The following is a 72089-nucleotide window of genomic DNA, read 5'->3' as shown; positions in this document are numbered from 1 at the left end:
TCACTTGGATTCTCACTAAAAGACTGCTTTTAGAATCCACCTATGGTAACCTCCTCCTAATTATGCGTATGGGATAGGGATTCTAATTTTAGAGGCTAGAGTGACGGGAAAGATAGATAAGGAAAAGAAAAAAAGAAGAATAAGAGTGGGTTGATGAGAGTTTAGTTTAGAGGTAAAAAGAAGAAGAAGATGATGAGGTAGAAGAAGTAAAGATATGACCAGAAATTGGGCAGCCTCCAGGCGTAATCTTTCCTAAGAGGTATTACCAGAGACAAGAGAAAGTATCATGCTCAAAGCCTTATTACCCAGACAGAACTTGGCCCGTGACTATGTCACTAACCCATAAAGCCTCGTAAGAGTAATCCAGAGAGAAAAGAAAGGAGAGTGAATGAGATAGAAATCTCTCACAGCACGAACGATATGTAACCCGGTGGTTAGAGCAGTTTAAGGGTCAAAACTTTTAGAAAACTGTCTCAGGCATTGAGTGATCGAGCCCAAGAGAATCTGAGTCTCTTATGACCCAAAACATTATGTGAACTAATGGTTAAAGTAGAAATCCAAGAGTTAGAACCCTCAGAAGCTATCTCAAGAGGACCCCAACTTGAGTGATCAAGGGTGAGAGAAGAGATGAGTTAAGAAGTAATGAAATGAGAGTGGGTGAATGAGATGTGATAGAAAGATTGAATGGGTGAGAGAGAGAGAGTAGATAAGGGTGGATGAGGTGATGGGAGTTAGAGAGAGTGGAGCAAAAAAGTGAGAAAGAAGAAAATTAGAGTGATGAAGAGAAAGGGTGGACCCACCTATGACATGGGTCCATGTCTAAGAGGGGTAGGAATGAGAGTGGGAGATATCACGAGAGAGGACAGACCCACCTATGCTGCAGGTCTGTGGCTTGGAGGGGAAGAGTGAGGGTGTGAGAGAGAGTAAGATAGAGAGGAAGAGAAACCCGCCTATTGCACGGGTCTGTGACTTGGACGGGATGAGAGGGTGCAAGAGAGCGAGATAGAGAGAGGGTAGATGGACTCACCTATGGCACGGGTCCATGACTAGGAGGGGTGAGAGGGTGCAGGGGAGAGAGATAAAGAGGGGACAGGATCAACTTTGGTGCGAGCCCAGAAGCTAGAAAGGGGGAGAGAGGGCAAGGAAAAGTGAGAGAGAGAGAGAGAGAGAAAGAAGATAGACCTGCTTATAGCACGGGTTCATGATTTTGGGTGAGAGACGGTGAGAGAGTAAGAGAAGGAGAGGGAAAGGGAGATTGGCCCGCCTCTAGTGCGAGTCTGTGACTAAACGGGAGAGGGAGAGAGAGTGAGAGCAAAGAGAGGCAGAAGGAGATAGGCCCATCCTAGGTGCGGGTCCGTGAATTTAAGCGAGACAGAGCGAGAGGGAAAGTAAGCATAGAGAGAGAGAGAGAACAAAGAAAAGAAGAGGGGGAACTCGGATCTACCTTAGGTCCGAGTGGAAGAGAAAGAGAGAAGAGAGAGAAGAGATAAGAGAGAAGAGAGGAGAGAGAGTGGACCTAAGTAGGCTTGGGCTTAGGTGCAACTTCGATGGTCCCTTTTGCATGCACTTTTGGAGAGAGGTCTTGGTCTTTGTAGGCTAAGGCTAGGGTCTAGGCTCTAGGCTCTAGGGGTATGAACTTAGGTGGGTTGGGATAGAGTAAGATGTATGGAAGCTACAGTGTGTAGATTAGGATAGGGTGTATGAAAGGTTTAGGGTGTATGGTAAAATAGAGTGTATGGATGCTAGGGTGTATGGGGTAGGCTAAAGTGTATGGAGTAGGGTAGGGTGTAGGAAAGCTAAGGTGTATGGGGTAGGGTGTATGGAGTAAGATTGGGTGTTGGGAATCCTAGGGTGTATGGAAGCTAGAGTGTATTAGGAAATTGAAACTTTGAAGTTCTAAGGAGTGAGGGTACCAAGAGTAGTTTGTCTCTCTATCAATTATTTCTCTCTCCTCTCTTTTTGAGTTTGGATTTCGGATTGAAGAAAAAGAAGAAGCCTAAGATCTTTGAATTCTCATGCTCTTTCAATTGATTTCCGAAACTCATTTACAAATGACTGCACTTTTCTTTTATAGAATAACCCCAAAACATGGGTAGATACTCAAAAATATTCAGAATTGTTAGAAATTACACATTTAATGAATAAAAATAATAATCCCATTTTTTAAATTAATGACCAAAATGCCCCTAAGAACTTTTCATGAAATGACAAAACCATCCCTCCATGAGGGCCATTTTTCCATTGCTAGACCTCGAGAGCTTTTTTGAATGTTTTCAGTAGCAATTCGAGCGATCAAACGCCATAGAATCGATGCTTGGATTATTACGTATGTTTTGATACCCATTGATCGTCTTGAAATAGAGTTTTAAGGAAAAACTCAAATCCAGCCAAGTCCATAAACTTTTGATTCTTCGACCATCGATTCAACATGACCCATGATTTTTTGAGACTTCATTTTGATCAGAAATTGAAGATGATACTATCATGATCGTTTTGTAATAAATTTCGTTCATTTTAGTCTCCGTTTGAGCTCATTTCAAATTTGGGAGGTCGCCGGAAAATGGGATTCCAGTGATCGAAAATTGTGCCTTCTTCAACCTCGAAATAAGGTGTCATCCATCCCATATCAAACTGAAGCCCTTCGAAGCACTGTCGCAACGGACCTATACTTGCGACAATCCGACATCGAGATCTCTAGTTATAGCTGCTCAAATAATGAGATGTTTTACTTTTAAAATTTTGAAATTTCAAGTTTTGAGCCCATCTTCTCTTTAAGAATTCTCTCATTTCAGGTCACGCCATGACACGTGTCATATGTCAAAACGAGCGTATCAACAAGATCTAGCGTGTGTCCGAATTTGAGCGTAATTGGACTCAAAATGAGCAAGTTATGAGCATTTAAAATTCATCCCCCAAAATGAGAAAATACAATTTCCATAAATGGAAATTGGCTCACGAAGGTTGCACTGTAAATAGTGTAAAACACACCCTTTTTGGTAAGTTAGGCCCAGAATAGTCTCGGATGGTCTGATTGGACCGAAATTTGGTATCTGAGGCCTTTTCAATGTTCGAAATCCAATGGAGGTGGTCTGATACTCTTTTGAGACCTAGAAAATAGGGCAGTAGTTATATGGTCCATTTTCAGCATGATAAGAATTGGATTTGAAAACTGAGTTTTGTCTAGATCGGCTCAAAACTTGTTAGAACAGGGCATCTAAAAAAACCCTATCAAGCAATTTGAGGCTATTTTTTCAATTCCTCTGAGGTCACCCAATATCAATGTTATTTCTACAGTGATCTAATGGTCTGGTGGTGTTTTGGCACCGACAGGACCAGGTTACTACTGGATCTCTCCATATGTCTCCCGGAGATACAAGTACGTAAAAATGATGTATAACAGTGAATCCTAGATACCCTGGGGGATTCACAATAAATTATACAAGTGGGATAGACTCGACCATGATGCATCTCGGAACAGCCTCCTAAGAGTGGCTTTTTGAGTGAAAATGAGATATGAGGAATGAAGAAGAGAAAATTATAATGAGAGAGATGAGAATGAAGAAGAGAAGGAGGGACCAACCTTGAAGTTCTTTTAAGGTCAAGGAACCGGGTCATGCCCGATTGCGGCATCAGAAATATATAAAGAGAAAGAGGAAAACGAAGAAGAGAGAGAGAAGAAGAAGAAGAAGAAGGAGAGAGAAAGAGAGAGGCGTGGCCTGAGTACTTATACGAAGTGCCGAAAGCTCGAGCTCAGAAGGTTCGGCTTGGTCCGGCTAAGCTAGGTCCCAATGATCATTGAGAGGTCCTTATTGTCGAGGGTAAGGCTTAAGGTTGGATAGGAGATGTGGGTTCAAAATGGTGTGGTTTATGGTGGGGCTAAGCTAGGGTGTTTGGTTGGTGTAGGTTGGATAAGGTTAGGATGTATGGTTAATGTAGGTTGGGTAAGGTTAGGGTGTATAATTGATTTGGGTTGGGTAAGGTGGTTTAGGGACTATGGTTTGAGATAGGCTATGGCTTATGGTTATGGGAGTATGGAGTATAGGTTAGCAGAATATAGGTGGTAGAGAGTATGATTATGAGTGTATGGGTATAGGGAGTATGGTTAAGAGTGTATGGGTAGTATGGACTATGGCTAGTGTGATCTAGGGTCTAGGGTTAGGATGGTATGGGTAGTGTAGTCCAAGGTTTGGGTAAGGTGGTCCAAGGGTAGTCTCTCACTTATAAAATATTTCTCTCCTCTCTTGAAGTGAAGAATAAGGTCACAACACAAGAAAACTCAAGCTTATGTACCTTGCTTTCAAATTATCTTCAACTTAGCGTTACAAATGGTGAAAAGAACTTTTATAGGATCTCCCCCAAACATGGGCGGATGATCAAAATAATGCCAAATTGCTAAAAATATATATTTTTCTTAACTAAAAAGTGAATTTTATTTTTTGAGAAAGATGACTGCTTTACCCCTCCCAACTTTCATGAAAATGACAAGACCATCCCTAAAAGGGGCCTCTTGCCTCCCTTATGAGTCGGGACTCTTTTGAGTGCTTTTTGATGAGATTTTGGATGAACCAACACTGTAAAAATGATCGTTGTACCGAGATGATCAATTTGATATCCATTGTTGAGCTTAAATCGAACTTTTGAGGTTGAACTCAAAATCCAGCAAAACCCATAAACTTGCAGCTTTGATTCTTCGATCTTAGCTTATTTCACCTTTTTTTTGGTCACTTTCTTCATCAAAAATTGAACGGGAAGTCGTTGTGATCATTTTCAAAGAAAACCCCTCGATTTGGTGCTCATTTGATCACTTACGTATTTTTGGAGGTCGTCAGAAAATGAGATTTCAGCGACCAAAATATGTGCCTTCTTGCAAACTCAAATCAAGTGCCTTCTTGGCCTCAATATCATGCAAATATTACCTCAAATCGAAGCCCTTAGAGTCACGGTAGCAATGGACCCATATTTAAGGCTATCCGATGTTGCGGCTTCGAGATATGACCGTTCAAATGGATGGATTTTGTTATTTAAAAATTCTACAACACATGAGTTTTTTGGTCCATCATCTCTCTACGATTTCTCTCATTTTGTGTATCGTCTCTAACCGTGTCATATATCCAAACGTGTGTCTTGATAAGACCTACCACATACTGAAATTTGAGCTTAATTGACCTCAAGATGAGATAGTTATGACCTTCACAAATCAATCTAAAAATCAAATGGAATAGTTTCCATTTCTGGAAACCGGTTCATTGAGGAAGCATAGGAATACTACGAATCCCATCCATTTTGGGTAAGTTGGCCCTAGAATAGTCTACAAGCTCCAAATGAGATAAAAATTGATATTTGGAGGTTTTTGGGCCTTCTGAATCTAATGGTGGTGGTCTGGTATTCTTCTTGGAAATCTAGCTCTAGTTACGAGGTAGGTCAGCATAAGAGAGAGTGGTGCTGCGAAATGTAAATTCCATCATGATCTGCTTTATCTTGATCGGATTGAAAATTCCATCATGATTTGCTTTATCTTGATCAGATTGAGAGGAAACTTGGCGGGCACTCTTAAAACACCAAATGCTATCTTTTCAAGCTTTTTTAGATCAATATGGTACCATTTCAAGTCCTTCCAAAATTAGGCTTATTTGATCAAGGTTTCCTTAGTCCACATGTATTTTTGGTACCTGCAAGTCTAGGTCGCCACTGGCTTCTCTATTATTCGCACCGGGGATACAAGCATATCAAAAGAACCTTGCAACAGATGCCATTGTCCTGTTTGATGCTCTTGAGGAGCCATCGCCCTTAGCAATTCAAATTGAACTACAAAAGTGTGTTAATGAGGGCATTTCTTCTAGTTTGGTCCCCCTTCTTGATGCATTCGTGGAAGTCTCATCCCTGACCAGATGAGGTTACCTTTCTCAAATCATATCCGGGGATTTAATTATCTAAGTTCCAACATCTGAGTCATAGATACCAGGCATGAGATACCCAGGGTCATTCACCACCTTTTGGGTCATGCCTCCTTCCATGAGCTGGTGATCCTTTCTCTTCTTTTTAAGAAGACAGTATAGAACCTTGTGGATTTTGATGTCCTAGACATTGGGTCACTCTAAGTGGAGGTGGCAAGGCTAGCCTGGAAATCGAGGGAGGCCCTAGAAGTGGAAGGCCTGATTTCCGTAGAAAGGAATCCTTCCATCGAACCTTTTCTTATGTTCTTCCCAAAGCAACTGTCTATTCTCGCATATGTTGATAAAGTGGTAAAGGAGCTTAAGGATGACCTGGAGGTTCGGCAGCTCATCCATCTGACCTTCCAAATGCATTCCTCCATGGCTGTGAAGACCATGGCTCTTGTTAAGATCTCAGTTCTTGAGAATGAGAGTTACATGGCCATTCTTGAGTTGTACATTGAAGAAATTGAAGCCTTGCTAGTCTTGGCCTTCAAGAGGATGAGGGACCCTTTATCATGTAGGCTTGAACAAGGCGATTTCAGACCTTTGGTCAGGCAAGCGGGCCGCCTTAAAGCATCATAATTAAGGAATCGGCTAAAGATGATGTAACGAGTTCTCTCTGAGCTTGGTAGCATGAAAGATTAACTTTTTGATCATCTTCACCTTCTTTGCTTCCTTTCTTCTTTTCTTTGAGGCCTTTAGTTGTATGTGGAGATTAGCTCCTTTTGTTTGGGCTAATCTCTTCTTTTCTGCTTTTTCTTTTGTTCTGTAAGGCCTTGAGCCATGACATGTGAGTCCTTTTGCTTGGAGTAAGTGTTTTTGTTTCTTTCCTTTTGCAGCTTGAGTTCACAAGCCCGCAACATATAACCTAAATTTTTGATGGAATGAATGCTTTTTCCTTTGCTCGTTCAACTTGCTTGTCTCTCCTTTTTGTAGCCTTGCCTAGCTCACATTTGCTTCCTCAAGGGGGATGGAGGATATTGCAGGCGCTTTTCATGGAAGTGTCTTCAACCTTCATTAATCTTGACTTGAATGTCCTTTCGGGTTTTCATCCAAGCCCCAGGCTATGTGCCATTTCTGATTTTCACAAAACCCCGTAATATTTTTTTATGGCTCTTTTACCCATGGTTGTTATACTCCACCTTTTCTTGCCTTTCGTATTTTTACTCACTATGTCCTTGCAAGTTTTCACCGTGTCCGATTTTTTCTTTTTGACTATTTTACTCATGATAGCAAATGATGCTATGATGCCTGTAATTTTTCTTTCTTTTATTTTCTTGCCACTTGTACCCATGACGCCCTTTTGGGTTTTCATAATATCTGTCAATTTTCTGTCTTTTATTTTCTTGACATTTTTACTTATGATTCCCTTTCGGGTTTTCGTCCTGTCCGTTATTTTTTGGAAGGCATCTTTAAGGTCATGCTATCGGGATCATAAGGAAGGCGTGTTTTAAGGTCATGCCATCGGAACCATAAAAATAGTGTGTTTTAAGGTCATACACCAAGACCAAGTGTCGCATAGTTTAACGTCATACTACAAGGACATGCATTATAGTTTAGGGTCGTATAACTTAGACCTATGTCATGTAGTTCAAGGTCTCGTGGCTTGGACCTATGCCATACAATTTAAGGTCTAGTGGCACGAACCTATGGTTATGCATAGTACTTCTTCAAATGGCGCCCATTGATTGGCGCCATGGCCTCTTCTGCATTTGGATGAGCTCATATGTAAACTCCATTGCGGAAGGCTTTCTTTCTTAACCACGAATGGTCCCCCCCATTTTGGTTCAAACTTGCCCTTGTGACGACCATGGGTTATAATAGGTCGTTTCACTGCCAAGACCAATTCTCCATAAGTGAATGAGTGAACTCGGTCTGATTTGTCAAAGATTCTTTGCATGCGGCCTCGATAGACTTCAAGGCTTTGCTGGGATTTAAGTCCCTTTTCGTCTAGGGCATATAGCTCTTGATAGTGGAGTTTCGAAAGTCTTCTTCAGCCTTGCCATGATGAATTGCAATCTGAAGCGAGGGAAGTTGGACATCGAGTGGTAGAACTGCTTCACCCCCGTAGACCAAGGACTAAGGCATTGCTTTGGTAGGAACACACATGGTGGTGCAGTAGGCCCACATAGCTTGTGAGTTGAGCCTTCACATACCATGCTCGAGGGAGACTTCTTCCAGTTCTGCCATGAGGGACAGAGCGGTGGTGTAATAAACCTTGAGACTGTCCTTCCTTACATCATAGAACCCCCCTTAAGTTGTCTTATTACCAACTCAGAATCCCTGAAGATGGTCAGTCGCTCTAGCTCTATATGAGTGCTTGGTACTCGACCCCTTTGTGAGATGCTACCCCTATGAGAGAGAAGGATAATGGGACAAGACCAATTTGGGGTGTAGATAACACCACTCCAACATCGCCTCATTCTGACTAAAAGGCCCCATCAAAGTACATCATCCAATCATATGGGCCTTCGGTGCAAAAATCTTCTTCATCCGGGAGTTCATCAAATAGCGGAGAATCTTCCAATAGAGGGTGCACAACCAATAAATCTGTAAGCGCTTGGCCTTTGATAGCTTTCTGTGGTATATATGTGATGTCAAACTCCATGGGGATTAGTGACCATTTTGCAAGACGACCCAATAGACAGGGATGCATCATGAGAAAATGGGGTCGACTCGTGAAATGAGTTGGACTTCATACACTAACAAATAGTGTCAGAGTTTTTGCACAGCAACAATCAGGGCTATACACATCTTCTCGATTGAGGAGTGTTTGAACACATTTTTTAGCATCTTGGGTCCCCGACGCAGAATAAAAGAGAAGCCGGCCAATAAAGACGTGATTTACAGTGGAATGTTTGACAGTCTCAGAATTACCCCAAAACGGGTGAAAATTTTTCTAAGCACTACAAAAGGCCACCGGCGAAGTTTCATCACATTCTCACATGTCTAAGGTAGTGCAGACAAAGAAACAATTTCGTAAAAATCAGTCTCTTGCACCCTGAAACGGACCCTGTAACTAGAACTATATTTTCGATGCGTCAAACAGCTGTGGGATCACCACCATTGGATCCGACAAGGTCAAAAACCCCTATGGATCAAGTTTCATCTTAATCGAGCACTAAAGAACAAAGTTATGGGTAAAATACTGAAAAGGGTTAAGCCTCACACTATTCCCATGCGCCCTCCCTGCACCAAATCACCATTAACGGTGACTGTTTTCATAGTTTCTGATAGTGACTTCCAAGAGCCATATCTCCCTCATCTCAAATCAAATCATGCTCAAATTTTGCAAGCGTGTTCGTCTCGTCAAGACGAGCGCTTCGATATATGGAACGCTCCATGACGACGCTGGAGCAAGGATAAAAGCTAGAGAGAAGTTGGCGATTCATGGTCAAAATTGCAAGAAATTCAGCAGCGACACTTCCTGCTTGAGCAGCCATATCACGACACTCGCACATCGGATCAATGCGAAACTAGTTCCATCATGTGCGTAAGTTCCAGGCCACCATTAGTCTGAACCTCGTGCATGATGAAAGGTCGGATTTCACGCATGAAGCTGATAAAGTTGTTGTATATTCCAGTCATCGAATTTCAAGATCCGACCAAAACTCAAAGATGGTGAAATCTTCGTCTAGGCACGAAATTGAGCTGTGTTTGTTGCAATGATATCATGGTGGTATGCTCAGTGAAATACAATGAAGAAATCATGAAAAAACGTCTTGACATGAGCACACCATCGATTGAAAGTTTTCAAGATTCATCCAAATTTCGAGTCGTATGATCATGGCCTAAAGTCGCGATCCGTGGTTCGAAGTTGGTATCAAATCGATCGTCATGCTGAGCCCAACAAGAAAGCAATCATCTTTTAGTCAAACGGGCACCGGAGCAACCCTGAATCTTCCATGGAAGATCATGCACGTTCTAGGGTAACAACAGGGACTGTTTTGGAATTCCATGTATTGTTGAGCAAGGGCAAAAACGTGATTTTACACCCATTTTTAGATTTTTTTTAATTCAAATAAATTGTAATTATCATCAATTAGGTTAAGTTTTGGGCATCTACCCATGTTTGATCCCAATTTTATAAATACATGTTAAACCTAATTGTAAAGGGTTCCATGGTGATGAATAAAATTTGAGAGTTTTACATTGAGATTGTGGACATGTCCAAGAGAGAAAGTGAGGAGAGAGAATAAAAATTATGGTACCCTTCAGTAAGGTCACTTTCTCTCTCGTCCTCTCTTTCTCTCTCCTCCTTCCATCTCTCTTTCTCTCCTCTTTTCTCTCTCCTCTTCGCATCTCTTTCTTTCTCTTGTCATGGACAGTGGAAGTCCATTGTCGTCCACGTCTCTCTCTTCTCTCTCCTCTGTCATGGACGGTGGAAGTCCATCACCATCCATGTCTCTCTCTTCTCTCTCTACTTCCCATCCTCTTTTCTCTCTTCTTTAATTCTCTCTTCTTTTCCCTCGCTCTCTTCTTTCTTCTTCATCTTTTTCTCATCTTCTTCTCTCTTCTCCCTTCTTCCACTCTATTTTCTCTTCTTCTTCTTCTCTTTTCACTCTCACTTTCTTTCCTTCTATGTCCTTACTCTTTCTTCCCTTTTCTTCTCCTTCTCTCTTCTTTTATTTTTCCTTTCCCCTCTCTTTCTTTTCTCTCTTCTTTCTTCTTCCTCTCTCATTTAACCAAAGGAGGTTAAGATTAGCACTGTCACGGTAGTCTTGTCGTATAGCAGTAATGTCATCGTACAAGTCAAGGGAGGCGATTTTGAATCAAGGGAGGCGATTTTGAATCAATTGTAGGACTGGGGGCCTTTCTTCGTGATCTAAGAGAGCGTCCACACGAGCCAACCTGAGTAAGTCCTGGATTCAGGTGAGGTGTGTTCCGCCTCATACTAAATTCCTCTCTCAACGGTTGGTGTACCTGCCCTTGTTCATTAACAAGGTTCCCGAGAGAGCGATCTCAAGTCTTGGGTTTTCCTCGAAACCTGAGACACGTGCCATCAGGTCATCCCAACCTAGAGGGCGAGATCAAGGCATCTAACCTTGTTGGCGACTCCACTGGGGACTCACTACCCCTTTGTCGGATCGTCCTTGTTTGGCTAGTCTCTCCTTTTATTTTCTGTATTACATTAAAATGGCTTCTGGGTTTCTTAACCCATTCATCTGGATTGAGGATTTTCTAATCCCCACATTCGCGAACTTCTCCCAAGAACAAGTTCCTCGATCTTCATTCCCAACTTTCCTCTTGAGCAAAGACCCAATGTCTCGCTCCCAAGTCTTAACCTGGATAGGTGTGAGGAGGGACTTAGAAGTCCCTAACTCCCCATTTCCTAGCTTTGGTAGAACACACCAAGGCACTCTGCATCGGTAGCACATCTGCTGCCACACACAGCATGCACACCGGTCATATTGTCTAGGTACGTCGAAAGGCTGCCCAGTCCCTTTCTGTAAAAGGCAAGCAAGTTGTCATTGCTCTTGTGGGTCGCCATAAGGCCACCCCTTATATTCCTGCACCACCTCGGGTCTCTATGCTTAGAGGCTCGACACATCGAGGTGGAGATCTTGAGGCCTCCACCTCTCGCACACACCCTAAGGCTTGTGGATCATCCACTAGAGCCACACCTCAAGGCAACCTTCGTGTTACCTTGAGTTCGTATCCAGGATCAGGCCTCCTTGGGCGAAACCTGTGCACATGGATCTGCATCCCACCACTTGTGCGAATTCCATTATTGTGCCATCCCAAGCACACAGGAGATGACCCCCTTGTCCTCCCACTCAGCACACACTAGCGCATCCTGTAAGGGGCAAGCCCTCACCTGTTCCCTTGCAGACACATGCTTACGGTTATTGGCCTCTTAAGGTCAAACCACCTATTCAAGCCTGGGTCAACTCCCAAGTCACCCGGAATGCTACTTCTAAAGGCGCACACACGCCACCTTCACAGACTGCTTCTTCCTTTCGACTTAGACATCGTCGGGATCCAGTCCCCTCTTCCTCCGCCCTTTCTCCTCCTAACAGATACCTCAAGACCTTGTACTCGAAGGTTTTCCCTAAGAATAGCATCCTCAGTCAACCCCATCAGGTCGGTTATACCTTTGGAGCCTACAAAGGAGCTCGAGGTAAAGGCTTGATGATTGACGAATTTCTACAAATCCCAAGGCAACCGCTCAAACTGGCTACTGTCCATAGTCCACACTCTTTGCCCCATCTTATGGACACGACCCTCTCATTCTCTAAGAAAGCGGGCCAACCTGAACCCCAGACTCAGTTCTAAAAAGAGGTCTATCGTAGTCTCAAGCTCAAGTAAGACAGAGGACTGCAAATCCTGACTAAGGAGCTAACAAGGAAAGTCAGGGCACCTAGCTCCAAGGGTCTTCGTCCTGAGAATCCTTTCTACCCTCTTCGAATCATAGAGCCCAAAGATGAGGTGCCAGAGTCCTCCACAGTGGTTAGCGTCATAGAAGATGACCCGACCACTCAGCAGCCACGGTCTTAAGACCGTCAAGAACAAGTCCTCACACGATTGGCATACAAGACTCGAGTTCAATCGGGGCATGTTAAGCCCTTGCAGACCGATCTGCTGCATACAACCTGCCAAGCTCGAAATCCTTCAACCACGCCCAAGGCTGACCTCTTTGGAGAAACAGTCAACGTTATGGTTGTAAATGAACCTGGCGACTCTCACGAAGAGCGCAAGAATAGGTTCGAAGACTTGGTGCACGCAATGATGAAAAAGATTGATTGCATGGAGACTGCGTGACACTTGGCTAACCATGAGGCCAACTCCCATCATTTGGATGATGCAACTCCAAGGCAGGCTCCTCCTCTGGCCTCACAGGTCAATTCCGTCCCTCACCCCATCTCATAGGCAGACATCGATGCTATGGTAACCCACATCCTTAAAACAGGCAAATCCTGTGAATACAGGGTGCAACGCTTTATCAAAAACCATACCCCTCTTACATTGATCAGGTTCCGTTTCCCTCAGACTATAAGAAAGGGAAGTTTCCCTTGTTCAATGGTACAACATCCTTACACCAGCATGTCGCACATTTCCAAGAGGCATGTCGAGAAACCACGACTGATGGGAGACTCCTCCACCGTCAGTTCGTTGAAACTCTCGATGGCCCGGCCTTTCAGTGGTATGCTCGGCTTGCCTCAAATTCAGTACATACTTAGGAGGAAATGGAGAAATTGTTCCACCAATGCTTTTATGAGGTCGAGAGAGAAGTCCAAACCATCAAGCTTCTCATCTTGACTCAGGAACCTGACGAACCTGTGGACCAATTCATAGCAAGGTGGAGAGATTTAGCTGCTCGCCACCCTAATGCCATGCCTGAGAAGGAAGCAGTCCAAACCTGCGTGCGAAACATGTGACCTGATATCGCTCTACATGTCAGTGCACATAGAGAGTTTGTCACGCCACCACAGCGGGTCACAACAACAATCTTCAAGCTCAGAAATAACCAAGTTAATGGCAGTTATCAACCCAATGCTCGGGGCAACCCACAAAAAGGAGTAAACAGTGTGGCTTTCACCGTAAGCGAGCCAAAGAAGGCTGCCTCTTAGACTTCGGACCTCTCCAAATGGGTAGGAACAACAAAGACAGTGCCTCAGGCAGGCAACCAATAATAATCATATAGCCAGGTACCCCCACCTATGACCCTTAATTGAGATGATTATTGGTCCAGGCACAGGAATAAGGTTTACCCTTTTGAAAAAGAATGGGTCCTTGCACTACTCCGATTGTTAATAGAGCAGAACATAATCGAGTTGCCTAAGACCAAGTTTTCTGAGCAAGCTAGTCACAAAACCCATGCAAGTTACTGTGCTTACCATCGGAAAATCAACCATGCCACAGAGGAATGCTACACGCTTAAAGACATCATCGAGGCTCTGATTCAAAAGGGTCAGATAAAGCTCGAAGAGCTTAAGAAAGCATTCGGGGCAGCAGAAGCTTCTCACGCAGTGATAGTCCAAGAAAAAGATGAAGCGCCCGATTTCCTTCATGCCTTGTTCATCATGATGCTTCAAGAAGGTCTCATCACACCAAAGCCGACAAGGCAGCCCCGACGCCTTGCTCAAGGAACTGAGAACCATTGGTGCCCGTACCATCAAATATGGGGCCACGATATGAGTGAGTGCTCCAGTTTCCAGGAGATAATCGCGAAGAAAATACAGGGATGCTAAGACGTTTGTAATGTTCCAAAAGGAGATCCCCAAATCACTGCTCCACCGGTGCGAGAGGGCCTCTCAATACAAGACCCGGGTAATGATGATTCAGGTCCTACTGAACCCTCAACTTCCCAACCATGGAGAGTCTACCACGAGGGAAGCAGACTTAAGTCCTTAAAGCGAGAGGCAGTTTGTCAAGCTAGGGCCTCTCACAAACCTAGCGAGACAAACCTAGCACTTCCTAAGGTACTCAAGAGGAGACAGGCGCCAAGGGCTGCTCGACGAAGGAGCAAGCCTCCTCAACTACTAGTCGAGCAAGAATTGCTCAGGCCACTTCCCCCATTACCGACCTTACAAGACTTCATCCTCAGTGTAATCATCCTTCCTTCCTCATCTCATCAAGAGGATATCCCTGAGTCACCTTCTACTCGGGGCACGTCTGATGAGGGTGACGACATTAAAAGCACCCCTTAACAGTCTAAGCAGGGGAAAGACCAAAAAGACCCCCTGCACACGACGTAAAAAGTTGGTGATGTAAAAAGCTACCAAGATTGGTCTGATGAGGGGAATGACCTTAAAGGTCCCTCACCTACTAACCCTTCTTTTTCTTCTACTTCTTCTTCTTCTTCTTCTTCCTCTTCTATGTCTCCTGCAGGTACAACCTTGAAATGTCTAGTCTTCGAGGCTCTTGACAGAGAACTCAAAGGACCGATATAAGTAGGACGCACCAGAGGCGGCTAAGAAAGACGTTAGCCCAGGCAGCTGAATTCTTGATAGCCACTGATGCCTTAGCGGCTCAAGCCAAGTCGGAGCCATCCTCTTCTTTTAGGAAGTGCAAGAAGTCAAAGCTGAAGAAAACCCAATGGAAACCACAGTGGCCTTCAAAGCCCGACTTTGAGCAGAGGCTGAAAGAATAAGAGGGCAGACCTTCTAACTCAGGGAGCCAGTTTGCACCATAAGCGTCACCCAGCACGGAGCAAATGAGCTTGAGGTCGGGGAAAATGCTGCAACCTCCACCTCAGAAGCCATGCATCTTAAAGTCTCCTAGTCCTCCTCTTCTCCTTCACCCAAACAACTTAACCATCATCCAATTCCCTGGGACGTCTCTGGTCCCACATACTCAGTCACCTCCTAAGCCTCAACCACGAATCTCCACTTCACTAAAACCAGTCCATGTCACCCAAACCAAGCCAGCTATGCAACCAAGCCAGTCGATGGCCCAAAATAAACCTCCTCCACCTAAACCTACTCCTCAACACATTATACCACCCAAACCAGTGGCAGGACCGAGAGCACCAAAGGTTGAAATATGATGTGATAGGGCACTTGAGAATGCTTCCAGCCCTTCTCAACATCTATGACGCCCTCATGCTCTCAATAGATTATCGTATGGCTCTGGTTCAAGTGGTTAGGTGCCTCGACTAGTTCCTTGGGGGATCGAGGGGCATATGTCTCGGGTTTCGAGGAAGACCGGGGACGTTTGTGAGAGCAATCTCTCGGGAACCTCGTTCGAAAACGGGGACAGGTGTTACCAACTAGTGAGAGAGGAATTTAAAAGGTGGGTTCGGTACTTACTCTGTTAACTAGCGTGGGTGCCCTCTTAAATCACGAAGAAAGACCCCCAGTAATAAAACTGGTTCGAAATCACCTCCCTTGGCTCGTATTCTTCTTATTTTCTACTTTTCTCTTCTTATTTTCTACTTTTCTGCAATCACAAACATATATGGCAAAGGTTACGGGACAGGTGGGTCAGACCTCACCCTTTTCCTCTCTGATGAACATATACAAGCATGCTCATTCAAGAAGAAGAAAGAAAGACGGGGGGAGAGAAGGATTTGACCAAGCGAGAGGATCAGAGCAATGATTAGGCTAATGGATAATTATCCTAACGTGGTAGCGAAACAAGCTCAGTAACTAAGACCGACTCATGGGATCACTATTAGATGTTATTATCGATATCGACTAGCTAGGCACGATGGTCGATCTGTCGTGACAGCAAAGCAGGCCATGTGATCATGGTGCAACAACATTACGGCTAGACAACAGGACTACCATGAGAGGCTAACCTCAATCTCTTTTAGTCGAATAAAAGAGTAAGATAGTGGGGGTTAAAAAGAAGAAGGGAAAAGACAGAAGGAGTGATAAGAAGGAAGAAAGGAGGGAGAAGAAGGGAGAGAAGATGCAGTCGGTGCTAGACACTGCCGACTACATTAGAAGATGGGAGAGAGAGAAAAGAACCAACTAGCGCTAGGTCTTGCCAACTGACAGAAGATGAGAGAGAAAGCCAACCGGTGCTAGGACTCATCAGTTGACAGGAGAAGAGAGAGAAGGCCAATCGACGCTAGGTCTCTCCAGTTGACACGAGGGAGAAGACCAACCGGTGTTAAGCCTAGCCAACTTATAGAAGAAGAGAGAGAAGACCAATCGGCGCTAGGTCTCGCCAATTGATAGAAGAGACGAAAGAAGACCAACCGATGTTAAGTCTCACAGACTGATAGAAGAGAAGAGAGAAGACCAACCGGCACTAGGTCCCACCAACTGATAGCAGAAGAGAAGAGCAACCGGTGCTAGGTCTCTCCGACTGATAGAAGAAGAGAAGACCAACCGGCGCTAGGTCTTGTCGACTGATAGAAGAAGAGAAGACCAACCGGCGTTAGGTCTCACCGACTAATAGAAGAAAAGAAGACCAACCGACGCCAGATCTCATCGACTGATAGAATAAGAGAAGACCAACTGGCGCTAGGTCTCGTCAACTGATAGAAGAAGAGAATACCAACCGATGCTAAGTCTCGACAACTAATAGAAGAAGAGAAGCCCAATCGGTGCTAGGTCTCGCTGATTAATAGAAGAAGAGAAGACCAACCAGTGCTAAGTCTCACCGATTGATAGAAGAAGGAAGAAACGATCAACTGACGCTAAGTCTCGCCAGTTGACAGAAGAAGTTAGAGAAGATAGAGATGAAGAGAGAGAAAGAGAGGGAGAAGAGAGCGAAAGAGAAGAGAGAGAAGAAAGATGAGAGAAGAAAGAGAGAGAGAAGAGAAGAGAGAGAAGAGAGAAGAGAGAAAGAGAGAAGATTGAAAGAGAGAGAAGAGAGAGAAAGAGAGAAGGGAGAAAAAGAGAGGAGAGAGAGGGGAGGAGAGAGAAGAGAGAGAAGAGAAGAGGGGAGGAGAGAGAAGAGAGAGAAGAGAGAGGGGAGGAGAGAAAGAGAGAGAAGAGAAAGAGAGAGAAAGTTGCTTACCCCGAAGGGTATCGGCCCTTTTCTTCTCTCTTCTCTCTCTCTCTCTCTGAGACGTACTCACAGGCTCAAGCAAAGAATTGAAATTTTTATTGAATCTTCAAAGAATCAACTCAAGACCGAGAGGTGGTGGGGGTCCTTTTTTCAGGGTCCTTTTACAGTGAGGCAATGCCTGTTTATATAGAGTTGTGCCTGCCCAAACATGGGTGGATTCATCAAAATTAAACCTAATTGCTAAAAATTAAGATTTAATTGAATTAAAAGAAATTCTAAAAATGGGTGCAAAATGACTGGTTTGCCCTTGCCTAACAATGTGTGGAATTTCATAACAGTCCCTGTAGCTGCTCGAGAACTTACGTGATCTTCCGTGGCTGACCTGGGGTTAATCTAATGCCCGTTTGATCGAAAGATTATTGTTTTCTTGTTGGGCTCGACATGGTGATCGTTTTGATACCAACTTCGAGCCATGAATCATGTTTTTGAATCATGATCACGAGACTTGAAATTCGTTTAAATCTTGGAAACTTCGCATCGATAATGCAGTCTTTCCTTAATGTTTTTTTGTGACTTATTTGTTGTAGCGCACTAAGCATGTCATCACGACCACGTGGCAACAAACGGAACACGATTTGAAGCCCGAACGAAGATTTTGCAACTTTTGAGTTTTGGCTGGAATTTGAAATCCGGTGGCTAGAATTTCAGTAACTTCATCGGCTTTGTGCATGAAATATGACCATCCATCATGTACGTGGTTCAATCCAATGATAGCTCTGAACCTTACACACACAATGGAATTGGTTTTGCGTCGATCCATTGTGCGATCGTCATGATTTGGTTCATCAAGCGAGGTATGTTAGTGCTGAATTTTCTGCAACTTCTTCATGGATAGGAAACTTCTCTCTAGCTTCTCTCCCTAGGGGTGCCACATATCGAATTGTTCGTCTTGATGAGAAAAATACGCTCACCAAATTTGGGAGTGATCCAACTTGAAATGAATAAGTTACGGGCCCCCGAAAGTGACTACCTGTGACTGTAAAAACAACCACCTTTAATGGTGTTTTGGTGCAGTGAGGCCATACGAGAATAGTGTGCGGCCTCTCCCATTTTAATGTTTTGCTCATATATTTATTCTAGAGTGTCTGATCAAGCCAAAACTTGGCCCATAGGGGTTTTTTACTATGCTGTAATTTGAAACACCAAAAATGTAGCTCCAGTTGTAGGGTCCATTTTAGGGTGCTAGAGGCCAATTTTCCAAAAGTTGTTTCTTTGTGTTCACTGCCTTAGACATGTCTGATCGTGATGAAACTTAGCAAGTGATATTTTGAAGTGCTGATGGTGATCTTTGAGCAATCATGGGGCCATTCTGAGACTGTCGAGAACTTTCCACTATTTTGTAGGCTTTACTGACCTACTTCCTACCAGGGACCAAGGTAATTTAAAATACCTTCAAACAGCTTGCCCCTCTGAATGTTGTGCTTCAAGAAAAGTGAGAAGGACAATCATTGGAAAATATTCCTTCGGTTTTTATCTTTTTCCTTCCTAGCCACAAGACCATGTAAACGTCGAGGAGATTCATGTAATGGTGCTTAGACATAGGGATGCATTGTTTGTGGGTCCATCAGTGGAGACTTTAAGGGGAGAAGATACTTTTTTAGCGGCATTTGTTTGCTGCTACACCAGGTTTGCTTTTGTCGATCAGAGTACCACTATCGATTTTCTTTCAGGAAGAGACCTGAGGGTCAACCCGGGCTCATACAAGTGATCTGGCCTTAGGAGGACAAGAACTACAAGTAGGTGTTTGTAAGAGAACAGGTGTAGGCCTACCCCTTACAGGATGTGGTTGTGTGTGCATAGAAGGAGGATGAGAAGGTCGTCTCCTGTGTACTCGAGTTGGCGCAACAATGGCGTTGCCCCGAGCAGTGAGATGCACATGAGTGGCGTGCACAGGATCTAGCCTTAGAAGGTTTGATTTTGAACACGAAGGGTTGCCCCGAGGAGTGACTTGAGTGGGTGACCTACGCGCCTTGTGGTGTGTGTGAGGGGTGAAGACCATGGGATTTCCACATCGATGTGTCGAGCCTCTAAGGATAAAGACCAACAATGTAGGAAAGGGGGGGGGGTAGCCTTATGGCGACCCGCAGAAGCAATGGCAGCTTGCTTGCCTTTTGTAGAAAGGGACTGGGCAGCCTTCTGGCGTACCTCCAAAACATGACTGACAAGTGACTTGCCAGTGGCTGGGAGCATGCTGTGCGAGGCAACATAAGTGCTGCCCATGCAAGGCCCCTTAATGGAGTTTCCACCAGAGCGAAGAGATGGGAAGTGAGGGACCTTCATGTCCCTCCTCACATCGGTCCAGGTTAAGACTTGGGAGCTAGACAAGGTGGTTTTTGCTCAAAAAGATGGTTGGGAACGAAGTCGAAGGACCTTGTTCCCTAAGGACACTCTCGAATAAGGGGATAACAACATCCCCGATCCGGATAAATGGGTTATAGGACCCAGTAGCCATAAATGAATGTGAAAATAGAATGACAGCAGATAAAGAAGAAACGAGCCAAACAAGAACGATCCGTTTAGGGGTAGAAAGTCCCCAGTGGATTCTCCAAGCTGGTTAGGTGCCTCGATCTCACCCTCCGGATCCCTGGGGGATCAGGTGGCATGCGTCTCGAGTTTCGGTGAAGACCCGAGACGTTTGTTAAATAGCTCTCATGAGAACCTCATTCAAAAACGGGGGCAGGTGTTACCAACCAGTGAGAGAGGAATTTAGAAGGTGGGTTCGAGACTTACTCGGGCTAACTCACGTGGGCACCCACTTAAATCACGAAGAAAGCCCCCCAATAATAAAACTGGTTTGGAATCGCCTCCCTTGGCTCCTATTCTTCTTTTTTTCTGCTCTTCTGCAATCACAAACATATATGGCAAAGGTTATGGGACAAGTGGGTCAGACCTCACCCTTTTCCTCTTTGATGAACGTATACAAGCATGCGCATTCAAGAAGAAGAAAGAAAGATGGGGGGAGAGAATGATTCAACCAAGCGAGAGGATCAGATCAACAACTAGGCTAATGGATAATTGGCCTAACGTGGTAGTGAAACGGGTTCGGTAACTAAGACCGGCTCACGGGGTCACTACTAAACGTTATTACCCCTATCAACTAGCTGGGCACGATGGTCGATCTGTTGTGGCAGTAAAGCGGGCCAAGTGTTCCTGGCATAACAACATTATGGCTAGAAAACAGGACTACCATGAGAGGCTAACCTCAATCCTTTTAGTTGAACAAAAGAGTAGCATAGTAGGGGTTAAAAAGAAGAAGGGAGAAGAAGGGAGAGAAGATGCAGTCGGCGCTAGACACTGCCAACTGTATCAAAAGATGGGAGAGAGAGAAAAAAAACCAACTGGCGTTAAGTCTCGCTAACTAATAGAAGAAGAGAGAGAAAGCTAACCGGCGTTAGGTCTCACTAGTTGACAGGAGAAGAGAGAAAATGCCAATCCGTGCTAGGTCTTACCAGTTGACAGGAGGGAGAAGACCAACTAGCTCTAGGTCTCACCGACTGATAGAAGAAGAGAGAGAAGACCAACCGACGTTGGGTCTCGCCAACTGATAAAAGAGAAGAGAGAAGACCAACCGATGCTAGGTCTCACCGACTGATAGAAGAAAAGAGAGAAGACCAACCGGCGCTAGGTCTCGCCGACTGATAGAAGAATAGAAGGTCAACCAGCGCTAGGTCTCGTTGATTGATAGAAGAATAAAATACCAATCGGGACTAGGTCTCACCGATTGATAGAACAAGAGAAGACCAACCGACGCTAAGTCCTGCCAATTGATAAAAGAAGAGAAGACCAACCGGTGCTAGGTCTCGCCGACTGATAGAAGAAGAGAAGACCAACCGGCGTTAGGTCTCACCGACTGATAGAAGAAGAGAAGACCAACCGACACTAGGTCTCGCCGACTGATAGAAGAAGAGAAGACCAACCGGCGCTAGGTCTTGTCGGCTGATAGAAGAAGAGGAGACCAACCAGTGCTAGGTCTCGCCAATTGATAGAAGAGGGAAGAAAAAATCAACCGGCACTAGGTCTCGCCAGTTGACAAGAGAAGATAGAGACAGAGAGAAAAAGAGAGGGGAGAAGAGAGAGAAAGAGAAGAGCAAGAAAGAGAGAGAATAGAGAGAGGAGAGAAGAAAGAGAGAGGCGAGAAGAGAGAGAGAAGAGAACGAGAGAGAGAGAAGAGAGAAGAGAGAGAAAGAGATAGAAAGAGAGAAAAGAGAGAAAGAGAGAGAGAAGAGAGAGAGGGGAGGAGAGACAAGAGAGAGGAGAAGAGAGAAGAGAGAAGAGAGAGGGGAGGAGAGAGAAGAGAGAGAAAGTTGTCTGCTCGAAGGGTACCGACCCTTTTCTTCTCTCTCCTCTATCTCTCTCCGAGATGTACTCACAGGCTCAAGCAAAGAATTGAAATTTTTATTGAATCTTTAAAGAATCGACTCAAGACCGAGAGGTGGTGGGCATCCTTTTTTTAGGTCCTTTTACAATGAGACAGTGCATGTTTATATAGAGTTGTGTCAATACATGGGTGGATTATTCAAAATTAGACCTAATTGCTGAAAATTAAGATTTAATTGAGTTAAATGAAATTCTAAAAATAGTTGCAAAATGACTGTTTTACCCCTGCCTAACAATGTGTGCAATTTCATAACAGTCCCTATGGCTACGCGAGAACTTGCATGATCTTTCATGGCTGACCCGAGGTTGTTATCATGCTCGTCTGATTGAAAGATTATTATTTTTCTTGTAGGACTCGATATGGCAATAGTTTTGATACCAACTTCGAGCCATAAATCATATTTTTGAGTCATGATCACGAGACTTGAAATTCATTTGAATCTTGGAAACTCGGATCAATGGAGGTTAAGATTAGCACTGTCACGGTAGTCTTGTTGTCTAGCAGTAATGCCACCGTGCCGGTCTGAGTTACCATGCCCGTCTTACTGGTACTACAGGCTAGCCATCGTGTCAGGCTGGTCAATGTTAGTTCTGTCGTCTAGTAGCATTATTGTCGTGCCGGTCTGAGTTATCGTGCCCATCTTGCTACCATGCTTGGTCAATCGCTTAATGGTCTGGCCACTGTGTTAGTCTAGCCGCTTGGTCAACTTATCCTCTCCTCTTTCTTCTATTCTCTCTCTTTTTTTTCCTTTTCCTCATCCCAATCTCTATCCTCTTATTCTTCCCTTCGTCTTTTGGATGTGTACACCTGTGTACATTCGCTCAAAGACAAGGTGGGGTCCCTTGGCGCAGTTGTCTTGTAAAATTAACCATGTGTGGGTGATTGCGGAAACAAGAGAGTACGGGTCAAGGGAGGCGATTTCGAACCAGTTGTAGGATTGGGGGGCTTTCTTAATGATCTAAGAGGGCGCCCACGTGAGCCAGTCCGACCGAGTAAGTCTCGGACCAGGTGAGGTGTTTTTCGCCTCACACCAAATTCCTCTCTCATCGATTGGTTTACCTGCCCTTGTTCATTAACAAAGTTCCCAAGAGAGCGATCTCAAGTCTTGGGTTTTCCTCGAAATCGAGACATGTGCCGTCAAGTCATTCCAACCCGGAGGGCGAGATCGAGGCATCTAACCAATAATTGTCCTCGACCCCTTGCATCCTTTGATTGAGCTAATATAAGGTTGTCCATTTTCCACCTTCATTGTTTTGCGTGAGCAGGGCGCCAAGTGACTCATTCTATAGCAATCACATATAGAATGAGGGGTTTCCCATGATTGGGGGCCGAGAGCACATGAGGGTTTATCATATAGGTCTTGATATCTTCAAAGGCCATTTCACATGCTTCATCCCACTCGAATGACATGTCTTTCTTGAGCAGGTGGGTAAAGGGTTTACACAGATCTGAGAGATTGGAGATGAACCTTTGAATATAGGCAACCTTGCCTTGGAGAGATCTGAGCTCTCGAAGATTCCTTGGTGATGGCATCTCTTGAATGGCTTTGATTTTTACAGGTTCGATCTCCAAGCCCCAATACCTGACAATAAATCTCAAGAACTTCCTTGACCGCACGCCAAATGCACACTTTAGGGGGTTCATCATGAGTTGATGGAGGCAAAGTTGCTCAAAGACCTATTCGAGGTTTTGAATGTGTGTGCTCCTTTCACTTGATTTTACCACGAGGTCATTTACATAGCATTCCACCTCTTTATGCAACATGTCTTTGAAGACGGTGGTCATGACATGTTGGTAGGTGGCTCCTTCATTTTTTAATCTGAACGACATCACCATGTAGCAGTAAACTCCTTTGGGAGTCAAGAAAGTAGTAGCTTCTTCATCTTCGGGTGCATCCTTATTTGGTTATACCCTGAATAACCATTTGTAAAGGAGAAGGCTTGGAAATTGGCCGTCGAATCAATAAACATCTCGATGAAGGGTAGAGGAAAGTTGTCTTTCAGATATGCCACATTCAAGTCCTAAAAGTCAATGCTGACCCAAATTTGCCCATTCTTCTTCTTTATTGACACAACATTAGCCAACCACTTTGGGTATTTGACTTCTTTAAAGAAGGCGGCCGCTTTGAGCTTGCTGACCTCGACATCAATTTGAATCCCTAAGTCAGCTTGAAACCATCTTGATTTCTATTTTACAAGCTTGAAAGAGGGATCAATACCTAGCCAATGCACCACAACTTGAGGGTCAAGACCGGGCATCTCATTGTAGTGTCATGCAAAAACATCCTGATTTTCTCATAGGAAAGTGGCATATGCTTCTTTTTCTTCAGGAGGCATAACAGCTGAGATGAAGTTTGGCCTTGGGTCAGTTTCATCACCCAGGTTTATCTCTTTTAAGTCATCAGTTGTGGCTTGTCCACCATCTTTCAACACTTTGAGTGCTTCTTCTATCTCCATCTCATCAAAGGGTAGGGGGCAGAAGGTTCTTTGCTCACCTCAAGTATTTCCATCTTTTGGTCAAAGATTGACAATGTTTCCATTGCTTCCCTTATTTTCAGAGTCTTGACGGCTTGAGAATTGAGGAATGTTTCCACCTATTGGGCGGCTTGGGACGTATCTATCTTAAGAAGTGGGAGTTTGTAAGGTGCAGGTCGTAGATCTTGGGACACTATCACATGAGCTGTTTTATGGGTGCAGGGGGCTGGGAGCAATAGTACAAAGGCCCCATATAACCAAGGCATTGTTTGCTTGTATGCTGGAGGACGACGGATTCAATGACCATAAAAGGTGCCATCATTCCTTTGTCATCATGTAATCCTTGATGAGCCGCTGGTTTATAGTCTACTTTTTTCATAATTTGATGGGCTTAGGGACTATTGAGATCCCACCTTGGCAAGACCGCTGGTATTGCACCAGCTGAGCTTTGAGAAGACTCAAGTTCACTAGACCTTTGGATTCTGGGATGAATCCTGGTATAAAGGAAATAAGTGGAGGTGGAGTTCCTTCTACCTCAACCTTTCTTTTTCTTAAGACCTTTGCTTGATTCATAAGCTTTTTAATGTGCTTCATCATATCAGAAATGACAGTTTGCTTTACACTTTTGGGCTAGGGTGCAGGCTAAGGAGCAAGAATGTCGGTGAAGACTTTAGCCGAAACTAGGGAATTGGCCACCGCAACTTGGTGAGCAACACCCGCCTCCACTAAAGGGAACAAGATGTGTAAGTCCCTTTGATGGTCGTGCGTATAAGTGATCCGTGGGGAAAGGTAAGCATCATCCTCCTCCCTTAGAGGGATTGGGAATTGCAAGACCTTTTGGTCAGCTTCTTTGACCGTAGCAGCTCTTCGGGCAACATCTGCTTCTAAATTGGGAGTCAAGTTGAAGTTATTGAGAATTGTGGGATCCACTTCAACTCGCTTGATCTCGGTGTCAAATACTTCAAACCAGGAAAGAACTTGGATTAGGGCCATATGGAAGTCATTTGATAGTATGAGGGCATCATAAATGCTCAACAAGGCCGGAAGTCTCCTTAAATGCCCAATCACATCATACTTGACCTTGTCATCCTCTGAGTCGTGTGCTCCTAGGTTCACCACTAGTCTTTAAAGCACAAGAGGTGACCAAGTCGGTCTGAGTACGGGAGGATTGGTTGTAGTCATAGGTGTAGTGGGAAGTGGCTGGCAAGACTGCGCAGCCAGGGGATGCATAGGTAGGACGGGACATAAAGTGGGTCGAGGAGGTTCAGGATTTTTGAGGAAGGTGGGTGATGGATTTGGGTAGGGCACAAGTGGTGAACCTGGATATTTGAGGAGAGGTGTTGGTTTACGGGTAGATGGAGGATTTGGGTATGGGACTAGTGGTTGACTTGGGTATTTCAAGAGCCTTGACTGCTTTGGTTTTTTTGTAGGCTGGAGTTTTCTTACCTATCTCAAGTCAATTTGGCCTTCATTTGTTGTCCCATTGGTGACCCACACCATGTGGCATGCCTCATGAGAAGGGGAGCCATCTCCCCTTATATCTCTCCATTGTTGTTCTAGTTCGGGGGGCTATCAAGATTTCTTAGTGTTCGGGCTTTGGAAGTGCTCGATTAGCTCCTCAATAGTGGGAGGGGGTTTCTCCTTCTTGGTGGCGAAGGCTAAGGCATTACCAACACTTAGGAAACCGCCCCTTTGAGCCATCATCTTTCTCGACTATTTACGGTGCGGCTTGCTAGTATTGCATCGTTTGAGCTCCTCATCAAGAGCCTCAAAATCTGGGCATTCAAGCGTGAGTTCTGAGAGAGATGTGGTAAGAAAAGAAGGGTTTGAAGATTCTGAGAGAGATGTGGTAAGAAAAGAAGGGTTTGAAGATTCTGAGAGAGATGTGGTAAGAAAAGAAGGGTTTGAAGATTTAGGGATAGAAAAACAGGGAGAGCTTTTAGGGTCATCACTTAGATTGGACCTAACCATGTAGCTTTTGGGGTTCTCATCTGTACTAGACTTAAAGAGGTTTTTAACATCTTCTCTCTGATTGGACATAATTGAGGATCTTTTAACGTCTTAACCCTTGTTGAATGTGTGCAGGGGATCTTTAAGGTATTTACCCTACATAGACTGTTGAGGGGTGCTTTTAGAGTCCTCACACTTGTTGGACAGTTGAAAGGTGCTTTTAGAGTCAACACCCTTGTTGGACATTTCTGAGGTGCTTTTACCGTCGTCACCCATATCGGATGTACGAAGAATCGTATGAGTGGATACCTCCTCATGGGTGGTCCCTTGATTTGCTTCTATATTTTTAAAACGGTTATCTTTGAACAAAAGGACTTGTCGAGGGATGAAGTTGTACAGAGTGGGAACCAAAGGCATAGGGGGAAGAATTACTGCCTCAACAAGAGGTTTTCATATTTTTCTCTTTTGGAGAGAGGCCCTTGGAGCTCGCTTACCCTTCCCTTTATTATTGATGGGAACGTTCTTATGATGGTCTAGGTGCCATGTTTGCATGTTGAATTGCCTCTCTTTTAAGGGCTTTCATCCTACCAAAACCACAATAGATTTGCAATGGCTTGGATAGCTGATTGCACATCCATTGATAAGAAACAAAGATATATGCCTGATATGCCACTGAGTACATAAATTGTGGCTGTCAGAGATTCTGAGGACTCCCCCGATATCCCAGGTAATTGTACTTCCAAAACTACCTTTACACATGTCAATTTATTTATTTTAACATAGTCCCACCTCCTCCTTTTCCACCTCTTTTTTTTTTTTTTTTTTTTTTTTTTTTGTTTGTTTGTTTGTTAAGAGTAGTTTGTGGTGTTACTTTTAGATAATGGTCGATTTGAATCTCACTCCCATCGGCCCCGATACCGATTCTAAGCCCAATAAGCAAATTATAGAAGATGGTGCCCCTCTTCCTTTGTGCTTTAAGCTGTTTACCCAACTGGATAAAATTCATCCCTGTTGGCCAGATTGTAATGGGGAGAGACCTCGGGGAATCGCTTTAGCCAAGGCGACTTTGCCGGTCATGATCGAGATTGGCCCTGGACTCCCTTCGAAACCAGAGTGCACGTTTGAGGATAGGAGATATATGCATGAATGGGGGTTAGAGCCAACCAATAAAAAATAAAAGAACTTGAAAAATAGAAATATGAAATGTTTTTGATAATTTCAAATGAGAATTTAAAAAATGTGGGACTTAATTTCCCGATAGAATCGTGGAAATCAGACGGTTTTATTTAGAATCAATCGACTCCCAATATATGGTGGGAATTGGACCGGTTCTACCCATTTCTAATATGGTTCAGGCAAATCTTATCCAAATCAGCCTTTTTTTTATCAAACCTAAACAAGACAATGGTCAATATTTGAAATCTAGGGCGTGCAGGTTTCATGATAACCGAAATAACGAATATCCTGTCCAGCATCATTTTTCTTGAAAGAAACGGAACAAGAAAGATGACCAAGCTTAATTTCAACACGCTTAATTTCAACTTTTAAGAACTCATCCCAGCTTATATCAACTTTACATTATAGGGATCACAAAGGTATGATCTGAATAAGAAATGCATCTCCTCGGAGTCCCTGGTTGCGTAACAGGCTCTCTGAGCACCACTTGTTGCTTATCTTCTGCCAAGGCAAGGCTAGTCTGATTAATAATAGGCTTCTTTGTGTTTTCCTTTTGGAGTTTGTTATTTATTTGGTTGAATAATAAAGCTTTGTTTTTTGTTGATGGAAATGGTTTTTTAATTTGTAGATTGGTCCAGTGGAAGTAAAGAAGAGGTTGTGGCCAAGAATGATTAAGTTGAAGGCCATTGAAGCCACAGAAATCAGCTTTCAGGAATTTGGGCAAGTGATGGAGCCTTCTCCTGATGGCCAGGAATTCGGCCCCCATGATGCACAGCTTGAGCTTCACCGTGGTATCCCCAGGTAGTTCAAATCAAAGCTCCCTCTCTCTCTCAGGAGGGAGGTTCATAAGAATGAGCATTAATTGGGGTCTCGGGAGCCATTGGCTCATTAATATGTCTTGTTTTTCTTTTGCGTTTTTTGGGTTGTTTTGAAAGGAAGTTCATGACATTGATAATTGACCTTAAATATTGTTGCTGATTCAAATTTTGTGGAGACAAAAAAGAATAAGTGATTCGGTATTGATTTCAATCAGTCAGGGGAAAATGATGAACAAAGTGAGCCTTTTCTTTTATTTGTATTGACTTCGATTAGTTCTGGGAAGAAAAGGGGAGTGTTTGTCAATCTGCATCAGTTTCATTCAGTTCCTGCAAGTTGTGGCATTGTTCTCTTCATGGCTTGAAAAAACATGCAGGATTGTTTTTAGTGCAATTTCTTTGAAAAAAGCCATGGATTTTGTCATTTATATCGTGCTTATCTTGTTATGTATCAAAAGATAGTTTTGCTTTCTGGATATGTTATTGATTTGTTTTCTTTCTTTCTTCTTTCATTGATTTTTTTCTATATTTTGCTGCTTCAACTATTTAAATGACTAAGTTTTGTTACATCCATGTGCTGATATAATCACATTCCTTGTATCAAATTTATAGTGTCTTTGATCCACAACCTAGAAACCTAGCAATTCCTCTTAATGCAGAGTATGTACGTTTAATCGATTTTCTATTAATTCCATTAAGAAACTTCTCTTGGATAAGTGTACTTTTAAATTGTGGCTATCCTTAATTCAAAATTATTACAGAAAAGCTGTAACACAGTTTTAACTGCTCTTATTTGAAAACTGTTTGGCTTATAGTTACCAGATTAGAGTAAATGGAGTAACCATGGTTAATTAACCCTTGCCAACTGTTGTCTCCACTCAAGATCACAAAACAAGGTTTTGAAATAAGAGAATCCCTTTAATTTCTATTCAGTTATTATAGTGACAATATTTTTTCAACATGAAAGTTCAAATGTCTCAATAGGAGAATATCACTGTTGCACTTTTTTGCCTCGATCACCCCTACCAAGTTGTTGGGTGACTTAGCTTAATAGAGATTATTGTCTCTAATGATGCTAAAGGAATTGGTAGAAACTAGTCAATTAATTAAAAAAAATGGTTGAGAAGGACAGAGAAGTGAAAAACATAAAAACTAGCATTACGCTTTGCTGTAGGAAAAGGGGTCAAAGTTGTTTATCTTTGCTGAAGAGACCTGAAACAGGTTGAAGACATTCAAGGGCCTTTTCAATTAAGCTTAGAGGCTGATTCCAAAGTCTTCTACCTCCTGTGCCCAATTGAAGTAAAGTTAATCTTGATCTGTTTTTCTTTTCTTGAATAATACTGGAGCACAATAACATAAATTTCCCTTTAACTCTCCAAACTAGGAATTTGTTATGTAATATCTAGCCTTTCATATGTTTACAAAGTTACAGTGTTCATTATTGTTTTTCTTTACTTGCAAACTCAATGCTGCATAGTTTACCATTGTGATCGTTTGTTATTTACAGGTTTTATATCATGCATGTAGAAGATCGACCATTTAGGTTCTCTCAGATAACTCATCATGCAAGTGTTACGCAATGCCTTGGTTCTATTGGTGGTCAAGAGTGGTACCTTGGTGTTGCAAAGGCTTCTCTAGTCGATAGATCTGAAGTCAACGATGACTCTGGAAGTGCACATTGTCAGATTGATAACTTGGGAATGAAACTTCGAAAAGCAAAATCTGGACACTATTATCTCCCTCCTCTTCTTGAAGATGTTCGCATTTTCCTGGTAGATGGTCCAAAATGTTTGAAGCTTAATAGAGGAACATGGCATGCGGGCCCTTTATTTAGATCAAAGACCATGGATTTCTACAATATGGAACTGAGCAACACCAATGTTTGTTCTCTTTCTTCACTTTTTTATATATCTTTTCTTTTCCTATGCAATACTGTCCTGTCTTTATATATAATTCTATGCACAATCTATGCCCATATGATATCTAGATATCATGCATGATCTTTGAAAAAGGACTCAAGAAAGTTTTATCAATAAATTTTGGTGAACATAAATATATCTTACTGACAACGGAATTAATAATCAAGGTATGGAGGAATTCAGGGTACACACAAATGGTCATTGATATGATTTGGGTATGGGTAGGTGGGGTTTTAGTCAGTGAACTAGCTCCATACATTGTTTAGGGTTTTGGAAAGTTATACAATCTGGTTTAAACAAATTCTTGATTTCCTTTTCAAACCTGTGCACTAGTTTCTATTGTAAGTGAAAATTAGTTTGCAAATATGCATTGTGTACACTTGTTAGTATACACTTCCTACAGTTGAAGGATGGAACGACATGACAAATGTCCGGTGCAATCAGCCAAGATTTAAGTTTCAATAGGAAATTAGGTGTTAACAGCATATTTCAGTTTAGTTCTTTTACTATTTCTCTTGTTTATGTGCCTACAGGGCATTCTTGGCTTTTCCCCGTACTTCAAGACATTCTTGTACTTTTCATTAGTTTTTATTATAAGTAAGGATGAGAGGAGCATATGAGGAAACCCTAACGTAATAGTTGTTGGGGTTATGTGACCATTTAAAGGCATTATGAGAGCATGTACTAAAATTATTATAGTGAAATGTTAGTTCCAGTGGGAGTATGGTCCGCATTTGGCTGCAAGGCATTTTCAATGTCGAGACTCACCTGAGATTTGACTGGCTATGTCTCAGGGTGATGTCTAACACAACCAATAAGTGTTTCGATGTGGGTTTAACCTTTGAGACGGTCAGAGTTGTGCTCAAGGCAGTTGGCCATGGGACTAGATGCGACCCTTGTGTGGGATGAATGGCAGGAGAAGACAAGGGCCTAAATCCTCATCATTACTATCATAAGGCATGTACAATAGATAACTATTGGGAAGTGGCCCTTGTGATAAGGGTGTGTACTGTGTACATGTGCTACTGATATGACTCCTTCGGGAAGTGGCCCTTTTGATAAGGGTGTGTATTGTGTACATGTACTACTGATATGACTCCTTGCAACACTAGATTGTGTTGGAAGGACCCAAGGAGTACATTGCTAGCATGGGACCTGGACTTGTCTTTATGGACCTAGATCTCGTACGCCATTGGTGGAGGAGACCTGGTGTGGGGTGTGCAAAGTCCTTGGGGTAAACTGAGGTAAGGTATGCGGTATTTTTCTTTTTCATATTCTCTTGACTTAATTGCAAGCTTTATGTAACTTTTAGATTCATGTTATGAATATAATTTGATTTTAATGACATGCAGGTGAGAGTCCTTGGCATTCTTATGGTTTTATTTGATTCATATATTGTATTTGGACACTTGTAAGTGATCCGGGTGGTAATATGTAAGAAAAGATAGAAAAATTTTAATCGGTATTGACTTGCCGGGTCACAAAGTCCTACTTCAATTGGTATCAAAGCTAGGACTTCTCACTGTCATTTTTTTTTTTTTCATTATTTTGCTGTAAGTTGATCCAAGAGACATGACCGCAAAGAGTTTCATGACCAAACTCTTGAAATCGAAAAGTTTGATGGGAGCAATTACATGTCTTGGAAGCGTAAAGTGTGATACATCCTCTATGAGAAAAATCCCCACGATATGTACCCATAACTCTCCACCAATTCCTTGAGGGAATGGCTTTCAATCTACTAGAGAGGATTATGCATAGTGGGAGCAGAAGAATATGCTTGCTAAGCCTATACTACTTGTTTCGATGCATGATTCTTGTGCATTAGAATACAAGAACTTGAAGACTGCGAAAGCCATCATGAGAGTCTAGAGAAGGAATTTGTTAATCCTTCTCTAGTTAAGCACCCTTGCAATGAAGAAGTATAACAATTTGAAACTGGTGGAAGGGGCCAAGATTGCCAAGCACGTGACTTTTCAGGCCCTAATACATGAGCTCGAAGCCATTGACATGAAGCACCGAGCCCATACAAGTTTGTCATCTTTTGAACACTCGCCTTACTTCTTAGGAGGTATTTGTATCATTTCTCATTGCTTGAGAGATTGCTCCCAAGTTGGAGAAGTTTGCGATTCTTCTTGAGGCTGAGGAAGAGAGAAAAAATGTGCGTGATGTACCCACACCCCGTGATGTGGTGCATGTGGCTTGCTTTAAGACAAACACATATAGTTTTAAGAAAAAGGGTATGGACAAGGGAAATTTCAATTATATCAAAAAGAAAAATAAGAATAACAAAAGAGGAGAGAGGGAACCGGAAAATAGAGAGCCCAAAAAAAGAGAGTGCTTTAAATGTAGTAAAGTGGGACACATAGTTAGATTCTTTAGAGAGAAAAAAATAATGTCAGGGGGAATAGGGAACACGTTTGTATGGTGTTTGAATCTATGCTAGCTGATCCAAATGGTACTACTTGGTATTTTAACTCGGGTGCTACAACCCATGTGTCAAACTTCATGGATGGATACTGCAATTTCCAACCTGTGAACCCCAACGAGCAATTCATATACATGGGTGGAAATCAAAGGGCTGAGATTTTGAGCTTTGGGGGCTATGTTATAAATCTGAAAAGTGGGGGAACAATGGTCCTAAAGCAAAGAATTTATGCTTTTGAGATGATGAAGTGTTTGGTATTGGTTCCAAAATTGGCTAAGGGGGTATGTCACCATTTTTGCTAGTGATAAGGTGATAGTTAAAACTCATGGGGAAGTTGTTATGACCAACATGCTAAATGATGGTCGCTTTGAAATTGAAATAAAAAATCTAGTTGCTTATGTCTCATCCTCTGAATGTGAGAATGATGCTTACTCGTAGCACATGAGATTAGGGCACGTAAACCATAAGAGGGATGGTTTTCTAGGAAATTATAAGGGTGACTTACTCAAAGTATGCGAATCATATGTGCAAGGAAAATTACCAAAGAAACCTTTTACGAAAGCTCAAAGAGCCTCTGACATTTTAGAACTCATCCACAATGATATTTGTGGTCCCATGAATGTGGCGACAAAAGGATACAAGGAATATTTCATCGCTTTCATAGATGACCACTCGCGATATGACCATGTTTATTTACTACATGCCAAGTTCAAAGCCCTAGACCAATTTAAGTAGTACAAGACCGAGGTAGAAAACCAAAGTGACAAGAAGGGCAAAATCCTAAGAACCGATAGGGGTGGCGAGTAATCACAACTCGTTAAAGAGATATGTATGAAGCATTGAATAATTCATTTACCATGCCCTATACACCACAACAAAATGGTGTAACTGAGAGACGGCATTGGACCTTGGTAGATATGGTGCAGAGCATGATGGGCATGCAAAACTCTCCCTAGAATTATAGGGAGAAGCAGTATTGACGGCGATTGTATATCGTCAATCCTACTCCCATTAAGGAAGCCCCACTTACTCCACACAAAATATTTACTAGTTGTGCTTTGTCGCTTGATCATCTAAGGGTGTGAGGATGATGAACCCATGTTTTCATCTAATATCAAAACCGAACAAAATTTGATCCCAAAACTGTGAAATCCATCTTTATAGGATACCTAAAACATCGTAAGGGCTATCGTTTCTTCAACCTAGAGAATGGGGCAGTCCTAGAGAGTAAGGATGCTCACTTCTTCAAGGATGAGTTTCTTGAAGCAAAATGTAATCACAAGAAAGTCGATCTCTTCGAGATGGCTGGTGACAGGGTTGAGACTTGTGAACCCAAACCGCAGAACCTTAGGAGAAGCAATCGAATTATATGACCACTTGAATTTTTCAACTTCCTGGGGGAACACTATAAGAGAATTGGGGGTAAACTTGATAATGAGCTTGCAACCAATAAAGATCATTTATCTGGTTTTGAGAAAAACCAATTTGAAAATGCCATGAATGAAGAATACAATTCCATCATTCAAAACCAGGTTTGGGAATTACTGCCCCTACCTCGTGATTGAAAACCTATAGGATGCAAGTGGGTGTTCAAGAAAAATTGAACTTTGAGGGGAAATTTTGAAAAATACACAGCTAAGCTTGTTCCCAAAAGGTTCACCTAAAAAAGGGGGGTAGATTATAATGAAACATTTTCTTCAGTTGCTAAATTTCCATCCATTAGCATCTTGATTGCCATAGCAGCCCATTTTGACTTTGAGCTCCACCAAATGGATGTTAAAACTACATTTTTAAATTGGGAACTTGAAGAGGAAATTTACATGAGACAACTTGAGGGCTTCATAGAAAAAGAAAAAGAGGAATAGTTTGTAGAATTTAAAAATCCCTTTATGGCCTTAAAAGCAAGCTTCGCGACAGCGGTACATAAAATTCTAAGAGACGTAATCTAAAGCAGGTTTTACCTCTAGCCAAGATGATTACTATATTTATGTCAAAGAAAGTAGGAGTGATGTGGTGTTTATCTCTTTATATGTGGGTAATATGTTGATTGTCAGTAGCTCGATTGCTTTAGTAATAGAGACTAAGGATTTCCTTCCCAACAGTTTGATATAAAGATTTAGGGGAAGCATCATAGGTGTTGGGTATAAAGATAACAAGAAACAGACAAAATCAGACCATTCAAGTTTCCCAAGCAACCTATTGCAAGAGAGCATTGGAAAAGTTCGAAATGGACAAATGTAAGCCCATATCTACCCTTGTAGACAAAAAGACCAAGTTAAGCCTGCAAATGTGCCCGAGTGAAGAGGATGAGAGGAAGGCCATGGAGAGAGTGCCTTATCGTAGTGCAATAGGGTTACTCATGTTCACCATGTCAGGTACAAGGCCGGACCTGTCACTTCTCATGAGTGTGAAGCTGTGACCAATATAATCTTGGATTAGAACATTGGAAAGCGGTGAAGAGAGCGCTCAGATATTTGAGAGGGATCGCAATTATGCGCTTACATATGGAGGCAGGTCGGACATAGTCATACAGGATACTTAGAAGCCGATTATCAAGGAAACCCTGATGACATGAAGTTGGCATTAGCTTTTGTCTTCATGCTAGGTGGTGGGGCTGTTTCTTGGAAGTCCAAGAAGCAGGACGTGGTAGCCCTATTTACCATGGAATCCAAGTATATGACGTGTTGTCTAGCAGCAAGGAGGTTGTGTGGATAAAGAAGTTTCTCAACTTACTCATATTTGAGCTTGTGAGATGTTCATGTGTGAGAATCTTCTGCGACAACCAGCCTACAGTCAATGTAAGGAGCCGCGCTTTCACAAGAGGTTAAAGTACATCAAAGCAGACTATTACCACATTCGAAAAGAGGTCCGACACGGCGAGATAGCAGTCGTGTGTCTTCTCACAGAGGCCATGCTTGTAGACCCTTGGACCAAGGGGTTGGTGGCGAATGCGTTCGTTAAACATGTACAAAGGATGGGGCTGAGAGGAAGTAAAGGAGAGTAATTGTAAAGCCTTCAAAGGCCAAGTGGGAGATGTTGGGGGTTATGTGTCCATATAAAGGCCTTATAAGGGTATGTACTAAAATTATTATAGTGAAATGTTGGCTCCAGTAGGAATGTGGTCCATATTGGAATGTGAGGCATTTCTAATGCCAAGACTCACCTGAGTTTTGACTGGCTATGGTTCAAGGTGATGTCAAAAACTGTAGCTCTAAGCATTGTGAGCACAACCAATAAAAATTTCGATGTGGGGTTATCTATGAGGTCAGAGTTGTGCCTAAGGAGATTGGCCAAGGGACTGGATGTGACTTCTGTGAGTGATGGAATGCCAAAGAGGACAAGGGCCTAAATCCTCATCATTACAGTGACACAATATGTACACTAGATAGCCATCCGAGAAGCGGCAATTTGGATAAGGGTGTGTGTTGTGTACATGTTCTAAAGAGATGACTCCCTACAACACTGGACTGTGTTGGAAGGACCCATGGAGCATAGTGCTAGAATGGGACCTAGACTTGTCTCAGGGAAGGACCTGTAATCCATGGACTAGGACCGTGTCTTCTTCATTTATTGACTGCCTTTGATAGTTCAATCATGTACTCCTACGAAGGGCTGTGGTTCATGGGAACTATTGAGCCAATTTGAGAAGTTGCAGTGCGAGACAATCTCTAGAAAAGATGGAGTCCTCAGTACATTTATTGTAATCCTAACTTTATAGATTCAATTCCCATCAAAACTTCTTGCATACATTTAAATATTTGTAATTATTTAGATAATTAAAATAATTTTTTTGACCTCTCTTAGTATTTTATTTTATTTAAAAATAATTTTAAATAGGAAAAAAACAATTTTTTGGATTTATTTTAATCAGAGAGGATAGTAAACTATTTAGTGGCTTTATTTTAATCAGAGAGGATAGTAAACTATTTAGTGGCTTAATTTTTTTTAATATCTGAAAATTTTATTTAAAGTATTGGGGGCTGATTGGGGTTCATTGGGCCCATAGGATGGGGCATCCCACCTCCTCTTACTTCTTCCTAAAATATGAGGCTTGTCTAATAAGCCATCATTGGATTTTTTTATTGAAGGAAAGTGTGGTGTAGAGATTTTGATTGATTTAAAAAGAGAAAGTGTAAGAGTTAATTGAAATTGATTTAGTATTTTCTTTTCACAATATTTAATGGAAATAGAGTTATGGAAACTGAGACGTAATTTTCCACGTTATTTCTTTTAATCATGATGGTTGATCTAAGGAATGAATGGATAAGATCTCGTTGTTGGGTTTTTATGGTCATTTAAAGGCCTTATGAGAGCATGTACTGAAAATATATAATGAATTATTGAATCCAGTGGGATTATGGTCCAACTTGGACTGTAGGGCATTGATAATGCCTTAGACTCACATGAGTTTTGACTGGCTATGACTCAATGTGAAGTCCAAACCCCATAGTCTTGGGCATCGTGTAAGCACAACCAATAAGGGTTTTGATGTGGTTATCCTTAGACGAGGTCAAAGAAGTGCTTAGGATAGTTGGTCAGGGGACATGGATTTGACCCATATGTGATGGATTACTTGAGAGGACAATGGTCTAAATCCTCATCATTACCATCACACGATATGTACACTAGATAGCCGTTCGGGAAGCGACCCTTTGGATAAGGGTGTGTGATGTGTACATGTGTAGAAGAGATGTTCCCTGTAACACTGGACTATGTTGGAAGGACCCATGGAGCATACTGTTGAAATGGGCTCTGGACTTGTCCTCAGGGAGGAACTTGTAATCCATGGTCTATAATCGTATCTTTCCACTTATTGGCTGACTTTGATAGCTAAATTATGAATCCCTGCGATGGGTTGTGGGTCATGGAATCGGTTGGATTAGTTTGAGAAGGTGCAGTGCGATGCGGTTTCTAGAGAGGATAGAGTCTTTAGTATTTTTGTCGTAATCCTAACTCTATGGGTTCAATTCCCATCAAATCTTCTTTAATATGGTTAAATAAACTTTAGTTATTTTATGGATGATTAAAATGAATTTTTAGACCTCTCTAGATATTTTTTTTTATTGAAAAATGATTTTTATCTAAGAAAAAATCATTTTTTTGGAAAAATAAAATGAATTTTTCTCTCAATTTAATCAGAGAGAAAAATAAAATATTTGGAGGTTTTGTAAAATTTGTTTTAATATCTAAAAATTAATATTAATATATTGGGGGCCCAATGGGGTTCAATTGACCCACCAATATGTGGGGCGTGGGGCCACATGGATACCACATGGGTGGTGCGCCTTACCCCATGCAAACTTTCCTTGTTGTTTCATGTGCCTTTTAAGGCATGTGTTGATTTGAAGTTTTGAAAACATAAGGTATAGAGATTTGAATTGAAACTAGATAGGAAAGTGTAAGATATCAAATAAGTATGAATTAAATACTTTCTCTACACAAAATATTTGATAAGAATGAAGTTATGGAAACTGAGGGATAAGGTTCCACATCATTCCTTTAATCATAATGGCTAATCTAAGGAATGAATGGTTGAGATCTTTTCACCTCATAGGTCTCCAAGATCAAAGGTCAAGATTAAACCCAGTGTTTCAAAAAGTGGACCACTTAGCGCCTGGGCTACCACTAAGGCGGTTCTGGAGCTTGGGCGCATCACCTAAGCCTAGGCGCCCAAAAACAATGGTTATCATTGGGCACCCGCCTAGGCGCCCAGAACCCGCTTTGGCGTACGGCCCACCTAGAGGCAGAAATGCCTTCATTGAGGGTATTTTTGGTCATTTTTTTAATACTAAAGGTGCGAAATTGTGGGTTTTAGGTTCATTTGAAATCTAAAACCCTTTAGAGCCTATTTTAGAGAGAAAAACCTCAAAAAAAAATTCTATTGGGCCGCCCAGGTTTTGGGCGGCCTGGACCCCCTCGACTGCCTAGGTGCCGCCTTGTGCTTTTTGAAACTCTGATTAAACTTTATAATGATGGCAAAACCTTAACCTTAAAAACCCTAGCTTCTTGTCTATATATACTAGCTATGGGGTTTTATTTCTCATCTCGCTATCTCTTTCTCACTCTCGAAGAAACTAAAGGGAGCACGCCTCACTCAAGCCTTCTCTCTCTTCTTTCTCTCATCCAATTTAGGGTTTAGGAAAGAGTTAACCCTAAGGGGTAGCACACCCAAGCCACACAAACCCTAGCCCTTGGTCCTTGCCTCATGTTCATGTGTTGAGTCTTGGTCAAGGAAATCCTATGTGATGCAATCTAAGGTTTTTCCCTAGGCGTCCCTAATTGTGAGGTGTGTTCTTCAATCGAGATCCTGTGCTCGATCGGTGGAGGAGACCCGGTTTGGGGTGTACAAAGTCCTTGGGGGCAACCTGAGGCAAGGTACACGTTGTTTCATATTCCATGCATCTGTTGCTTCTATTGCTTTCTTATGAAATTTTCAGTTCTACATGATGAATGTATCTGGCTATTTCATTGAGACAAAATTGTATTTTGGACACTTGTAAGTGATCCCGGTGGCATTCTGTATAAAAGAGTAGAAAAATTTTAATTGGTATTTGACTTTCCCAGTCGCATAGTCCACCTTTCACTCTTCACCCCACAAGTCTCCATGATCAAAAGTCAAGATTGAGTCACATAATGATGGCAAAACCCTAACCCTAAAACCCTAGCCTCTATGTTATATAAACTAGCTATAGGGAGCCTCATTCTCTACACCTCTTAACTTAATATCTCTCTCTCTCTCTCTGAACCAAAGGGGTAGCATACCCTCTCTAATCCCAATTTATTTCTCTCTAAAATTAGGGTTTAGAAAAGAAAAGAAATTGTGGCACGTCCAAGCCACAATAGCCTAGCCCTTATGCTCATGTGTTGAACCATGGTCTTGCCCTATCGCATGTCTTGCTCCTTGCTGGTTTTGCCTAGGCTTCCCAGGTTGTGAGACAAGTTTGGACCTAGACCTTATGTGTCATTGGTGGAGGAGACCCATTGTGTGGTGTGCAAACCCTTGGAGGTAACCCGAGGCAAGGTATGCGATATTTTTCTGTTTCATGTACTCTTGATATAATTGCAAGCATTATGTAATTTTCAGATTCATGTTATGAATGTACTTTTGTTTTGATGGCAAACAAGTGAGATTTATTGGCATTCTTGTGGTTTTATTTGATACATATATTGTATTTGAACACCTGTAAGTGATCCAGGTGGTAATTCATGAGATAAGGTAGAAACACTTTAATTGGTATTAACTTGCTCGGGTCACATAGTCATACTTTCAACAGCCCCTTCTCTCTTCTCTTCATGTCATCTCCTCTCTCTCTCTCTCTCATATGCTCTAACTCTTATCTCTCTAGATCTCTTGTCTCTCTAGAATTTTTCTTCTGATTCCTCTCTCTTCTTTTTCTTTCTTTCTACACTATTGACATGGTATCTGAGCAATCTGAATCTTGGATCGGATTCGTTCTGTCCTTTTATCCTCCGAATCAATTTCTCCTTCTCCTTTAAAGAAACAAGGCCCCTAATTCTGCCTTATGCTGATTTCACCAAGTAGCTCATAGTGTTTCCTTTTTATCTGACCTAGACTAAAGTAGCATGTTCAGTTTGGAAGTAGGTATTCTTAATGTTTTTCCTCTTAGAGATGAAAAATCGAGTGGAATATTGGCTGTGGTCTATCCAATTGCGTGGTTGATGCGATAGGAAGCTTGTGAAATGGTTCAAGTACGAATATTTATAAATGAATATATCTGGATGTTAAGCATTTCTTCTTCGAAGCTGAAGAGAAAGTTCTATAAGACAGTTGTGAGACAAGCTTTGCTTTATAGGACAGAATTCTGGGCAGTCAAGAAACAACATACCCACAGCATCAGTGTATCTGAGATGAGTGTGTTGAGATGGATGAGTGGCAAGAAAAGAAGGGATATAATTCAAAATGAATACATTCGGGATAATTTAGGTGTGGATCAAATAGACAACAAGATGAGAGAAATTAGACTTAGGTGGGTTGGCCATGTGCAGTAGACCCAGTATAACACTTATTACGAGGTGGGAGTTGATTCAAGTAGAAGGCTCAAAATGGGCAAGGGGTGCCCAAAATGACATGTTTAGAAGTAGTGAGAAAAGATATGGGGACTTATGGCTTCAGTGAGGGCATGGCCCTTGATAAAGCAGAATTGCAGATTAGGATTCGTGAAGCCGATCCCAAATAGTTGAAAAAATGCTTTGATGATGATGAAGTGCTTCCTCTTCGACCAACTGTGAATGCTGTAGTTTGTGATTTATAATGCTCGCTTGCGTGATTTAGTTTGTCTAGATGTGCTCAGTCTCCTCTAGTATTGTGTATTTCCTTTGTTTTATGTGCATCTTGCCGTTATGGCTACTAAAAGTGACCTTGGAATGTCTAGTATTAATGACATTATTGGAATTCCAGTCACTTCTGTGAGGTTAAAAGTCCCTAAGTGTCTCCTAAGGGTAATAAGTGAAGGTATTTATTGACACTAAGCATAAGATGAAGTTATTCACTAAAGACAGGCCAAGTGAGTCAGGCAGTAGGCATTAAGAATGGATTAAGGAGAATTAACATGTCATTATTTGGTTATGGAATAGTATGGAACCCCAAGTAAGGGCTGATGTGATGTTTCTTGATACAACCAAAGACGTTTGGTGCACTATACATGTATGTATTCCGCAGATAAAAATCTCTCGAGTTTATCAACTTAATTAGAATATTTTTTTGTTACAACAGAGTAACAGAAGTCTGAATGAGTCTTAGAACACTCTCCAGGTATGTGGGAAGAGCTGAATATGTATCAAGTTTTTCCAAATGATGTCAAGTTGCTGAACAAACAAAAAGAATTCCGAATTGCAAAGTTTTTATCCAGCCTTATTCTTGAAAATCAGTCCAATTAGTGGACAGATCATAGCCAGTAATGACTTCTCTCTTTATAATATGTCTTCCTGTCTCCAACATGTTACTATTTCTAAACCTTCGTTTGCTTCTAATATTGGCGATGGTTCTACATTAACTACATCTGTGAGTAGAGGTGATATTTGTCTCAACGAAGTATGTAATGGATTTGTTGTCAGAAACAGGGATGTTGGGTGCTGAACCAGTTGATATGCCTATGGATTCTAATACTAAATTGAGAGTTGTTTGAAGATCTAGGCAGGTATAGAAAAGTTGTAGGTAGTTTTATTTACTTAACAAATTTCATTTACTTAATAATTACTCAACCAGATATAGCCTTTGTTGTGAGTATAGTGAGTCAGCTCATGCATACCCCTAGGATACCTCATTCGGAGGCTGCGCGTCAAATATTGAGATATCTTAAGGGGGGGTGAGGGCTTGTTTAGAGGCCAAATGGCCATTTTAACATGAGCGTTATTTAGATGTTGATTAAGCAATATCTCTATTAGAAAAAAGATTTACTACAGGTTATTGTACTTTTGCTAAAGGAAATCTGGTGACATGGAAAAATAAGTAACAAATTGTTGTAGCTAGGATGATTGCAAAGGAATCGTATAGTGCAATGGCTCACATTGTGTGTGAGTTAATGTGGTTGAAGACCTTGATACGACAGATGGTATTCAAAATGGATGAGCTAATGAAGATGTTTTGTGATAATCAAGTTGTTACTTTTGTGGCCAGCAATCTGATGTTCCATGTTCCATGAGAGAATGAAGCATATTGAAGTGAACTGTCATTTTACTAAGGACAAAGTAACTAGTAAGCAAATATCTACGTCATATGTGCAGTCAAGAGATCTGTTGGCAGATATATTCACCAAAGCTCATGGTTATAATCTGATTCAAATGGTTTGTTCCAAGCTGCGTTGTACATCTATGCTCTAGCTCAATAGGGAATGTTAATATTATATTTTAGTTATAGTTCTTTTATTGCTATCTTGCTTATGTGCCTATAGGGCATTCTTGTTATTTTCCCTTACTTAAGGACATTCTTATACTTATTCATTATTTATTATTATAAATAAGGATGAGAGAGGCTCGGTCCCCTTCTCTCTTCTCTTCATACCGTCATCCCATCTCTCTCATATTATCCCTCTAACTTTGCTCTTTCAAAATCTCCCTCTCTAAATGTTCTCTCTCTTTCTCATTGCTCTCTTATCTTTCTTTGTTTTTGAACTCTTAACATTTGTTAGAATTCTATACATGTATTTATATAATTCCATTTTTAAATTTAACCTGCCATTTATCTCCAACTAATATGTGCATAGAAGAAATTATGCAGCATATGATGATTTGTTAAGGCTTTACCTAGAACATATAGGCATGTCTTTCAAAATCATGCAAGTTGTTATGTGTGACCCATGGATGTGGTTTGCGCCTTCCTTAAGGGACAGTCTTGGGACACAGTTCCACATTCCAAGAGCTAATCCTCCCTGGGATCTTGACCCATTTAACATCTGATGTGATCCCTAGTCATGAGATTTGTTATTACATGATTTTCTTGATGATTGATATATAATTACATGATTTGTTGATTATAAAAATGACCATGGTCACTAACTCATCGTACTATAGTAGCGTGTGCGTGTGAGATGTGATTGTGTGTCTATATATGTTAATCATAGTTATTGGGATCTCCAAAGGGGGGGGGTCGCTCCCACTCCAAAAGCTCGATCCTACAGTCTGAGACACAAGATCTCATTTCTGGTAGTTTCCTTAATTTAGGGATCTTGATATGGGAAAATGGAGAAACTAGATCCTAGGTTAATGGAATCCAAATCCCTATGCATCAAAAATCACGGTTCCATGAGAAACTAGAACTGCGATTCCACCAACATGAAATCGATTTTCTTCTACTTTGGGAGTTTCACCAGCACATTTTTAGGTTCATATATAATGGACCGTGGGTATCCAATTTTTTATGACCTACAAACTTTCTAGAGGCCGTGATTTATTATATATTTATATAGTTACAACTTTACACACCTTATGAATAGTGACTTGCGACTAGTTCAAAGAAAGGCAAACATGAGAGGGTAAGGAGAGAGAAAGAAGAAGTTAAGGATGAGATAGAAAAGATAGTTGAGCTACGATTCTAATTGAGGAGTTATCATTAGGCTTAAGTTTCTTGGGGCTGGTTCACAGAGTCCTGTCACCTCTTGATGGATTTTTATTGCTCGAGTGTTTATCACTCAAATTGAGCTACTCATGGGGTTGCCTTATAGGTCATGGAATAACATACATGGTTGGAAATGTGAGGTCTCTCTCATCTTTATGTCTTTGAGCCCCAAGCAATGTTTGATGGAGGAGAGCCATTGAGCATTATATCTGACCATGCCCTACCAGTTTTTTTTTTTGGGTAAAGGAGAAGTTAGCTATCACATCATTTCATTTTTGAAAATAATCTACCGAAACATTCGTAAATATAATCATCAGTTGATAGTCAAAGGAGAATCATCCAATCAAGGTCATGGGTGTATGTAAGCAGACCAATGTACGTAGGTGTGCAATTTTTGTACTGGATTCACATGAATAATTTTTTGGGGTGAAACCACCAGATCCGAGGAATCTGGTGCAAGAAGATGGTGATGTTTCTCTTGTTTCTGGCGGCGGTGATACTTGTGCTGCTGGAGATTATGGCGGTGACAAGGTTGGTAAAGATGTGTGTGGATCTGGTGATGCTTGTGTTGCTGGTTATGGTGGTGACAAGGATGGTAAAGATGCTCGACAATCTGGTGATGTTTGTGCTGCTGGCTATGGCGATGACAAGGACGGGAAACACACTCATGGAGCTCGTATTGTTCAATCTGTGAAGGATATTTTTGGATCTGAGTATCGTGTTGTTTGAGGGCTTTCTTCGCACGAAGTGTCTGATGATCTCCATGATCCTTATAGATCTGATGATCGAGATGACTCTGGTAAGATCCATGACTGTGTTTTGGGTGAGCATGATGTTTCTTTAAAAGATCATCGTGTCATCGTAAGATCATCGTGTTCTTTCTTCGGTTGATACTCTGATAATTCTCCTAAATCTAATAAAACATCGGATGTTGCGGCTATTTTATCGAATATGGTAGATATTTCTGGTTTTGTTTCTTCAAAATTTTTGGATGGAGTTCTTATTCACAGAATTGCTGGTAATTTAACTGGGGCTGGTATTCCGGATGATCATGAGGCTTTCTATGATCGAGATAGGGGTGAACATGATGATTCTTTGATATATAGTAATAATCTTTCTATGGGTGATGATGCTTCTGCACATCGATTTCTTAAGGATGTTGCTATTAATGCCTCTTTGTATGTGCATGACAATCATGGTTGCTTGAACGAAGGTGCTGTTCGTAGTAGCTCTACTCATACATCTTTGGAAAATAAAGGCAATGGTGATAACGTTGCTTTTCCTAATTCGAGAACAGCCATAGACAGAGGTAAGGGACCTGCTGACGACCCTCTCTTTCTTTCATCTATGAACTGTAGCAGTCCTCATGGACTTGACATTAATTGTAAGATTTCTTGACCTGTTGCTAATGGGTCTGGTAGGCCTTTGGAGAACGATGCAAGGAGGATTTTCCCTCCTTGTTAGTTGGTTCAAAGAATGGCGAAGTAAAGGACGCAGGCCTAGTAATTGCTGGGATATGGGTTAGTCTAAAGACCTTCTTTTTGGTCAAAAAGGAACTCAGAATGGTGTTTGTTACTTTGATAATTTAGAGATTACCCCAACTGAAACCATCAATGGGAGGTGTTATGTGAAAATTGAGAAGCATTTGGTAAAATCTTGTTTTGAAAAGTGGGAAAATTGTCTTCTGGGATATTTTCTGGGGCGTAGACCTGAATGGATGTATATGAAGACCATGTTATAGAAGATGTGGAGGTTGAAGAATGATCTGGAAATTTTCTCACTTGATGATGGTTTCCTGATTTTCTGCTTCAAATCGAAGGAGGAAATGGACATAGCATGTGTCAGTGGCCCATGGTTTGTCAATAAAAAATGCTTGGTGTTGCAAGAATGGGATCCTTCCGTTCAACCTTCTAGACGCACATGCCAAGAAGTTCTGGTTTGGATTAAACTTCCAAAACTCCCTCTTACTTTTGGGAACCTGGGATTTTGTTTAGAATATCTTCCAATGTAGGAAAACCGTTTTTATGGACAAACCAACACAATTTAGATCTCGAGCTGAGCCTAAAATTTGTGTTGCTATGGATTTAAACAAACCATGTTTAAAGGAGGTGTGGTTTGACATTATGGGTAAGGAATATTGCCAAGAGATCATATATGAGTTTATCCCAACTTCTTGTCTTAAATGTTATAGACTTGGCCATTCGGCTGAGTTATGTTCGTTCATCCTTTGCTTCAAAGGCCCCATTGAAGCTCAAAGCGGCTGCCAAGAAGAGCAGGAACTCCGGTATGGTTTTGCCCTCGGGACAGGAGGGATGGAAGGTTGTGAAGGGAAGGAAGCAATTGGTATACATTAAAAAAGAGGTAGCTTCATCCTCTAATGCTTTGCAGGCCTTACGGAGAGCAATGAAGTGAATGATACCACAGATCAGGTTGGTGCATCTCCTGGTGGTAGGAGATCTTGCTGTCCTAGAGCATGGTGAGGAGGATTTGAGTGATGTTCCTCAATCCTTGATTGAACGAGATGTTGGGACCAAGGTTTCTGCATCTAATTTGAGGAGTTGGTGGTCCGTGAGGAGGATGAGACAAGATTGGGTGCTGCTGCCCAATTATCTAACTTGGGGGACGCACTAGTGCATCCCTGGGTGCTGCTGGCACTGAGGTTTCGACGATTACATCAACTGTGGGGGACTGATTTTTCGAACATGGGTGCAGATTTGGGTGCTTTGGTGGCTGGAGGAGATTCTGGTGTTACTCAAGTGGACCCCTTGGATTCTGTTGGGACTGGTTTTTCCTTAAACAAATCGTTTATTGCTCTTCTTAATGAGCAACATAACTCTAGGAAAGCTCTATTCCCTGAAACAACTGGTCATGAGCAGGATGAAGTAACTGTTGTTGGCTCCTTGGAGAATAGGCCTTTACCTCAAGTGCAGCCTATGGGGGTTATTGAGGCCGTGGGTGTATCTCATGCACCCATGTTAAGATAAGAAGATCGTCAACAGCAAACGGAGTGCAAAAGTGCAGCGGTCCAAGCTGTTTTAAAACCTGGTGCGTCCTTGGTAGATGGTGATGACAAGGTGGCTTCTACCAAGCGAATGCATGATCATGTTCTCGGTGAGGGGTTTTACAAAGATTGCACTCGGTCGCAATTAAAGGCTTCTTTATCAACTACTGGTGCTAAGCAGGGGATTTCTCTTATGGCACAAGGTGCCCCAGTGGCTACTGAAGGTAAGACTCCCCTTACCAAGCATCCAAATCTGTAAATTGTATTTATATCAGTTGTAGCTTGGAATTTCAGGGGCCTTCAAGGCCGTGGTAGATTTTTTGATATTGGACTTCTTAAAAACCAGCACAATATTGGTCTTTTATTTTTAATAGAGACTAAACTGCAGATTTGAATCGTGTGTGGTCATGAAAATTGGCATTCAATAATAATTTTATTGCCAATGAGATTGATGGAAGATCCAGGATTTTATTTTTATGGAATCCTTTGATATATTCAATCAATGTAATTGAGGTAAATGATCAAATGATAACTGTTGAGGCCACTCGATTATGCAATGGTAGAGTTTCAGTGATTTCAGGGGTTTATGCATTTAATTCAGTATCCCAAAGGGCTTTGCTTTGGGATCATATGAGAACCATAAGATATATTATTACAGGTCCTTGGTTGGTTTTAGGGGACTTTAATACTCTATTGGATACCTCAGAAAGCACGGGGGTTAGTGGTTCTTTACCCCCAGATTCAGTTGATTTTGCTCAGGTGATGTGTTATTGTGTGTTAACCAGTGTTTTAAAATGCGGGATGCGGCCCTGATGAGGTGGGGGGCCGATGCGGCGATGTGGCTCGATGCGGCCCTAATGCGGGTGCATCGCGATGATGCGGTCAACAAATGTAAAAAAATTCTAAAAAATCTAAAAAAATAAGTTAATGCATAGAAAAAAATATGAAGGTGATATATGTAATAGTAAGTATTTTAGTTTAATGATTAACTTCAAAACTATTAGCTGTCGGAGACTCTGTATCCAGTTATCCACTATTCCCTGATAGAAACTCGAAACTTGAAACCAGCTTCATAAAGCATTCAACAATCAACAACCATAAGCACAAATTTGCACCATAAGTACAACTATAATTAAGCACAACCATCAACAACCATAAGTAAAACCATAAGCACAAAATAATGATATTACAAAATACAAATCAAAAGTCAAGCTCAAGAAGAGTTAATAGTTAATAACTTAATACAATCATCCATTTTGAGAGTCAATTTTGAAATTTGAACTTCATTTTTTTAAATATTAATCAGACAAGTCATCTTGAAAGTCGTCATGCGCATCATCAATATCATCCTCGATGGCCTCCATGTATTCTTTTTCATCGGTCTCCTCTGAGTCAGCTTCCTCCTCGACCTCCGAAGTTAATGTGCTAGTGCGACTAGACCCAGCAGCTCCTCTACTCCTTTGTGCTCTAGTGTTAGGTCGATCTTCTTCACTAGCCCCTGTTGTTAGCTCGACATCAAGCCATGTAAGATCCTCACCCTCAAACACACGCTCTTGTCTTGGATCCATGGTCCACTCACTTATGGAATCACCATCAGCTTCATATAATTGAATAGAGTTGAGCTTCATACGATTTTCATACCTCTCCCTAAGCCGCTCCTTATACCGCACATAAACCAAATCATTCAACTTTTTCTGCTCCAACCTATTTCTTTTTTTTGTATGGAGCTGTAGTAGAAATTTGAAATCAGATAAATTAGATTTTAGATTAGAAAATTGAAATTCAAGAAATAAGGATTAAGGAATAAAGAGTAAAGGACTTACATGCTCAAATGCACTCCAATTGCACTCACAACCAGATGAGCTACTTGTGAGATTCAATACTTGAATAGCGAGACGTTGTAGATTTGGTGTCTCGCTTTCATATAATGCCCACCATGCAGCTGTATAATATTTTATAATTTAGAATATAGTTAAAAATTAAGTGTATAAAATAAACAATAGAACTATACATAAAGTAAGAGACAAGTAAGATTATTTTTGGGCTGGTGGCCTCTACCTGAATCTGTAGTATCCCTATTTCGAGTGGCAATATCTCTCCCAAAGTTTCTCAAGGCTAACTCGAACTTAATCAATTCATAGCTCTGGATCTCATCCTGGATATCTTTGTCTGGCACCAACCTCTCCAGCACATCTAAGAACCCACCATTTATTATACGATCTGACTCAATGGATGGGTGCTTGTAGTGAAGAGATGGGTTTTGAAAATAACCGGCTGAATGGAGGTGCCTGTGAAGCTGGGTATCTCATCTCATATCAATAATTTCAAGTATAGCCTTGCACACATCCTTTAAAACATCTTTTATTTCAGTTCTTACCCTAGTCATTGCTTCATGTATGTAGCCCATAGCGGACTTCGCATCACTATCAACCAGTCGAAGCGCTCTCATTAAAGGGCGAGCCACCGCCAATGCAAGAATTATTTGACTCCAAAACGATGTATTCAGAATAATTTTTTCAGCCTTTCTCTCATCCTTATGCGTTGACTATTTGCTTTGACTCCATTGCTCTGAAGCAAACATAGTCCTCAAGGCACTTTTTTGCTTGACTAGGCTTCGAAGAGTGAGAAATGACGTGAAAAATCTAGTGATACCCAGTCTCTCTAATTCTCTCTTCTTTGTAAAAGCCCTCATCATGCTTAGGACTATGGTGTGATTGTAAATAAATTCAACAACAAACATAGCTCTTGAAATCACGCCACTAAATAAAGATGTTGTACTCATTTCCTTAAGCATAAGATTAACACAATGAGCTGCGCAAGAAGTCCAAAACATTTGCTTCCTTTTCAAAGTCAAAAAATGCCCAGTTGCAGCATACTTAGCACCATTGTCAGTGACAATTTGTACCACATTTTGCTCCCCATCAAAATCGACAATCTCATCCATCAAGCCACATAAGTATGTACCATCATGTGACTTGTCTGATGCATCAATAGACTCAACAAAAAAAGTACATGTTGGGCAGTTAACCAAAAAATTAATGAATGCCTTTGATTTCCCATCGGACCAACCATCACACATAATAGTGGCCCATATTTCTCCCACCCTTCTCTCTGAGAAATCAAATTTTATTCACATCAAATACAACATCCTTCAGCGAGGGCTCCCTAACCTCATGTAGTGAAGAAGGAATAAGTCCTGGGCCATATTTTGCTCAATTGCCTGGACCATGCATGCAAAACTATCTAGAGTTATAGTATTAAAAGGAATGTTGGCCATGTAAATCCATTTTGCAATCCACTTACATACCGACTTCCTTTGTTCTTTCTTATATTTATTTTCAATTGTGGTTTGTTTTGTTTTTTTTTTTTCTCTCCTGAACCACAATTTCGGGGCTAGGGGTGAAAAAAGAATCCATTGGCCCCTTAGAGAGAGGTGTTCTTCTCTCAGCACTACCACCAATGTTTATAACCCTATCTCTTGAGGTTGGAGTATGAGTACCCCTTTTCCTTATAGCAACTTCAGACATATCATCATCATCATCATCAACAACATCATCAAATAATTGCATATCATCAAGTAATTCCTTTCTTGTCTTTTTTTTTTTCTCTTTATCTTTTTTCAATCTATCCAAATATTCTCTATATCTCCTTTTTAATATCATTTGTAACTTGTGGGTATGCTCTTACATTCCCAGAAATTTCGGCTAAATGCTCTTTTTGTCGAAAAATACCACCCATATAAGTATTTCCATAGAGCAAGCATATCACATAATTTCTATCTTCCGAATTTTTTAGTTTAGCATATTTCCAAGCCTGATCGTTGTTACTAGAAGATTTGGAAGAAGACATGCCCCAAAAATAAGTATAACAGTATTATTGTACAAGAAGAAATAAAAATTTACTGACTCTGTGAAGTAGTGCTCGATTTCTTCACGGCCTCTGAAATCCCCAATTTATTATCACAAATTCACGTTAACATCCCCAAATCAACAATCAAAGGCATCAAATGCACATCCAAGTATCAAACAACCGCCAAACCGCAGATTTGGATGAAAAAAAAATTTTCGCTAAATTTTTTTTTTCCCTCGATTTGATGCAAAAAAAGCCACAAAAGTGGCTGGAAATCTTCGTTTAGGGGGTATAATAACTCCCCAAACAGTTTCCCTAAACTTTGGAAGTTCAAAAAGACCATTTTGCCCCTCCCCAGGAGCAAAATCAATAATTTTTTCCACGAAAAACAAATGCGGCGCGATGCGGGCGATGCGGCCATGATGCGGGATGCGGCTATGATGCGGCCGCATCTGTCAAAAGCGCATATGCGCCAGTTTGTGATGCGGATGCGAGCGCATCCCGGATGATGGGGCCGCATATGCGAGGATGCGGCAGCATTTTAAAACACTGGTGTTAATTGATCTTGGAGTAATCACATGGTGGTTTTCTTGATCTAACAGCCAAATGAGCAGAAGATGTGTTAGAAGAAGATTGGATCGTGCAATGGCAACAACTGACTAGGTTTTGGACTATTCAGAGTCCATAGTTGAGCTACTTCCCAAGGAAACTTCTGATCATTGCCCTTTACTGGTTTCTGTTTCAAACTTGGGTTCGGTTGGCCCAAAACCATTCAAGTATTTTATCATGTGGGAGAAGCACCCTGATTTTATTGATGTTATCTCTGCTTCCTAGCAAGGTAGAGTGTGAGTACACCCATGTACCATTTTGTTACGAAATTAAAGAGGTTAAGGAGTGACCTGCATACATGGAACAAGGAGTTATTTGGTTATGTGGTGGAATCCATTGCAACAGTTCGACAGTAGTTGTTGTCCTTATATGACAATTTACACAATGATCCTTCCAATGAGGTATTCATGATAGAAGAAAAAATGTATACTCAGAGATTACAGACACTTTTGGGCCAGGAGGAAAGTTTCTGGAGGCAGAAATCCAGGCAAAACTGGCCAAAGAATGAGGATTTTAATACTAAATATTTCCACCTCTCCACTGTGATAAGAAGAAGAACCGACTGAATTATTTCTTTAAAATATCAGAATGGAAATTCTTTAGCTACTGAGGTTGATATTGAAAATCATATGATTCGGTATTTTGAGGATCTACTGGCCCAGGAGAGTGAAACTGACCCCCATTTGGTTGATCAGTTCCTAAAATAAGGATGTGTGATCTAGCCGGAGTATATAATAATTTTTTTCTTTCTTTTTCAATTCTTTTCTTTTTTTCATGGTCTAGATCATTCACAAGAAGTTCTTTTACAGTATAACAACTTCAAATAAAATAAATGAAAAGAATACAATAGGATCTCAAGAACTTAAAGCGATTCAAAACCATAATTTTCATTAACAAAGAAAAGACACAACCTGTGCTTGAGAATAAAAGATACAATAAATAAATATGAAAGAAACAAAAGAGGGTGCCGAAGATTACCTCAACCGGGCTTCTTACACTCCACACTGAGTCACCACCTTCCGATGGCACAAGATCTAATAGTCAACCTTCAATCTCGACCGAGAAAGCAAGTTTGGACTAGCCACACCAATGAAACATGAACCCCTTTGATGACAAACTCAAACCTTAGGTGAATCCCCTTAACAACCTAGTTTGAGAGAGATGCTTCTCTTTTTTACTACAACCATATAGTCTAAACCCCAAAGAGATTAGATATCATTAGAGACACCATGAGAGAGAACCATGAGATGAGAGAGAGAGTGGGGCGTGCCCCCTTTGATTGCATGGGAGAGAGAAGGTTTCCAAAGAGAGAGAAACTCAAGAGATGGGATGTGCCCCTTTTGGTAGGTTAAGAGAGAGAGAGAGATGGAAACTATGTGTAAGAGAAGGTGTAGAGATTTGGGTAGAACTCAAGCCTTTTTTATAATGCTTGAACAAGATTAGGGTTTCTTAAGGTTTTCTATGGCTTGCCACTCATGTGAGATTGAATATGCACCATTGATCGTGGGTGACTTGTGGGATGAGAGATATGAGCAATCCATTCCATAGATGGGCCATCAAAATCCTATGGAAGGTACTAGACCATTATTCCCCACTTTCAAAACCATTTTCCTATCAATTAATTCAAAATAAGAAATTAATATATCATAATATTATCCTTTCTTATTTTATACATAAGCCTTCTCTCAAGCTTCAAAGCTTGACTACAAAATTAGAAGGTTCTCTAATTGGGTTGTGCCACCCAAGGTGGCACATAATGGGCCCCCACCCACTATGCAATGGTGGGCCCAAAAGATCTATTGGGCCTCCCATGCAATTATGTTATTTTTATAGGTCATCCTGACCTGATGCAATTCATAGCTTTATGGTGCACAGGGGGTATCTCTCGCACCTGCACACGCTTCACCCTGAAAGGTGGTACGTTTTCTCGAAAATGACTATCGATGTGTATGCCGTGTGATGGTATAAATGATGAGGCTTTGGTCCCCCCATCTCTAAAGGCCTCCATCACACACAAGGGTCACACAGTCCCTCGGCTCACTCGTTCGGGCATACTCCGACCTCGTCAAGGGATAACCCATATAACCCTCATCAGTTTGTTTCTCTTAGCCCAGGTAACATGGGTTTTCCCCAACCAGACTGACCTAGCATGTCAAGCACAATCCAGTATCAGCATACATCATTTGCTTTGTATGGTCCACAAGGGACCACACTCCCACTAAGTTCATGTTCCACTAAGTTCATGTTTCACTATATAATTTCATTTTACAAGCACTCATAAGGTCTTTAATAGTCGCACTCACCCAACATCTTCCACTTGGCCTTTGAGGGCCTTACATTCTCTCTTCCTTACTTTCTCTCATCCCCAACTCTCTCTCATGTCTCACAAAATCATTAGGTACAAGCCCCTTTGTAAGAAGGTCTGCTATCATTACCTCTGTAGGTATATAGCAAATCTCTCTCTCCCAATCACAATCTCTTTCTCTAGAATTTTTCACTTTTTCTCTCTCAATACATTAATTATGGCTTTCACCATCAATCTTTTCACAAAAGGATTTATGGAGGCAGTGCCTCTTCTCTTCGCTGCTCGAATCTCATCCCGAACATGGTCATAGTCTATCTTTCATATCGCATCACAAATCATGGATCTACTGTCGCAGAAGATAATCACGTACCCTTATTGCATGGGATCTTATCTTCATGAGCTCAAAGGAGTTCTTCAATAAAGCTGCTCCCTTTTGTAGCCACACACTAGCGCCACACATCCAGGTTCCATGGTGAACAATATTATAGTCTGCTATTCCAGCTGGCCTGTCAAACAGTAGCAGGTCCCTCTGGAATATTTAGTTTATCTGGATCTTTCATGGTAGAGTACATGTATATTTGAATATCCAAGCAGCTAAAAAAGCGTGGGACTATAGCAGCTCCCACTCAATTATTGCACGTATAACATATACATTCTTAACATTCTTATGCTTATATCATGATGTAGTATAGCAAGTCTTATGCAATAAGTAATTCAATGCCCATTGGTTTCACAATATGCAAAACCTTCCTGAACCACAAAGGTTCAACCACACCAGTCTTTTTGGTAGTAAATTCATACAAACCAAGTTATCTAATTAACACAACATGTGTCAAGGAAGCCTAGCAAGATGACCTTCCTACAACATTCCTTATAGTTCAAGGTCTTAGGTAATCGAGGATTCTAAATAACTTAAAAAAAAAATGGGTCAAGGCATACGAGTATTTAAAAACCAGTACATAAATAAATGACAGTTTTCTCCCAAGTTTACAAATACCTTCAAGACACAATGTTTTTTCTCTTTAATCAAAAGGCTATTGACTTGGTGTATACATTCACAAGCAATAGTTAGATAATAGTACGGTGGTTTAGAATGATTTTGTATAAAAACTTAGTGGACCTAGCAAAACTATGGGGTTTTCTCAAAACCATATTCATAGACTTAGGTTTTTCTCAAATCATCCAATTTAATTTTAAAATACATGCGTAGTCTTCAAAAATCATTTTACCGCATTCACCTACCAAGTCATGTGTACAGCTACAAAAACAAGTCATAAAGCCCATATTACAATTTTATCCAAAATAAAGCATGACTAAAGAATAGTTATCAAAATCTTGACAAAATACTTCCTTTTAGCAAATATGGAGATTTTATCAAGAGATCGTCATCACATGCAACACATCACATTACTGGACATTATTGGGAGGATGGTCACTAAGACTGAGTTCCATCAGAAAACTCCCTTCATGCTTATATATTTGAATGAGCCATACTCATCTCTCGTGTTTCATATCTCCATCTGTATCACTACTTTAAGTAGTTCATACTCAAGCACAAGGAGGCATAAAAATACAGGGTATTCAAAATCGGCTCTTTCAAATTTGTTAACACTTATCACTTAATGTCTATACACTCCATACATATTCATAAAACAAATAGCCAAAATATAACTAAAGAAGTACGTGAAAAAATACAAAGTTATTGAATCCTCTTTCCTATACGACCTTACAATGTAATGTGGGGTAAATTTCATACCTCAAAACCATGTAGTGTGGTACCTAGGCTTTCTTGATTCTTTGCTTTTACTTGTTGACAAGCTTTTGTGATCTTGGAAGAGCACGCAACTGATGGAGAATATATTAGTCATCGGTTTCATATGTCACCAGTGTTCACAAAATCGAATCGGAACGGTTAACCGGACATGAGTCTAGAAGCGGTTTAACTGGCCTAATCGGTAAACCGGCCAATTCAACCGCTTTAACCGGGCAAGTCCCGAGCAATCAAAAAAGTGTTAAAAAATAAAAAAATACAAAAAACAAAATCTACTAAAATATGAAAAGCATATAAAGAATGATTAAAACAAAACATATTTAAATGAAGTTGAAAATTGATGAAAAAAATAGATTTTAACCCATTTTATATTTTTCAAGGCTATTTTTAAAATTTTCTAAAGAAGATGGGAAAATATAAAAGTGAGTATTAATGACCACAACAATTTTTAATTTTTACCATAATGTAAAGAGTATTTAAAAATGAATTACAAATCAAATTCCTTATTTTTGAGAATTTATATACATTTTTTTGAATTTTTTTTTTTTTAAAACACCGGTTGATCACCCTAACCACCCAAAATCGGAACCGGCCATTGGCCAGTTTTGATCTAACCGGGTGGTTAGATCAGGCGATTTTGCGAACACTGCATGTGATGAAGTGTCCATCTCTTCGGCACTTGGATTTTCCCTTTCTCATACCATGAAGAAATACTCTTGTTCATCCCATCATTTCAAATGTCACAAATTTGATTTTCCCACTGATTTTTAACGTTTTTATGCTAACACCAAGTCTTTTTATATATCCCTTCATTTCGAAGAAACCAAGACGCTTTTATAGGTATTGTGTTTCTTCTTCTTTCTGCTATTTCCAGATTGAACACTCTTCACATAGAGTGTCATATCTTGTCATTTCTGTATTACCTCTCTCTGAAGTTTTATTATTATAAACCATACTCTTGGCACACTATAAAGGAAAAGAATACAATAGGATCTCAAGAACTTGAAGCCATTCAAAACCACACTTTTCATTAACAAAGAAAAGACAACCTATGCATGGGAATAAAAGATATAATAAATAAATATGGAAGAAACAAAAGAGGGTGCTGAAGATTACCTCAACCGGGTTTCTTACACTCCACACCGAGTCACCACCTTCCGAGGGCGTGGGATCTAATAGTCAACCTTCAATCTCAACCGAGAAAGCAAGTTTAAATAAGCCACACCAATGAAATATGAACCCTTTTGATCACAAACTCAAACCCTAAGTGAATCCCCTTAGCAACCTCGTTTGAGAGTGATGCTTCTCTTTTTTATCACAACCCTATAGTCTAAACCCCAAAGAGAGATGAGAGATCATGAGAGACACCATGAGAGAGAACCATGAGAGGAGAGAGAGAGTGGGGTGTGTCCCCTTTGATAGGAGAGAGAAGGTTTTCAAAGAGAGAGAAGTCTTTCTATGAGTAGAGCATGCCCCCTTACTTTGGTCAAGACAGAGAGAGAAACTCAAGAGATGAGGCGTGCCCCTTTTGGTAGGTTAAGAGAGAGAGAGATGGAAATTATGTCTAAGCGATAAGGTGTAGAGATTTGGGTAAGGATCAATCATTTTTTATAGTGCTTGAACAAGATTAGGGTTTCATAAGGTTTTTCATGGCTTGCCACTCATGTGAGATTGAATATGCACTATTGATCTTGGGTGACTTGTGGGGTGAGAGATATGAGCTCTCTCCATTCCATAGATGGGCCATCAACAGTTCTTGCCACCCTCTTTGCTCAGTTGTAATCCAAAGGAAAAAGTGGTGGAAGCAGTCCATATGGAGGAGATCAAGGAGTGCATTTGAGATATGAAAAGTGAAAGTGCCCCAGGTTTAGATGGTTTTTGGTGGAATTTTATAAATTTGGATAGGAGGTTATTAAACACAGATTTGTTCTTGGTCCTCAAGGACAGATTCAGTAAAGGTAAGATCTTAAAGCAAATCAATTCCATTTTTATATGTTTGATTCCCAAGGTGGATGCACCTACTGTGATGAAAGACTTTCGACCTATTGTGTAATGTCTTGTATAAAATTATTTAAGATCATCTCTAATTTTTTACGAGTTGTTCTTGATGATATAATTGATCCCAGGTTGGTTCATTACTGATAGCATCCTCATGGTAAATGAACTCATGTCTCTTTTGCCATAGGAATTCAGTTAGGCCTATGATGTGTTTGCAAATTGATTTGGGCAGCGCCTATGATAGGGTTTCTTGGGATTTTATTGTAGGAAGGTTGCATGCCCTGGGTTTTCCTGTTCTATTTGTGCCATGGATTCATTTATGCATCTCCACTACTTCTTTTTCTGCATTGAGAAATGGTTCTCCTAAGGGATATTTTAAAGGGAAGAGAGTCCTTTGAGGCAAGGGGATCCTCTGTCTCCATATTTATTATTACCGGTCTTGGACTTCTTCAGTAGGCAGCTTGATCAAACTATGTTGCAATGTCATATGCCGAGGGCATTCCCATCAGGGTGTGATTATGGGTTTATGTTGATGATGTTCTTATTTTTTGTAAAGCTTCCATTTCTTCCATCGCCGTTGTGCGAGAGGTTATTTCTTTGAAATGACCACTGGTCAGATATTAAATTCTTCAAAAAGCAAGGTTTTTTTTGGTGGCTCACAAGGTGGACATGGTAGAATCCTGAGGGAGTTGGACTTCCTTGAGGGTTCTTTACCAGTGCATTATTTGGGGTTACCGTTGTTTCGTGGACATCTTAGGCACAAATACTGTCATAATCTGCTTGGTAAGGTATTCAAACGGATTGGTACATGGCAGTCTTTATGTCTCTCATATGTAGGTCGTTTAAAGTTGCCTGAGTTAATTCTCAGTGCATCAGCAGTATTCTGGATCTTATCATTTATTCTCTCGAAGAAAGCATGCAATATGATAGAGAGAATACAAAGGAATTTCTTATGGGATGGTGTAGCAGAAAGAAAAGGTCTCCATTCTGTCAAATGGAGGACAGTTTGTCTCCCTTAGGAGCAAGGGGGTCTAGGGGTACGGGACATTGGAGACTTCAATATTGCAGGAATGATGAAGTTGACCTGGAGGATCTTAGCTAACTCTTCTTCATTATTGGCCCGGTTCTTTAAACATATATACTTTTGTAATTCTTCTATATGGGAGGCCAAAGCAAAGTGGGGCTATCCTCATGCTTGGAAGGGTGTTTTACTTGGTTTAACACATCTGAAGGTTAATGTTCAGGGTGCATTGGTAATGGACAAATGGTGGATTTTTTGGTGGATCCATGGCTAGCAGGATGGTCATTATCAGATGTTTATGGTGTTGAGGCTCAAGAGGATTTGGGGGATTTTGCTGAACAAAGGGTTTTTGACTTTATTGGCGGTTCACTCTTGGGTTTTGCCCCTTCCTACATTAGAAACTTTGAGTATATGGAGGGAGCTTAAGAGTTATACTCTCCCGTTACAGCTCAAACGGGATTCACTGGTATGGATTCATTTATGCTAATGGCTTGTTCTAAATCCAAGCAACATGGAACTTTATTTGTTATCGGGGATCTTCCCAGCTTATATTTCGTGCCCTATGGTCTTCTAAATTCCACCCATGGGAAAAATGGTTCTCATGGTTGGCCCTGCATAATCGTTTACCTATTTTCTTCTTATTGCAGCAGCGTGGCATGCAGTTGGATTCATTATGCCCTTTTTGCAGTAACAATGATGACAGTCTCTGTCATCTTTGTTTCATTATCTTTTCTCGCAAGGCGTACGGAGATCGTTAGCTTGGCGACATGGGAAGTGGTTTGTCCCTAATATTTCTGCTCCTCTTAGGAGATGGCTAGCTTTTAGATTTAAATTTCATGGTCTTCTAAATATTTGGACTTTGATCTTCTTCACTACTATTTAGTTTTTATGGGAGGAGCGGAACTGGAGAGTATTTCATTCCAGATCTACTAGGAGAGAACAAATTTTGAAACGCATTACATAACATATTCAGGCGCTAGCAAAGGTTAAACAATGGTCATTTCATTTATCAGAGAAAGCAATCATTGATAACCTTCAGGTAATTTGGCGTCAGCAAAAGCAAGTATCCCTCACCCCAGTGGCGTGGTCATTTCCTGGAGCTCAAAATTATAAACTTAATATAGATGGTGCTTCCATGTGAATTCTTGGTCTAGCAGATGGTGGTGGAGTTATCAAGGACAGCGATGGTGGTCTCATTGCTGCATTTGCAAAAGCATTTTGGTATTGTGTCGAATAACCACGCAGAGTTCTTGGCCCTAGAAGAAAGGATTCAATTAGTTATCCAGAGGGCAAGTTTTCCAGTCCAAAGAGAGTGATTCGGCACTATTTGTCAATGTTATTCAGAATCAATGTCGCGCTCCATGGCGACTACAGACAATCGTTGATAATTGCCGAACCAGACTCTCTTCTTACAGATGGTCTATTGCACATGTTTTCCATGAGGCAAACATGGTTGCCAATGCTCTCGCCAAAAGAGCTTCTGTTGGCCTCAGCGCTACTGCTTGGCATTGCCAACCACCAGACTTAGTTCTTCTTTTTTATTTCAGGATCTGACGCAACTTCCCTACTATAGGGGTGTAAGATAAACAATGTTACTCCTTTTATTTTATTAATGAATAAACAAGTAGGGGGCCTTCTCCCCCATTGACTTACCAAGAAAAAAACTTGCTTAAATAATCCTTCAATGCAAGAACTAGAATATTGTGGATAAGTGATCTTAGGGAGTGCCAATCCTAAACTCGACAGACCACAACCCCATTCAGTTTAGCATTCCCTCTTGGGAAGTTATGGAATGTGCTCCCTTAATGTTAAGGGAACGGAAGTCCATCATTGCGGATCTTTGAGCCTCCCTCGCTCCTATGTTCCCATTTCCGATCCCGAGCTCCCCTCACCCCCATTGCCAGTAACTATAATATTGATTATATGCCTTATATTGATAGGAGATCGCAACTTGATCTCAAGATTTAATGAACACCAGCAAAAGACTATGGTGTTTAAAGGATGAATTTGAGTTCGGTTTCTTGTCATGGCATTACAGTCCCTATTTTTTTTTCTCTTTTATGTGACACTTACTATTTAATTTCTATGGTGAATATGTTATGACATTAAAAAAGTGAAATCATTTCTTTTTTTTTTATGTTTCATTTTGTGTGTGGATGTGTCTATTCTAGGTCTGCTCTCTGACAAATGTACCACCTCCCCCCACCCAATAGTAGTGGGATAAACAAAGCTGAGACCCACCTACAAACCAAACCCATGGAAAACCAATGCCTCGTTACTGTATTTATAGTAGACTTTCAATAACCATTATAGTAATCTGAAGAAAATGACCCACTAAGTTGCACCCTACTTTCCAAACTTGGCTAACAACTTTATCTGAGGCTATAAATGTATTGTAAAGGCCATTATTGAAAGCCACGTGTTGCATGAACCTGCTCTTGCTTTATATTTAAAATATAATAACATGTATAATATATATAATATGTAGCACATATTTAAGGGCTGCTCCCAAACAATCTATCTCATTTACTCCCAATGTAGGTTTTTTAAAGCAGGGGATGATCCACACCCTCCACGTCGATCCACTCGCTTGCTAAAGCTCCCAACAGCTATGGTGTGACCTTTGGAATTTAGTAGTGAATAAACGATACCCCATGTGGTCCTCTGTTTCTGATTCATTTTTATAAGTTTGATACGGAAAAACTGGAATTTTAGGAATATAGTTTTTGAGAGCATGTTACTAGGAGATGGATAAAGGTGAAAACTGGATTGTTGCTGTTGTTTTTATTTGGGAAAAAGTTTACATAAGGATGCAACCTTACTTGTAAAAGTAAGGTTCATTGATCTACATCGTCCATATTATTTGGATGGTGTAGATTTGACATTGTCTCAAAAGACGTACCACTTTCTTGACGTTGTCTTAAAAGATATGTCATATCCAAACCGTCCAACTAAAATAAGTAGTGTAAAACATCGCAATCTTACTTCTACAAGTAAGATTGTCATCTTATACAAACTGCACCCTTTATTTGTGATGGGAGGAATCAATGCTAGGAACCTTGCTGATGATTAGTTTAAACTATTTTGGGGTATGGACGCAATTAGAGAGTTCAAGAGCATTGGGTATCCTACGTTCAAGCTTATTGCTGAGAAATGACAACGTTCTGCTTCTTGATGAAAATAAATGAATATTTATATTGAAAAAGCAATTAATACTTACGGTATGAGGAGTAGGACAAATCCAATTGATCAAGGATATGATCTTGCTAGCTGCTAGCTACTACCTCAAAGTATTACACGTTATGTGCTCCTAAGCGGCCTATAACATAGTTCGCACAAAATACAAAAGTATTAAGAAGTGAAATACTCTATGATACAAACCGGCCTATGGATGTAGTTCGCACAAAATGCCAAAGTATTAATTTCACTCTATGATACAAATTAGCCAGCATTTTCTTATCAATCATCAAGTAGCAAGCATTAATGACTTTGAATCTTGAATGCCTCGGGTATCCTCAGTGGAATCAGAAGAATTGTGTCCATGGGCTGGTAACACTCCATGAGGTGTTGAGTCTAAGATAAAACACACAAGGACAATGACTGATGAAATACCCAGGCATGGTCTGCTTGGTGGTGAGCATATTATTGGAGCACCATTAGCTGTTGGAAGTCGATCAATTGCAAGAAAATATTCAATAAACGATTTTAGAAACCTAATTCTGCCATGGCCGGTCCCAAGAAGGGTTGTGTTATGTAGGGCAGCTAGCATCAAACTTTGCCACATCTTTACATGAATCCCTAACCAACCCCAAATAGTTGGGATAGGGCTCCGATGATGATGATGACGATGATGAACTATTTAAGAAACCTATAGGAAGATTAATAGTTGGAGTGTTGCCAAAGACACTTCTCCATGTGTCTTTTATTAACCCCCCATTTAGGCTCATGCTTGGAGCCGTGACAATGCAAGAAAGTCTCGCAAAATTTCCAAGGTGAAGGATTCATTTTTGAATAAGTCTTCACATCAAACAGTTTTAGGACTTGTTCCTAATGAATCCATCTTCATACTTCTTGCATTCTTCCTCATCTGCCTATGTGGTGGCCTATGATGGTTAATAATGGGGCAATGAAATGGGCTTCCTGATTGGTACAATGGCGAATCTTCTAATAGTGATTGTTCGAGATCTTAAGTGTTCCTTCATGAGGAGGCTGAGAACTTCAGTCTAGTCAAGGTCATGCAGCAGCAATTAATACCTATATTGACTGCTCCACCCCATCTTGTGGGTCAATTAAATTAAGATTCATTGCTTTCTAGTCATTCAAAATTGATCAACCAAATAGACCAACCAATCTGGTTGTCACAAAACTCTAAAAACAAAAAAAAGAATCAACTATGACAGTTCTGGTGAGGATAGTTTTATTGACTTATTTTTGTGTATTGCATGCATTGGAGACTTTCTCTTCAATCAATAGGGGTAGACGTTTAGGCAACACTTGCTCTGTAGTCTTACATGTGCATTGATTCTGAACCTGGTCTCACTAGCTATAGCTTGGGAAATTGGTAAGCTGTATTGAACCAGTTTGTGATTTGAATACCCTTGATTTTAGTAGTTCATGGAGTTTATTTCAGGCATCACTCAGTGGGCTGAAACTCTCGCCCAGACTGCTAAGCAATAAGTAATTCTAATGGCTGAGCTTCGATGCCAATTATTGGATATAGATGTATCGATAAGAAATTCAGTTGCATTTTGTCATATCAATGGACCCATTCCCTGCTGACGTATATTACAAAATATCCCTCCATGAAAGTTTAGGTTTGAAAGCAAGATCCACCATGACCATCCATCTACTATTCCTTCCCCTTTCAGGTGAGACAATAGCCACTTGCTGCATAAAGCTTGAGAAATAATTTCCTTAGGAAATTGCTGGTTAGTTACTGCCGCCCATCCCCAATCATGACAGATATTTCAATAACAATGCCTCATTGCTGTTGTTAACTCAGGGCCATGCACGGAAGGCTAGTCCTAAATTTGATGTCCAAGCATTCCATCTCTAAATCATTGCTACAATCTAGAGGATCTTATGAATGTAATCCTCTGGTTAGGACAAGTGGACCTCATCGCGGGATGAAGCATAAAAATAGCGTTATCAACAGCAAAGTGCCATTGAAATGAATGTCCTCATATCCTACCATGCATTGCGTAGACGCCATATCTGATGTAAGAGGGCGATCTTTGCCCTGTAAGCCCACAACAAGGAGCACATAGAGTGCGGCACTGGTGCAAGATAAATAGCTTGTGAACTCTCATGTGTCACAGATAGAGGTGGGACTTCCAATCTGAGCTCCATGAATCATGATGGCTATCTTCCATTCATGAACAGTCCCACCAACCTCAATCAAGAGGTACGCAGGAAGAACATCCCAACAGGCAACTCAAGCAACAGCGAAACTCGTCCTTATTACTCTGCTGGTTTTATTGTCCAAGTTCCTCCCCCATTGATTTGACCTCTCTCTCAGCTCATTTGCAAGATTGCAGCAACGAACATATGATCACATCCTATGATAAAGGTCAAAAACGTTGCCCATATTCATAAAGGGTTTGACAGAGCTATGTCCTGTATATGTAAAGATTGTTCAATACTGGCTGGAGCAATGACCAGCTGAAGGACTACAGTGAAGTGGCAAAATATGTTTTGTAACATGCGTGGTGCTTTTCTCCTTCTTGTAATACATTCCTCAGATACATCTTTTACATCTTCCCTTGGACAACATGGGAAGAGTTTTTATGCATCTACTGTTTTAGGTAAGATCGTATTTCAGTAGCTCGATCAGTAAAAATGTGTTCGGGTTGCAATTGTTGCTTTCTTCGTGATTTCTAATATTATTTACAACGAATTCTATCATTTTGTCCTTAAAGCTCTTTGCAAATGCTCATTAATTGTTGTCTTATCAATGCTTGCAGGTAGTTGATCGCACCACACATGATTTTGAACAAGAAGATGGTGTAATATTTTTGATTGACGACTAGTTCTTCAAATTTAAAAATTGTGAAAGTGTATATGGAAGTAGGACCTTGACTGTAAGAAAATTCAAACATTGGGTTCTCAAAAACAGCCTTCAGAAAACTTCTGGTTTGTACAGTAGGAATCTACTGGTCACTATGAATAAATTTAAAGGCATTTTTTATGATCACTGAGATGAACAAATTGGTAAAATTCTATTTTATGGGTGCGCTGCCCTATTTGTTATTTTACCGGAAAACAAGGAACCGATAGCACATGGGACTAGGCATGCAATTGTATGATGCATGTCATTGTTTTTAAGGGAAAAGTTTATATAAGGTGTATTCACTAGAAAAAGCGGTTTTGTTGGCGAAAAACTTTCAAATCCAATCATCTCGATCTTGAGATACATGGACATTAAAAAAATGGACTTCAAGTTTTGGAAATAGTGCATTTTGTAATGAATAATCTAGACTGTCTTCAGAATTTTCAAGGGGGCGTATATATGCTTTATCTACACGATTTTTGAAGCTTTAAATTTTATAATTAGAGATAATAAATTTCAGGCCATCATAAAATTTTTTGTTGTTGAAACGACGTCTTTTGACACTATTTGAAGTATTTGAAGATGCATTGTACTTTGATTGTTTAGGGCCTAAGCCTTATACAAACTACACCCTTGTTTTAATACGTAGAATCTGGTTTTTGTATCGGCTTTTTTTGTATACCAATCTAAATCGGCTGAATTGGGCAATCCAAATCTGCATAGTTGGGGAAAAATATAGTGAAAAAATAGAAAATGGTGGGAATCGGGGGATTCCACATGCCATAGACCCAAATTGCCCACCAGCCAATTTCGTTTTCAATCAGGTGATTTTCGTTCGACCTACTTTTTAAAACACCGATTCATGCTATCCTATTTCGTATTATCTTTGATGGAAGTGAGATACATTCAGTACCAATCTTTTACATTCTTGATTAGGACCTCGACAGGCCCGAGACATGTATGAGCCCAAAAAGGGCTAAACAAGTTGAAAAACAATTTACAAATTTTTTGTTAAAGTAAAAGCAAACTAAACTATGAACAAAAATAAAGTCTAAAAAAAGATGGATAATTAAATAAAACATGGATGGGAAAAAATTGATTTATTGCTGGAAACAATTCATAAAATTTTAGAAAATAGCAAAATAGAGCATGTGATAAGAAACACTATAAATCATCATCAAAATCATGTATAAACATAAACAAATTTACATATGGAGGGGAAAAAAGATGCAGTATCATTGCATTATCCATATCTGGTGTCATATTGCATTGAGATCTTATTTCTTTTGAGTTTTTTTTTTTTTTATTCATGCACAAAAAAAAAAATTAATATAGTTCGGTGGTTCGAAAGTCTAACTTTTGAATTGCCTAAACAGATGTGTTTGGGAGTTTCGAAAATCCAAATTTCAAACCACCTCGAAGCCAAAACAATTGATGTGTTTGGTCAGTTGAAATGTAGGAATTTCCAACGGCCAACACTTTTTCTTTTTCTTTTTCTTCTTTTTAATTTTCTTTTGGCCAGTTTAAAAGTTAGACTTTCAAACTATCCAAACACATCAAGTTTTTGGCATTTTGGGTAGTTTGTGTTAGTCCCAATACAAAAATAGTACTAGAAGTAATACTAAAAAATAAATTAATTAAATAATCAACAAAGATCTTACTTGGATCTGTCTTTAAATCACACAAGGGACTTAAGGTTCCGTACCAAATTCTATAGACCAAGTCATCCATTGATAGGCAACCTTGAGAGTTCCCTTTTTGATGAATCTCATTCACCTTACATATCTCTTTCATCCGTCTCTATTTTTTTCTCTTCATGTATATATATTTTTTTCTTGAGGGATTAACCGTCTTTTATAGAGAACATGTATCTTTTGTAACTCACATCCACAGTCTATAGGAGTTGAGATCCAAGTGTAACTGATACCTTAATTCCCTTAAGTGCAGCAATTATGATTAATAAGTCATTACAAAACTGTTAATTATTTACAATGAGCTAAACCACTAATGACTCACATAATAAGATGTCATCTAAGCATTCTTATAATTCGATAAAACAAATTTAGAAATTAAATAAATTGTATATATCTATAATATAGGAAAAACTATTTTCACAATGAATTTAAATACGCTACTGGGTTTTCATTACAGTGACATTAGATTTTTCCTCCAGTTCTACATCCCATTAAAGCTAAAAAATAGATCAAAGTATATGGCATTGTCTCATGTTAATCACGTAAGATTTCACATATACTACAATATGGCTTTTATACTATTATTGAAAAACAAATTTCCAAGAGGAAAGATTCTGATAGGCCAAATTTCTAATGTTTTGTTAGTTAGAAGTTCAAATTGGGGTGAAAATGGAAATAATCAAACTCAAAATTAGGACCCCAATGCGATGTCCCAAAATATGGCAGTAATATCACATCTAATAAAAATATTCATACATTAGTCTAGTAAAAATTATATAATTTTTATGATTTTTTGACATGTTGGACTTTTTATCCACGGCAAAGTGTTAGAGTCCTGGACCGAGTTCTAAAACCTTGATAAGGACCAAGCTAGACAAATATTTAGGACTACAGAGACTCTGATTACGAGAAGGGTGCAGTTGGCATACGGATGCATCAGTAACTGTAGAGGTAAGATGTACCTTCAAATTTTATCATGGTATATAATTTTGATGTAAAATGTTCTTAGGATTATTTTAAAATATTTTTTTATATCTAATAATAAAATTTTAAATTTAAAAAATGGTTAAAATCAAGTAGATCTATAAGCATATGAAAATCTTAAAAATGGAAGATGTAGATAATATGTTGTAAAATGCACTATTTCTGAGACTTAAAATATTTTTATTTTTCATGGTCATACATCTCGATGTCGAGATGATCAATTAAAGGAGTTTTCAACATTAAAACTACCTTTTCTGATAGATTTTTGTAGTGCATCCGTAGTTCTGCATTATAAGGTTGCATCCTTATATAAACTTTTTCCTTAACTAGAATGTCCTGGCGCACTCTAAAACTAATACCCCGTCTCCTTGACCACGAGGATGTCCTATTGAACTCTCAAACTAATACCAGCTCTCCATCTCTACTATAAGTTGATAAGGGAGACTTTGTCCATTTAGAGCCCGTTTGGTTCCCTAGAACCATGGAAATAGCCGGCAAAATATTGTTTGGATGCTCTTCTAGAACAAGAGTTTCATTTTTATGTGGAGACGGATTTTCGTGTTTCAACCCTTTTTTGTGGAAATATCAATTACACCAAAATAGGTGGAATTAACATTTCCTGAAGATTGAAAGAGAGCCACAAACCCCCAAAAATTTGCAGTAAATTATATTTTATAGAGTAAGTTGAAGCCCCACTAAAAAGAGGACCTCAAGCTAGAGTTGTAAAAATTATATTAAAAGATTGTATACAATGAGACTATTTATCTTTAGTATAAATAGGTCGCAATCATTTATAACCATTTGATGTAAAATCTAGTAGCTTAACTGTGTCACAAAGTTCGAAAAAATTTCATTCGAACTTTGAACTTGGTCAATAGAATAAATGCAGCCACCCAATTTTACATCCAAATATCAAGATTTATTTTGACTTCGTACCAAAGGTAAATAGTCTCATTATATATTTTTCTTTACATTAGTTAATATATAATAATTAATATATTTGAATAATAAATAACATATATTATATTAATTGATGTATTATCCAGTACAAATGTAAATAATAGTGATTTTATATTATAATTATAATTGACAAGATCTTATACAATATAAGTAATTTTGCATATAAGAATAGATATGTAATATTATAATATTATATAATATAGTATTATATAATTTTTGGGAGACGCGTTTTCAAAGCAATCCAAATAATGGGCAGACATCATCTAGGCCTTTTACCATATGCTATCCAAACAACAAACACCTATATTCTAGGATCTGTCAATTCCACGAGATATCAATGCCAAAAGAGACATCTTGCCAGGATACCCATTTCCAAGGGAACCAAACTGGACCTTAAGTAATATTCTATAGTCTTGTCGTCCATTGATGGGTGGTATGGGATGCGTTATGACAATTGTAACTCCCTCAAGATTGAAGAGACTCAAACTAAAGAGAAGAACCATCATTTAATCATAATAGAGGAATTCTATGATGAAAAATGCATCTTTAAAAAGTCCTAGATCTGAAATTTCACTGGTGCTGGCAATATGTTGGGCAGCTTGGTCAGGCCAGCCATGAAAAACTAGGCCACATAATATGGCCCGAGGTCAGGCCAAGCCCGACTAAACATGGGATGCGCCACAAGAGGGTTGTCCTGCTCTAACCAAGCCAAGGACTGGTCAGGTAGGGCTAGAGATGAGCCAGTATGGGCCCAACCTGTTGCCAACCTACTCTCACCATAAATTAGGTATAGCATAATGATGCTTTTATCTTATTTAAAAATAGTGACATGTTTCATGCTCTTTATGGAGTTAAAAGAGGTCATAGCACTAGCAGTAGGTCGGGCTAGCTCTGACCACACCTATTAGGTCAGCGTAAGCCTTGCCGAGGTCGGCCTGGCGTGGATAGCCTAGTTTAAACTTTGAACTTGATCAATGGAATAAATGCAGCCACCTAATTTTAAAAATAGTGACATGTTTCATGCTCTTTATGGAATTAAAAGAGGTCATAGGGCTAGCAGCAAGTTGGGCTAGCTTTGGCCACACCTATTCAGTCGGCCTAAGCCCTTCGGACCATGGTGTTCTGGCCATAAGTGGCCCCGACCATAAACTTTCTGGGTTGGGCTAACCACGCCAGGCCAGCCACCTGCCCATTGCTCCCTAAAAGGCGGTGCCCCTACAAATGTGATACAAATCATATATGAGATGTTCAAGAATAGACCGAATTAGAATTTTATTTTATTATTTTACTTTTATAAGGGATGTGGTTGAACTTGTTTCTGTATTTTTAGGGTTGTTGGAACTAATTTTGAGGGATAGCCATATAACGCATAAAAAGAGATTTTTGTTTTATGTCATTGGAAAATTTAAAGCATTGAGCATTTTAGTTTCTTTAAGATCGGTATGGGAGGTTGTCCTAGTTTCTAGGTTTGATGGTCCTATCTTGATGGGAATTGTTCACTAAAGTAGAAAGAGAATAATGGGTGAGGAAGTTAATATGTGAGATCAATAAGAGTAGAGAGTTTCATGCCTTAGAAAATGAGAGATTGGGGCTTAAGAATATTTTGGGAAGAGATTCACATGAGGTTGGTAGAGAAATCTTAGAAAAGTGGATCTAGGGAGAGAGAAAATATGAGAGTTATAAAATGAGGGGGATAGGTAGTATTTGATTTAGAGAAGAGGAATATTTTCTTAAAATTTTGTAATGTGCATAGAAAGAGATATATCGTTTGGATTTTATTTTACTTTATTTTGATTTTTCATTATTTGTATTAAAAAGAATTGGGACGCCTTATTGAGGCGTAGACTTTGCTTATTTTTGTATGTAGTCTTTTGTTGCTAGTTTTTTTCTTTTTGAAGGATAAAATAGATGGTGGATTTAATTTCCTACCTTCCTTTTGCATCATTACCAACTGTAATGGCTAGCTGTAGAAGTCGTCATCATAAGAATGCCCCATTTGGATCAAGTGTACATGAAAATCAACAATTTGACGGAGATAGTTGAAAAATTGTTGCATAGATAAATTATGCAAGATGAGATCTACGGTATAAGATCCATATTGTACGAGTATTTGTGAAGGTTGGCATAAATCAAAGTGCGAGTCTGAGAAAAAACAGCCTGATATTATACTTGATAGCATTTATGGGTTCGATGCAAGACGGCACCGACAAGAAAATAAATGCAAAGAACAGTTGTGTAACCAATTACCCAAAAGTCGAACTATGGGGAGTAGACCGAAATAATTTTAGATATAAGAAGAGAAAGAATTTTACCACATACAAACCCACCCCTAGAGCAGGATCATTCCAAGCTAGGAGACCAACACCTCCAACCAAGGGAGTGGTTGTTTCTAGAACAAAACTACGATATGAACATCACCAAGTATGCAGACAAAGGTATGTGCTTTCTTGACTATAAAAAATCCTAGATTTGTCACTAGAGAGGGTGATGGATTGCAAGACACAAAAACCCTATATCCAATGAGAAAAGACTAGATGTGTTTGTAGATCAAACTATTGACAAGGGAGAAATGGTTTAGGGTAAATCTGAAATTTTTATCAATGAAAGGATGGAGGATTCTAGGTCCCATAATGAAAAAAGTCATCATTGTATCAATAACAATTAAATGATGTTGAAGACAATGTTGAATATTGCAAGTGATTCCCTCCTATTGAACATAGAAGAGAGACCATAACTACAATGCAATGGGATAGTGGTTTTTTATCAAATGGTGTTGGTCAGACATGAATGCAAGGGAATAGTGGTTTTTCAATTCAATAGCCTATTGGTGATATTCTGATTGTAGATAACGATGTGGTTAATGTTGATGTTAGTGGTACAACGACATATGCACATTAGAGATGTGCAATGGAGGTGTTGCAAATAATAGTATGAACACTGAGAGTTATAGTTGGTTGTTTGTCATGATATGTGGTGATGAATTTGGATGGTTCCATTGTTTATTGGAACCATTTCATACTTGGTGCATTAACTTTCAAGTGGCTCCAACAACATTATGGGTGGCAACCGGTAACTATTGCTTATTTGATATGTTTAAAATATGCAAAAATAACAATTTATTGTGGGGGTTTATTGATGATTATTAGCATTGTTGTCTTCTCTCTATTGAAGGGAGAAAAATCTATTTACATTGGCATAGTTGCAATCTATCTGCCCATCCTCGCTGAATTTCCAGTGGTAAACCCATTCCCTTTATCATAATCATCATCATTGTCAAAGCCATTTTTCAACTAATTGGGATTGGCTACACAAATTTTGGGTCGCTATTTTGCTCCATTAAGGTCCATGCTCTCAGTGACACTATAAGTCCCCATATATTTTCTTACTACTTTCAACTATGTCCTTTTGGCCTATCCCTTTTCCAGTTTTTAGCCTTTTACTTGAACTAACTCGCACCTCCCAACAAGTGATGTACTAAGTCTATACCACATATAGTCAGCCCACCTAAGTCTACTCTCTCTCATTTTATCACCAATTGGTGCCACACCAAAATTTTCTTGAATGTATTTATTTCAAGTTCTATCCCTTCTTGTCTTGTCACTTATCCATCTAAACATCATCATCTATGCTATATTTATCTTATGAGTATATTATTTTTTGACTACCCAACAATCTTTTTCATAGAGCAACACTGGTCTCACAGCTATCCTATAGAATTTGTCATTCAACTTCATTAGTATGCAGCGATCACATAAAATTCTGATGGCACATCTCCACTTTACCCACCGAACTCTAATGTAAATCCATTCCCTTATTTTTTGCAATTAAGATGAGAAGTCAAATGGACTCTAAAGTTGTACTTTCCTGTCTGTATTAAGAAGGCCATAATTTGGTCCTTGTAGTCCCACCTTCCAATCCATGTGGTGGTAGTTTTTGTGTTTTTGGTGGCAATCATTTTCATTCTACTCTATGTTGCTACTCTACTAGCACCGGTCGATTAAGACTTTGTATAGGAGGGCACACATGTGAGAGAAGAGACAGATCTATGAGGAGAGATAAAGTTGAAAAGGCCCCATATAATGAGAAGACCCTTGCTAATTTTCTTTTATAGGAACAAGTTGCTCTTCTTGATGGATTTATTTTTATTCACGGGGTGACTATGGTTATTGGTGTTGGTATGAACCCATAAGACTCCTTATGGAAGGTGGGAGGTGAGTACATGAGATCCATAAAAGTAG

At 40.3% G+C, this 72089-nt stretch overlaps 2 protein-coding genes across 3 annotated transcripts; both read left to right on the top strand.

Moving 5' to 3' along the window:
* Nucleotides 1–27614: 27614 nt before the first annotated feature.
* LOC18433128 (uncharacterized) lies at nt 27615–64357 on the top strand. Of its 2 annotated transcripts, none has more exons than XM_011624634.3 (4): nt 27615–27796; nt 28006–28178; nt 29700–30072; nt 64128–64357. In XM_011624634.3, exons 2-4 carry the CDS (start codon nt 28045–28047, stop codon nt 64191–64193), a joined length of 573 nt encoding a protein of 190 aa, XP_011622936.1. In that variant the 5' UTR covers nt 27615–27796; nt 28006–28044; the 3' UTR covers nt 64194–64357. The 2 variants fall into 2 exon arrangements, with proteins under 2 accessions (XP_011622936.1, XP_006843287.1); XM_006843224.4 differs by lacking the exon at nt 27615–27796 and adding an exon at nt 27802–27886.
* LOC148780984 (uncharacterized) lies at nt 43815–45423 on the top strand. Its single transcript, XM_088874667.1, has 2 exons — nt 43815–44919; nt 45032–45423. The coding sequence occupies exons 1-2, from the start codon at nt 44562–44564 to the stop codon at nt 45133–45135; spliced, it is 462 nt and encodes a 153-aa protein (XP_088730793.1). The 5' UTR covers nt 43815–44561; the 3' UTR covers nt 45136–45423.
* Nucleotides 64358–72089: the final 7732 nt, after the last annotated feature.

The sequence above is a fragment of the Amborella trichopoda genome, chromosome 8 (assembly GCF_054954075.1).
Source record: "Amborella trichopoda isolate Santa Cruz 75 chromosome 8, AtrichopodaSantaCruz75HAP2 v2.0, whole genome shotgun sequence".
NCBI lineage: Eukaryota > Viridiplantae > Streptophyta > Magnoliopsida > Amborellales > Amborellaceae > Amborella > Amborella trichopoda.
Note: the sequence above shows the minus strand (reverse complement) of the source record. Positions and strands in the feature narration are given on the sequence as shown.

Bases quoted from the DNA above. Each gene is read 5' to 3' on its own strand.
- LOC18433128 (XM_006843224.4), top strand. From the start codon at position 27,815: ATGCATCTCCTCGGAGTCCCTGGTTGCGTAACAGGCTCTCTGAGCACC. The intron at 28,179-29,699 runs GTAGTTCAAATC...TGTTATTTACAG, and splicing joins CTTCACCGTGGTATCCCCAG to GTTTTATATCATGCATGTAG. The intron at 30,073-64,127 runs GTTTGTTCTCTT...CAATGCTTGCAG, and splicing joins TGGAACTGAGCAACACCAAT to GTAGTTGATCGCACCACACA.
- LOC148780984 (XM_088874667.1), top strand. From the start codon at position 44,562: ATGGTAGATATTTCTGGTTTTGTTTCTTCAAAATTTTTGGATGGAGTT. The intron at 44,920-45,031 runs GTAAGGGACCTG...TGGGTCTGGTAG, and splicing joins GAGAACAGCCATAGACAGAG to GCCTTTGGAGAACGATGCAA.